At 39.7% G+C, this 72,089-nt stretch overlaps 1 pseudogene; it reads left to right on the forward strand.

The window, feature by feature from the left end:
* The first annotated feature begins 3,434 nt into the window (after positions 1-3,434).
* On the forward strand, positions 3,435-33,733 carry LOC125148184 (zinc transporter 6-like; annotated as a pseudogene).
* Positions 33,734-72,089: the final 38,356 nt, after the last annotated feature.

Below are 72,089 nucleotides of genomic sequence, written 5' to 3' on the forward strand. Positions count from 1 at the left end.
CCACACTCCTGTCACTACAGTGGTGTCAGACCTTTGGACCTTTGTTAATCTGAGCTGGGTCTTTTTAACACCTTTAAAAAATGTTTCTTGATGAAGTGCCTGGGGGGCTCAGTCAGTTAAGTGCCCAACTTCAGCTCAGGTCATGGTCTCACAGTTCATAGGTTTGAGCCCCACATCAGGCTCTGTGCTGAAAGCTCGGAGCCTGGAACCTGCTTTAGATTCTGTGTCTCCCTCTCTCTCTCTGCCCCTCCTCTGTGTGCTTGCTCTTTCTCTTTCTCTCTCTTAAAAATAAACACTAAAGAAATTACAGACAAGTTTTTAATGATAAAGCATGCTTAAATACACACATTCATTTTAGGAAGGCAAGAAAATCCTGTTAACCTTTTATTGTTTTAAAATTTAATATATAGCTATTATCTCAATATTTGAATTGAACTCTTCTAAAGTATTCTCACAGAGTAAAATATATGAAAACACATCTATTATAAGTAAAGAAATTTTAAAAATTGGCTGTACCCACAGTACTTGGCACTTTTTTTTTTTGTCCTAATTATCCCTTTCAAGAGATCAAAAGGGCAATTTTCTTCCATTAGGTCACACTGCCACTTTCTGAGGAATGTTCAATGCTATGAGTTCCGCAGTATCTGCGTGTCTTTGGAGAACTGCTGTATGTTTCTCTGAAATTTGTGCCGTATTTTACGATTGTGTATCATGAACAAATGACTGCGTAAACGTGGTTTTCCATCGACTGCCATTTTATAGTATGAGTTAGGTTGACCGCCATTCACTGCCAAAATACTTGATTTGGATTTCTTTCAACCTAATACAAATCTAATGAAAATACGTTTTTCAGGTCTTTCACTCAAACGGAGTTCTGAGACTGAGGTTGGTAAAGTTGAATTCCAGCACATACTTGTAAAGAGAGGTTGAGTTCAAACAATGCTTTAAGTGTCGTTTAGTATCAAAATTGGACTAGGCCATTGTGGGGAATAGAATTAAGTACTCTGAAAATGTTCTGTCTCTGTGAGGAAGAGATTCTGTTTAAATCTGAAAATAGGTAAAAGTTCCTACATGTACTTCTATCTGTAAGTATTTTAATGTCACAAATAGTGAAGATTGTTGTCAAGCCACTTTCAACAAGTATGAAGCTAGGAGGTCAAGCAGTTGTTCAGGAAACATCTTAAAAATCAGTTGTGTTCATACTGATAGGAGACCACAGAGGCCACTCTGAGTTGGTTCCCTGCTCTTTGACTTTATTTCTCTAACTGGTTGGTGGCACCAGGCGGTCTCACCTCTGTTAAATATACCAAGGAGTCTGTAATTGCAGAAGGCCTTCTCTGCGGCATCATCAGAATGACCTGCAGGTGATCTGATGAAGGTGAAGTCCAGTCGTTCTATTTCATTATCTACTCTTTCATTCTTAAAGTCAGAAATCTGTGCAGTAGTGAGTTTCAGGAGCCTATTAAAGACTGCACCTGTGTTCAGAGTCAGCCCCTGAAGCTGTGAGCTTTCTCGTAGAATATCCAAATCCATGCCTGGAGTATGAAAACCTACGGAAAGGTGGTCCGAGCTCCTAGCTTGATTTATGGATGGTGTGGCGATGAAGGAACATGAGGCCTTAGGTTGCATCTTAGAAGTTCAGTAGTTCTGTAAATGTCCAAAAATCTGCCCCCTCCCAATTTCAAGCAGACATCCTCAATTCCCTTGAAATGAAAAGTGTGCATATTCTAGTTCTGTTAAAAATTCTAAACCGGTAACATATAGGCATCTTCCTAAAATAGACTTAAGGGCGCCTGGGTGGCTCAGTCGGTTGAGGGTCCAACTTTGGCTCAGGTCATGATCTCGTGGTTCATGAGTTCGAGCCCTGCGTCAGGCTCTGTGTTGACAGCTCAGAGCCTGGAATCTGCTTCAGATTCTAGGTCTCCTTTTCTCTCTGCCCCTACCCTGCTCATGTGCGCTCTCTCTCTCTCTTCCAAAAATAAATGAACATTTAAAAAAAGTTTTAAGTAGACTTTTTCACTTTTAAACATACCAAACAATTCCCTTCCAGAACATAAAGGCCAAGAAGATAGGGACATGAATCTGTTCCGTTCACTGCTGTATTTCTAGGACCAAGAATGATGTAAGACAGTATCCAACAAATATATGTTGAAAGGATACAAATTAATTTTAGCTGTTCTCCGTCTGATTGGTAATAGTAGACCGCGAAGGCATTTGTGTGATGTTCATCACCTCTGGCTGCCATAACTAAATGCAACATCCTGGGAGGCTTATTAACAGGGATTTATTTCTTGTCCTTTGTGACCTGGAGGTGTGAGATCAGGGTGCACGGTCAAGTTGGGGGTCTTCCAGGCCCCGTGGCCCTCCTCGTGGCCACACGTGGCAGCAGGGATGGGATAGTGGGGGGGGGGGGTCTGGAGGCCTTATTCTAAAGAGCAGTGAGGGGCTCCTGGGTGGCTCAGTCAGTTAAGCATCTGACTTTGGCTCAGGTCATGATCTCACAGTCTGTGAGTTTGAGCCTGCGTTGGGCTCTGTGCTGACAGCTCGGAGGCTGGAGCCTGCTTTGGATTCTGCGTCTCCCTCTCTCTGACCACCCTCCCTGCCACCCTTCATGCTCTGTCTCCCTCTGTCTCAAAAATAAATGTTAAAGTGTTTCTAAAGAGCAGTGATGTCATTCATGAGGGTCCCACCTTATGACAACCTGACTTGCAAAGGCCATCGTCCATGACTATCACCTAGGCTTCAGAATTTACCATAGGAATCTGAGGGGGCACACACATTCAGGCCACAGCATTATTGTTTAATAAATATTTTCAAAACTGTGATGATTAGTTATAAATAGTATTAAAAATCTGCACTAGATGCATCTAACAATCTAAACCTTTTTTTTTTTTTTTTTTTCATCATGATTCAGCTTACCCATTGATACACAGGCTACCTACTGGTCATCATTTATAATGTATGGACCCTTCTCCTCCAGCTCCTGGATAACTAGTTCTTTTGCATTTTAATTATGTAAGCCACCAGCCCTGTTAAATTTGCTCTGTATGAGCTTTATTGTTACTGATTAAACCTTTTGGCAGGAGTCAGGTTTTACCTGAGGAAAGAATTTTTAAGGATAGATAGATATAGATACATAGATTAGATATAGACAGACAGACCTATATATGGCTCCAGCCACAGAACTTTCTAGGTCCCTCTCTATTTCGTGCTCTCACGTTGTCCTGATGGGTTCATGTTTTCCCCTCTGACCACTCTTCTCTTCATTCTCTTCTCTGTAGAAGCTTCCATTGCCCACAGTCTCCGACATCACAGGCCATGAACGGTCTGTTTCAACACAGCCTGCCATGTGCTTCAGGATCGCGTGGCTCCTCCTATGTGTTTATCACATCCTCCTGTGACTGTCACCTTGCTCTGTTCGGGGCCCACGAGGGATGAGGGGGTGTTGGGGGGCGGCTACAAGGTGAGCCTCCTCAGCTCCACGTAGAACAAATCCTGGCTGTCAGCTATCCTCTGGCTGGACCACAGCAGGTGTGACTTTGGGGAAAACCCGGGGAACCATTTCTTCTTCGTCGGTTTATATTGTCGTGTGCGATGCATGATCTTGAAAGCTGAAGGCAGAAGCCCAAAGGGAGGCCATGGTGTGGGGGATAAATCCAATATTAGTGGCATCTTTGTGAGGTTTGATAGCCGCTGAAAGGTACTCCAGCACTAATATTGTGCCAAACAGCTGGAAGATATTTTGGGGGCAGAACTGTTAACTATGCTTTGGACCAAGTACGATTTAACAAATGGTGATGGGGTTAGTAGTTGTTGCTTTATTATGGTTGCTTTATTATTATTTGTTGATCCTGTCTCACCCTGGGTGTTAATCAGTCCACGTAGGTAACATCGTTTGCTTTCAATATTCCAGAGGCGCTGGACCCAATTTTCCAGCTGAGCAAACTAATGGAGAGATGCCACTGAATTCTGTAGGGTCGACTCCGAGGAAGTAAAGTCCAGACTCCGACTGCATCTCTAAGTTCAAATCCCATGCCTTTAACGGCCTGGAATTGCCACACCATGGGTTAAATCTTGGTGTTCTTATCCCTCATTTCTTTAATATTCTCTGTCTTCACCTGCAGTTTCTTCACTAGTGAAGTAACTAAAACTGCTTATAAAGCCTCAATAGTGGCCCCGTTTAGGGTTTGGCGTCCTGTTCGGTGGAGGTGTTAGGTGTGTCCACAGGAATTCCCAAGCCCTGGGCTGTCAGCCTGTCGGTGGGGGGTGGGCACAGGGGCAGGCACTGCAGAGTTGGTGACGGCCCTGGACAAAGCCTGCCGGCTTGAAGGAGGGCGTGAGGCTGGGAGGTCATAGGCAGTCAGGGCTGCTGCCTCCCAGGCTGTGGTCAGGGCGGGCTTCGTGCCCAAGCAGCACAAGCTGGCCGCACTCCTCTACCCCGGGGCTGTCGGTCCAGGCCATTCCCGCTGCCCGGCGTCCCTTCTAGCCTGGACCCCGTCACGTCAGTTCTGACTGGTCGTGGTGACACCGCAGGTTTTGCTTCTCTGAAAACCAACCTTCAGCAAGTCTGCTCTGCTTCTGGGTTGGATTTACAGAACTTCCTGCTGCTCGTTTGGTTCCCTGGCTGCCTAGACTCCGGACTGAAGGCCAGCAGGACTCGCACCTGGCCTGGTTTCCAGCTCCGGGCGTGGCGGAAGAGGCCTTGCTCTTGTCCGCTTTTCACACAAGTGAGAACTCAGTCTTGTCGTTTCTTTCTAAAAGCGGGCCTGGGCCTGGGCCAATTCCCCCCGCAGCTCTAGGAAGCCGGTAGAATATGGAGATAAGCTAAACTGTATTGTGTTTCTGCGGGAGTGACGGCTTTATGGTCATCACTTTTTGTGACACGTCGTTTTCCCCACAAGTCCCTCTAAAACGAACAGCATTGGTGGAAATCTCCATTAAGGAGTGAAAAAACACAGCTCTAGTAGCCATGATAATTGTAACAACATATCGGTTATCATGTATTCCGTATTCTCCATGTACTAAACTGGGCTAAGCCCTTTGAACATATTTTCTAACTTAATCTGCACAATAATCCTAACAGGAAATGTTTGTAGCTTAATTTTAACCACCGATCTAGAGATTTGAGTTATGATCCTGTTCAGTTCCTGGCCCACTATCATGATTGGCTGGGCACACAGATCTTCCCTTGCTGATAGGCATGAATTTCTAAAATTTTCTTCCTTTATTGCTAATCTCCACACCCATCGTCTTCCTCACAGGCAAATCAACACTTAACTCTGCCAATAAGTCCGTGGAGAAGCATGCATTTTCCTACCTTTGCTAAACGCACAGCTGTGTGTTTTTACTTTATGTAACTGCTGTTCTAAATGTTTCTCTCACATATTAACTTTTCACTGCATTTTCATTTTTTTAAAAAATTTATTGTCTAGTTTGTTTCCATACAACACCCAGTGCTCATCCCAAAAGGTGCCCTCCTCAATACCAATCACCCCCCCCCCATCCCCCATCAACCCTCCGTTCTCAGTTTTTAAGAGTCTCTTATGTTTTGGCTCTCTCCCACTGTAACCTTTTTTTTTTTTTTTTCCTTCCCTTCCCCCATGGGTTTCTGTTAAGTTGCTCAGGATCCACATAAGAGTGAAACCATATGGTATCTGTCTTTCTCTGTATGGTTTATTCACTTAGCATCACACTCTCCAGTTCCATCCACGTTGCTACAAAAGGCCATATTTGACACTGCGTTTGAAAGTTCAGACTGTGGTGCTGAATGTGTTCCTATTCTGTTGGGTGTGGTCCCTAAACAAGACAGGAAAACCTCAGATTGCAAGCAACTTGCTCTCAAGTATCCTGCAAGATGAACACAGTTTTCTAGTAAACTATAAATTGATGAGTAAGGTCTTGTGATACGAAGAGTACATGATGCTGAATGTCACATGATCACAACTGAGCCAATAGTGGGGTGTATGTATGTGTTCTCTCTGTCTCTTAGATTGGGGGTGATCATCTTCCATGCTTGGATGCTTGGCCTCAGGCTGCAGTGTTGGGAAGAAATGAGTGATTTTTCAGAACGTTGGAAAGTGCCCACAACTGGCACTGGTGTATTTTCTGTCCCTTCAAAGCACCTGTGGACAGTCCTTTCCCTTTCCAGACAAGAGTGAGCTTAGGAAGGCTTTGCTTCATTTTAGGTCAGGCTACCTGCAGATCTAGACCCTTTGCTGCCTTCTTTCCAGTTCCATTAAATACAGTCTATGACCAAAGTTAATTAATAATGCACTGTAGTCAACATCCATGTGAGTGTATACAGTGGCCCCCATGCAGAAAGATTCCATTGAACCAATAGGTAGCAGCGATTCTGTTACTGATCGTGAAAGTTGTCCTACACGATATCCCTCCTGTCTCCCTCACACCAGCCATGAAGGTTTTCAAAAGTGCAGGGTAATTTGTTTATTTTTCTTTATATTTTGTATTTATTTTGTATTAAAGTACCGTAATAATTTTTATGTGAATATTTTTCGGGTTGTGGAATGAATCATCTGAGTGTCCATTATTTTTTCTGGGGAAACTCACTTTGATATACACATGCTTTGGATTACAAACATGTTCCAGAACAAATTATGCTCGCAAACCAAGGTTTTGTATCATCGACTACATTTTACCAAACTGTTCCCCTCATGACTGGCATCTGGGTTATTTCCCTTGCCGTCAAAACTGCACAGTGGTGAACATACTGGGAATCGCCATTTGTAGGCCAAACATAGTTTAATATTTACAAATTCATGCTATTAAGATACAAAACTCGATACCTGAGCAAGAGGTACTCTGGATCGTACATACAGACTTTTAAAAATGACACTCAGAGCAGTTTTGGGTATACAACAGAACTGAGAGGTATGGAGAGTTCCTACTGCCCCCCACAGTCCCCCTCCCTCCACTGCCCACATCCCCCACCAGTGTGCCACATTTTTTACAGCTGGTGAACCTACGTTGACCCACCATTATCACCGGAGTCCATAGTTTACGTTAGGACTTCCCTCTGTTGCATGTTCTATGGGCTTAGACATGTTCGTAAGGATGCGTATCCATCGTTATGGTATCTTACAGGATAGTCTCCCTGCCATGAGAGCCCTCTGTGCTCTGCCTGTCTATCCCTCCCTCCCCCACCCCCTGATCTTTTTACTGGGTCACTACTTTTGCTTTTTCCAGAGTGTCCTATAGATTCCAACTATAGATAGGAACAGTTACAGTAGGTTAATGGTTCAAGATTGGCAGCTTTTACTTAGTGGTGACTCTTCATGGCTTCACAGCTCATTACTTTGTAGCACTCATATTCCATTGTCTGGTTGTGCCACAGTTTATTTACCTGCTCCCCTAATGAGGGAATCCTAGTTGCTGTCAAGTTTTAGTAATTAAGAAGGAGATGGCTGTTGGGGCGCCTGGGTGGCTCAGTCGGTTGAGTGTCTGACTCTTGATTTTGGTTCAGGTCATGATCGCATGGAACATGAGTTTGCTCTGTGCTGACGGTGCAAAGCCTGCTTGGGATTTTCTTTCTCTGACCCACTTTGGCTCGCACACACTCATCTGTTTGTCAACTCCCGCTCTTGTCTCTTGTATACGATTAACCCATTGTAAAATTTCTCAGAATATATCCAGACTCAGACCAATTTTTACCATTTTCACTGCCACCAAATGCTGTACCTCTCTTGACTAGATTATGGCGGTGGGCTTGTGAATCATCTCCCTGATTCTCTACACAGCACAATAACCAGAGTCCTTCTTGATGCAAGTCGGTGCTCGTGTTACCCGTCTTTAAACACCCAGCCACAGTCCTCCTGCCTGTGGGATCTTGTACAGGTGAGGGCCCCTTCTTGTGCTGACCTCTTCTCGGCCGTGCTTCTGCAGGGCCCCTTCAACCACTGAGCACAGCTGGACTCTCCTACTTGGGAACCCCACACTGGAAGTCCCACCAACGCCTTCCAGTCTTCAGATTTTTGCTCAGGTATCACTTTCTCATCAAGGGTGACCCCACTCTTCCCAGTTAAAACCACATCCTCCTCCTCCCACTACCATTCCCTGGTCCACTTCCTGGCTTTTCTTCCATAACACTTCTCGGCTTCTGATGCACTAAATATTTTACATGATTCATGTTACCTACATTCCACTGCTGGAATCATAAGCTACAAAAAGGCAGGTATTTTTTTTTTTTTTTTTGTCTTTTGCCCACTGATATATCCCAATATATGGAGCAGTGCTTGGCTTATACTAGGTGTATGGTAAATATGTGAAAGAAAAGGACTTTGTATTTAAAGTTTCTATGTTCTGGGGCACCTGGGTGATTCAGTCGGTTAAGCATCTGACTTGGGCTCGGGTCATCATCTCACAGTTCACGAGTTTGAGCCCTGCGTCGGGCTCTGTGCTGACAGCTCAGAGGCTGGAGCCTACTTTCAATTCTGTGTCTCCCTCTCTCTGACCCTCCCCCATGCCTGCTTGCTCTCCCTCTCTTTCAAAAATACTAAAAAGTTGAAAGTTTCTACATTCTGAAGGGATACTCTTGATGAGTGTATTAGCATAGAAATACAAATATCATTAAAAACTATAATGTGTTGCATGTTAATCCTCAAAGTCACTATATTTTAGTAATCTTTGAGTTATTGTGGAAAACAATATAGAGGAATATATAAAAAATATAGAGGAAGCTGCCATTTAAACTAGAGGGAAATAGATAAGTGTTAGAAGTTAGAAAAAGCAAGGGCTCAAAATGATACATAAACAGTGATGACCTAAGAGATTCTCATATGGTGGAAGAATCATTATTCAGACAAGATTCTGCTTTGGCTTGGATCCAATACTATACATTACATTTAATCCTATGCTATTTATAATTTATAACTTGTGTGAAATCCTACACACAGATAAGTATGTATTGAAATCTGTTTCTGGACATATACATAATTGAGATATTAATAGGATGCAATCGATTCATCCACAAAATTTGCTCAATACTCCCAAATGTCATTTTTTTATCCTTAGGATTTGTATCTTATGTGCTGGGGACCAAAATAATGCCACAATATAAAGTTTCTTATTTGGGTGTTTTTTCACGTATGCTAAGCGGTGTTCAAGTCCTGAAAGTAACACTTTTCTGGTTGATTAAGTACAACTTTCTAAAGGCCAGCAGCAAGCTGATTAGCTGGCACTACAGTGTAGCTTGTAATGTATTCCATAGAACTCTGGAGAAATGTGTTATTTGCTTATATCTGTCCTATTACTGACGTGATACATGGTTCACTTAAAGACCTAGGTATATTAACATGCTCCCTGAATAAGAACATGGAATCTATGTCTGTGTTTTTAAATCTATGCAAGTCTGGGTTTTCTAGATGACATTGATCTAAAATCCTCTTCCAGAGCTAAAATACAAAAAAAAAAAGAACAAAAAACAAAAAACAAAAAAAAAAAACAAGCATTGTCTTTTGAATCTTAGTCTTCTAATGGATTAATCTTGACACATTCCTAATAAGGACCTAATTATAACATTTGGTGGGTGTTTATCAGAAGTCTGATACAAAAGATGCCCAGTTACCTCCTTTTGAGATGTATTAAATTGGCTCATACTCTCCATATATCTAAAAAATTCATACTGTTTGAGACCCATTCCTCCCTACTTATATTCTGATCACTGCCTTTTAGGTAGAAGTTTAATTAGGAAAAAAATACCAATGATACCATGTTCTCAGTCATCAGATCACAAGAAGTAAATTCCCATATTGTTAGGCAGACTCTCAAAATACCAGAAGACACCACTGCTTTTTACTCGTCCTGGGGAGACCATCATGGAATTGACAGAATCTGTGGTGGTCGCTCCGTTGATGTAGAATGTTCTTGATCTTCATCAACATGGGCTACTACACTGATGGGTTCGTAAGTTTGTCTTCTGCTCTGGCCTTCAAGGCATGTTCTCCAGGCCCTGCCCTCCTGGACACTCCAGTACACCAATAAAGAAATTTGGGAATGTTTTCCCTGATCTAATTTTAAAAACTACACGTTGGCTGCATCTATACCTGAGCAATTGCTGTTGATAGCATGTGTTACTTGCATTGCGACCTTTAACTCTTGAGGGTAGGTGTTGGTCCCTCCAAGCCGGTGTTACTGGAGATGGCTCCTAGAAAGTATGAGTATTCCACACGAAGGTGAGCTGCCTGTTGCATCTGGTGTTTAATCTGGGATGGTTCCCAAGCAGTTATCCTTGGCTCTGAAACTTGTTCAGCGAAGTTATCCATAACCTAGAAATCTTAAAAATTCCCTTGAAATAAATTAGAGTTTCCTTCCCCGAGGGCTCATGCCAAGGCACTCCATGAGGCATCAATAAAAAGGCAGTGGGCTTATTTTGCAAACGAAGAATCTTTTCCTAAGAAAGAGGATCTGTATGAAACACCATGTATCACCCAAGTGTGAAGTGATAAATAGAATATGTACCCAGCCAGAGACCTTTGCAATTAGAGAAAACATTCGTTGCTTCATCTTTTTGCAAGGTCGGATTCAATTAGCATGTTCAGTGGACAGTGGAGTCCTGGCTTTTCTTTACAACCTGTAATAGACTCAATTATTTTTCAGGGTTGCTTCTGTTCTGTAAATATGCCGGTATCACTTGGTTTAAAACTACACATTTTAATGAGAACTGTAGCTCCTAATTCATCTCATTTCTGGAACTCTCTTCCAGTGTCAGAAATTTCATACCAGGGATGGTGAACAGCCAAGCAGTAAATGCCTACCCTGTACAGTGTGTATCAAATGTATGCTTGGTATACTAACAGAAACTCCAACCTCTGCCCGGTCTTCCTGTTCTCTATATTGGGGTTTTCGTTTTAACACAGTAGTGTGATCAGACGGGTCTGTGTAAAGTGACGGATATTCGCCACAGCAGAGGTCTATCCAATGTCAGCGTGACAAAGAGTGTACTAAAAAGGCAGTGAGCACTGTATATCAGCAATTCCCCATCTGCTCTCGGCCAGTAACCGTCGACTAGAGAGAATTGTCTGGGCACGGGCCTCTGGATTACAAACACGGTGATGTACTGTGGACAAGATCAGGAGACCATATATTCCGCCACTTTTCCTTTATCATTTCTGGGGCCAAATTCCTCCCATATGTGAATTGTGTAGCAGAAATTGACAGAAAAAAAACCTCTCCTAAGTGACTAAGTAAATAATTTATAGGCCGCTCTGATGGTCTTACCGTTATTAAGCTACTGTCCTTGTACCCAGAAGATAGCAAACGTGGGTATTATCTCTTTGTTTCTGTGCCTTCCTCCTCTTGCCATACAGGAGTCCACATTTTAAAAGCTGGTAGTGTTCCAGGAGTTAATTTGTGAATCAATTGTTTGGAACTTGGAATACATTTTCTCATGGAAACAATATTAAAAATGGTTAGGTTCCCAGGACAACCTATAACATGCCTACTTAATCTGTAATAAACATTCATCTAGAACCTAACCAAGCTGTATACAATAGGCTTGATTTATTACTTGCAACGGGAATATATTTTTACCAGAGGGGGAGGCAGAACTCAGTCTGACTTCCACCCCATCTGAAATGCACACACATAAGCTTATCCCACCTTGTCAGCACCTGAATCTTGAGTGTGCAGAAATCAGCCCTCCCAGTACATCTGGGTTGGGGCCCTGGACTGGTCAAGACTTCATCTGAGAGAGGGGAAGGGGGATTTAGGAAACACTCAGTATGGGAGCTTAGTGACAGGGTCATTTATGCAAAATCACCAAACACAAAAATACAACATAAATCATCTATATGGCGCTGAATAAATGGACTGTGCAGAAACTGTTAAACTGTGAGACCCTTTGACCTCAGCTGGACATGCTCTTGAGCTGAATCATGATCACGAGAGCACCTGGGCATTGATTCTGGAGAGCTTCATACTTAGGGAAGTCTGAGTTACCTTGTAGAACAACCACACAGACTTGAATGGCTTAAAATAATGAAGTTTTGGTTCTCCCTCCCGTTTCCTAGTCATCCCATTTTGGTGGCAGGATTTGGGGGCGAGGTTCTGGAAGAATGTCATCACTCAGAATCCCAGGGTAACAGCACGGCCAACGTGGTGGTGGTTCACATGCCTCGTGCCAGGTAGTCACCTCGGGAGGACTCCTCTCCGGCAGTTAAGGTCTCAGGCTGGAGGTGGCCTGTGTCCTAGCTCATCAGCCAGAGCTAATCGCTTATCTTTTCCAAACACAAGATGACCAGACATGCAATCTTCCTGTGTGTCCAGAAGCATAGTGAGAGGTACATCTAGGAAGGGAGCCAGAAATATTTGTGCAAGTTTTAAGGTTGCCACACGTAGATTAACAAACTGTAGGGGTGCCTGGGTGACTCAGTCAAGCGTCTGACTTTGGCTCAGGTCACGATCTCACAGCTTGGGAGTTTGAGCCCCGTGTTGGGCTCTGTGCTGACAGCTCGGAGACTGGAGCCTGCTTCGGATTCTGTGTCCTCTTCTCTCTCTGCCCTTCCCCCACTCATGCTTTGTATGTCTCTCAAAAACATTAAAATTAAAAAAAAAAAAAAAAAAACCATTAAGCCTAAGCAGTCTTGAGTACTTTGGAAGTGTCTACCACTAATTTCGAAGATCTCAGATAAGTGCTAGGAGAATATTACCGAGGATTGAAGTCTGAAATGCTTGAATAATTATTGAGGTTTGATTCTGAACGTGCTCTTATAGGTCATTTCTACCTATATTATAGAACTATATTTATATACTGAACTAACCAGTGGATTTTTCTGGTAAGAAAATCCACTTGAACTAAAGGAACTTACTTGATGTCTTCTATTGCTGCCAATATGATGGAGAATCAATTTTGTGATTTTTGCTTTTGTCCTTGAAAAGCACAAGGAACTCCTTCTCTCACACAAGACCTTCCTTGATCCATTTCCTCCCACAAAATCAAGCCTGCACTGTGACACGAGTAACCTGAGATTTTCAGTCGGTGGGTTCAGGAGCTACTGTCTCTCTGATTCTCACACCTTCTAGTGCTTGAAGGAAAATTTATCATGCAGAGAGGGCTTATGGCTTATTATTCACCTACTTTAATTTCTGATCTTTAAAAAAAAACTGTTCGTTGTAAAAGAAAATATTTAAATTTGCTGGGTGGAAAATGCTCACAATTTTTAAGTTTTCAAACATTTTGGTACACATAATTTTTATTCCCCTTAGTGCAAATTGATAATCAAGTAGGACTATTTTTTTAGTATTGTAATAAAAATACTTGAAATCTGATAGAAGATCACTTAAAATCTTCCTTGCATTTGCTGACAAAGTCTTGGGGATTTTAACAGTAGATAAATACAAAAATCCTTTAATGTAACAATGTTGGTTTTACCTTTTTTCACATTTTGGAACAAAATATTTCTGAAAAATACTTTGCCATATACCTTAAAACTCAAAATTTTTTGACAGCACCCTAATTTTTTTGACAAGATGAGTAATAATCATGACATGAGAAAAACTGGCTCCTTAAATCATTTGGATGTGATAGTTAGGTTTTTTCCGTGTGTGCGCGTGCACGTGAATGTCATACTTATCTGATAGTGTTGTTTCTTTTATGAATCTGTTCTTTTAGTAACTGAGCAAATATTTATGGAGGATCTACTGTGTAACCACCATACAACAGATATGCAAAGACTCCTGAGTTGAGCAAGGATAATTTTAGTGTGATGAGACAGACAGTAAACAATTAAATGACCTGAGCATGTAACATGCCACATGGTGGGGAGTGTAATGAAGGGAAATAAAATTGGAAAAGAGAATGGTCCTGTTATGGTCAAGTCTGTATCTTTGAATTGGCAAATTATACTTACAAAATTATGAATTTGTTTTAAACAATATAAGGATTCTAAGTAAACAGGTGAAGAGGGAAGGAGGAGAAAAGAGATGATTTTCAAGAAAGGCACCTTACACTTAACGATAAAACCGGTGTCTCACTGACCTAAAACCTAACTTTTTTTTTTTTTTTTTTGGATTGACTTTGTCACTTGTAACCCATCAGAAAGCACCAGACTGCTGCTTTGTTGACCTAACTCAGCATTTGTGGGTCCGTCCTCTAGAGAAATGATAAACCTGTACATGTTAAATCTTTCCCCCTTCTATTTATTTTCTTGCCTCTTGGGTTCATCCAGTAGGCTAAAGGGTTTCCATGCTGAGCTCCAGTCATTCATTTTTCAAGTGTTACAAGACAAAAGTGAAATCGTTTAAAACATAATAAACGATTTAGGTTTAAATCATGAAATAGGTTTAAAACATGAAATTTGTGACCTCCAAGATAATGAAAAGGAGATCATTTGGGTTAGAGTGTGAGTCAGAGGACTTTACACCCATAGTCTATTAAATGAGCAACAGCATCTCTAAAAAACATACATAGTTTAATATACATAGTTTAAAAAAAAAACATAGCTTATTGCTGAAAAGTGGTAACTATCTGAGCTTTCAATGAGTCATGATCTTTCTGCTGGTGGAGGGTCCTCCCTCGATATCGATGGCTACTGACAGGGTGGTGGGCGCTGAAGGCTGGGGTGGGTTGGAAAGTTCTTAGACAACAGTGAAGTTTGCAGCACCCGTTGACTCTTCTTTCATGAACGATTTCTCTGTAGCAGGTGATGGTTTGATAGCATCCAACTCCCAGTAGAACTTCTTTCGGAACTGGAGTCCGCCCTCTCCAACCTGCCACTTGTTTCTCAACTGAGTTCATGTGATGTTCTGTGTTGTCATCTCAACAGTCTTCACAGCGTCTTCACTGGGACTAGATTCCATCTCAAGAAGCCACTTCTTGGTTCGTCCGTAGGAAGTAACTTGTCCATTGGAGTTGTGTCAGGTGATGCAGATGTTTGGTCCCACCTTCAGGCTCCACTTCTGAGTCCAGTTCTCTTGCTGTTTCCCCACATTTGCAATTATTTACACTGAAGTCTTGAGCCTTCAGTTTGTTAAATCAAAAAAAAAGAAAAAAAGTAATAGCTGAAGTACAAGCAAAGCCCAGCAAAGTGAGGTATGCCCACGTTTTTATTCTGTTTGTTCTTGCATGTAGACTTCTGGTGTCATATGCTGACAAACAAAAATAATGCTCCTTTTATCACTGGGAATGCTAGAAAGGAAATAGGTCTTTTCATCAGTCCTTGTGGAAAATTGGTTACTTCATTAGCAGCTCTTCTCTGCTCAATCACTGGGTCCTGCTCAAGTTTGAAAGGCAGTGTAAGGGAGAGCCAATCAAAAAGTAAAACAAAAAACCACAAATGAATGAAACAGAAAGAATAGTCTATTTCCTTAAAGAAGTTGTTAGGAAAAAGGATCTAGATCTCAAAAGTGGCAAAAGAACCAAAAGCACAGCCACCCAAGGTACGATGAATGATGACCAAGAAGGCCTTGCACTCACTTTTCTTTGAAACACCTAAGTGTAATATCCATCGGCTGCGTAGTTATATTTGAAAAGATTCAATGTTAAGAGGTGAATTATTTAACATGTCCAGCTAAACCCAAATGTAATAAATTCAGATTTCTTAACGAAAATGATGGGAATGATAACCATTCTCAACGTGGAACGACTTTGGAAAGGTAGGGATGAGTTTTTTGTTCACCGAACTTTAATAAACTGTCCTCAAGCTTAAGTATTAATATTCTGAATGATAGCTAGGTAGATGTGTCAGATGGATCTTGGATCATTTATATAAAATTATTTTAACTGTTGAGCCTAGTTCTCCCACGGTCATTGTTGAGTAGTGTGTGTTGTTGGGGTGGGGGGCGGGAGCAGTTCAAAGTAGAAGATACTCTCAGCCTGAACTTCATCCCCCAATACCGGTGCATTTGGTTGCAATGATACCCACACCTTGTGCTGTACTGCCAGAGCCAGGATGCCTCTGTGTGCAGTCAGTTACTTATACAAAATCTTTTTTTTCTCAAGGGGGTACTGACCCACCTGCAGTCTGATACTCCACGAGGCAGGCGTCAGGGGCTTGTGGCCAGAAGTGGTCCTACAGAGGTTTTTCATAGCCTGTGGGGAGGCTAGTGCCTGCTTCAACTTCCCAGCCTTACACAAATGAATCCCTGATGAGCCTCATCCTGGGTGTGGAGTTGCCCATCTTTACCAGAAACTGCAAATCAAAGCATATGCCCTTGTGATTGTGAGTGTCGGCTAACTTGTGAAACCAAAGTGTCTCCTCTGCCTGTGTCCTTGTAATCTTTCTGGCTTGGCTCTTCTCCCCTGCCCTTCCGTCCCTGATTAGATCTCAGCTTTAGCATCTCTAAAGGATGACAGCCTATCTGGTGCTACCTTCATGGAAATCTTGAAGACCCCACACTGTCTTAGATCAAACCATTAAAACTTCACCCTTGATGGTAATCCATCCGTCTGTATTTTGGCTGGTGTATTGACAAACCGCCATGAAACTTTGTTTATGTAGGTAATGTTTCGAACAGCCAAAGGCCGTCTATCTCCTTACAGTAACCGGGGCCAACCTCTTCTCGTTCCTCCACACGGTTAATCGGGCATTGGGGGAGTTTTCTCTAAGGGGAGTGGTAGGGGGGACCTCTGTGCTGCATTTAACTCCAACACTGCATCTCATGGTTCACCTGGGAAAGAAAGCTTTCCAGAAAGCAATAAATCAATTGTATGAGTACCAGCGACATTGATACATTAAGTCCTTAGTTTTTTTTCTTAAATTCCTGAGTCCTGAGGACACTAAAATTTATTTTATATAGAATTGCATCGCCAAGCTTGCCTATGTAGCATTCACAAGATTAGTTTTAACAGGCAGGCATACGCATGTCCAATAGAATTCAAGTCAAATTCAGGCGTTTCTTGAACTTTGCAATTACATTCTGTATGCTGCAGTGCTTAGAGTTTTTGTGATACAACAGGATAATGAACCTAAGCTTGAAATGGAAAACTCAAGAGCAGATCGTTTCCTTCGCATCATGGGCTGGTACAGATTCACCCCTGCTTGCACTTGGCAGGGTTAACTAAAACAAGGAAGCTGGATTTCACTGGCTAATGGTGAACGGAAGATTTCCAAGCTTGCTTACCTATTTGTTTCCCCTATACTGAATTCTACAAGCTAGAGAAAGCTCCGACTTTGTTTAAAATGTAAGAATATTCAACTCTGGCAAGTTTAAGAAAATTGTTTGGCCATGGTAATTTACTGTATTCATCACTGAGGCACCATTAATGTGAGCTCTTTAAAATTTTGATGTGAAACTTTCTTGTTTACTGAAAGGTACTTAGAAAAGAGAATGGTCTGATTTTCATACATAATGTAATGATCTATAAATGAGAAAAAATACTAGAAAACCTAACAGTCAGCAGTTCAGATTCCACTATTAGTAAACAGTGCATTTAATGGAATTAGGCCAGATATAACAAGTCCTTAAACAGATGTAGAATATTTTAAGTCAGAACCTGTAATAATCTGCACATTAAAAACATACACATACAGTTTAAATGGAAAGTCATTTTTAGTCTTCTTAAATTTTAAGTTTGTTTACTAATTTTGAGAGAGAGAGAGGCATGAGCAGGGGGAGGGGAAGAAATAGAGAATCCCATGCAGGCTCCATGCTGTTAGCACAGGGCTTGAACTCACGAACTGTGAGATCATGACCTGAGCCAAAACCAAGAGTTGGATGATAAACCAACTGAGCTGCCCAGGCGCCCCATCATTTGTAGTCTCGAAAACAAAGGCATGACCAAATAGGTATTTTTTTAACTTGTCCATCTATTAGTATTGATAAAGATCTTTACATGCGATTTCTTAGTTGCTTCTTGTTACAGTGTACAGTTGAAGAAACTGCAACTTGAGTAATTTGTTCTGGGACTTGGGACTGACCATGTATGGCTAAGCTAAAACCTGAAGTCACGTGTTCTGTCTCCCAGCTTTCCAGAGCATTAAACATTCTGGTATTGATAAACGAGTACATCTATGGAGACGCTCACTTTTTGACTTTTTAAAGATACACTGTAACACAATCTGAACATGACACCATTACCACTGTCCTTACCGTGACTTCAATTCTTCCACACAATTTGTTTTCCTTCTCATAAAGTGATGTTTTTATTTTCTACCAAAAAACGTAGTTGAAGAGATGGAGGGTTAGAGGGTGAGACGTCTAATTCTGGCCCATCAGTTTTTACTAAATTATGTAAAATTGGGGAGTGGAGCTGGCATTAGAAGTTTCTGGTCCTGGTTGTTTATGGACACCTGGGTAGAGTGTGCTTTAGAGGCATCTGTGTGATAAGGTGTGGGGGTTACTCAAGAGAAAGTCTGTCACTTAGAAATGCAGGAGAATTGTGTATGAAGGAAGTCACATCTGGGATGTGACAAAAGGAACAAGGACCAAGGAACAGGAAGACAAAAGGAACAAAAATAAAGGAAGGAAAACAGAAAAAGTGAAGGAATTAGAAGGATCAATGGGACCCCCCCCTAAGTTCCTCCCACTAAAAAAAAAATGAAACTTTGTTTAATAATGGTCTATAATTGTTGGTATTGGCTAACTGATGCAGGGTGTTCATTCTCCATACATTCTTACGTGGTTGCAGAGTTCAGTTAAAAACAAATTTTGCTCAGGCTTCAATGCTACCAGTTGTAGAGATTCTAATTCAAAACTTGGTTTTGAGTGCAGTGCCCTGGCCACCAACAAAACCTGGGCCCTTCTTTGAGGTAGAAAGTATTGGGATCCTCTCCAGAACTATTAAATTAGAAACCCTGAGGTTGAGGGTTTAATGCTTAAAAAAAAAAAAATCCTTGAGGAGCCCCTGGGTGGCTCAGTCCGTTAAGCCTCCAACTCTTGATTTCGGCTCAGGTCATGATCTTGTGGTTCGTGAATTTGAGCCCCACATCAGTCTCTTAGCTGAGCGTGAGGCCCCTGCTTGGGATTCTCTCTCTCCCTCTGTCTCTGCCCCTTCTTGTTTGTGTGCGTGTGCCCTCAAAATAAGTAAACTTAAATAAATTTAAAAAAAATTCTGTGGTTCTGATTTATGCATAAATTTGAGAACCACATCCAAGGTCCTATAGTATTCACTTCAGTACTGTGGACTACTCTAATACACAGGTAGCAGGACTGTGATTACTCTAACATGCAGGTAGCTTACTATAGGTTATTCTTTGTTTTTAATTTTTTAATGTTTTTTTCTGAGAGACAGAGCATGGGTGGGGGGAAGGGCAGAAAGAGAGGGAGACAGAATCTGAAGCAGACTCCAGGCTCTGAGCTGTCAGCACAGAGCCCGACGGGGGGCTCTAACCCACAGACTGCAATATCATGACCTGAGCCAAAGTCAGATGCTCAACAGACTTGAGCTACCCAGGCGCCCCACTGTAGGTTATTCTAAGATGCAGGTAGCACTAAGAACCTCTGGACAAAGGGATCTTTGAACTCCAGGCCCCTAAAATTTCATTTAAATAAAGGCTGAAATTCAGTAAAAGTTAGAGTACACCCTACTTCTTGGATTTGTTGTTCCGTTCTACAGATTTCTCAAATAGGAATACTATTTTATCAAAGACTAAATTAGCTACTACATATAAAACATAGAATAGTGTCTGACATATAAGAAGTAAATATTCGTTTTTAGTTTACTTCATTTACTGCTGTTTACTTACATTTTTGGCAAATATACTGAAAATTTTACTATGAAAAGCTCTAAAAATCACTTGTTAGAAAAATTTTATTTATACTTTCTAATGGGATTTATTTTATACTAATCAAAAATTCTGTTTATCTGTAATAGATTCTTGCCACAAATATTAACTCCTGTGTAAGTCAAGTAACATTATGTCCTGAGCCCATTATTTTGCAGACATACGTCAGCAGTCATTTCCTTTGTAACTGAAGAGGGTCCAGACCATTGGAATGAGACTGTTCCCTGCTAAATAGAAATGAGTAGAGTATCAGCAAACTTTTGTGTCTCTGTGAGCACTTCTATAATTACGTCAATGGATTCACTTTCCATCAGTACTGAGTCACAGACTATAGCTAAAATATTTTGAAATAGATAATAATCTTCAAATTTATTTAAAGTATTTGACTCTAATATAGGGTGACGTGAACTCCTAGCTGAGCCAAAAACTAAATTTTGATCCTTGAAATTTAGATTGTTTTTGCAGATAAATATGATTTTGTCATAATGTCCTATTTTCAATGGTCTTCTAGTCTTTAACCAGATAAATTCTGTGGATGTAAGTTTTTTTTCACCTGTAATAGCATTTGGCTGAACCATTTTGAAATCTCACATGCTCAATTTTGAGAGAAGACACCTGGCTTTTTGTTATAAATACATCAATAACTAATTTTATGACCTTGGATAAGTCATAAGCTTCAATTCTCACACAGATAAAAGGGAGAGTGAATCAGATCTCTGAAATCTTAATAGCTCTTTGTCTGTGTATCCATCCAGACTCCACCTAGGAAATAGACTTTGAGAGAAAGTTACAGAACCTTACAAGTAATTTTGAAAGGGGGATGGTCTGTGGGAGGCAGGTTTCTCACTGCTGGAGTAGCGGTTGCCGATAAGCAAAGAGAAGACTAGAATGATCTCTGCGTGAACCCACGTTTTACTTAATGGAGATACTGTTGGACGCATGTAGAAAGGTGCACAGAGGTAGGCACACACATCCGTTAGCTCACACGCAGTTCTGTGCTCTGTCAGTGGGGAGGGCTTAGAAGCCACCGGATGTGGTACCCAGACCTTAGTTAATACTATTCTGCGTTCAAAGCAATTAAGATTTCTTTGGAAAATGGCTGGGTCCTAGGACTGGAGCGATAGCTATATAACAGCCTGGGACATCTGAGTGTGCCAGAAAGTAAGGAAGCTCTCAAATCCCACCATCGTGGGGTTATGTCCAAGGCACTCAGGAGCTTTTTGAAAGAGCTTCTGATGGCCAAATATGTAATAATTTGAGCAACGCGATTAGACTAATATTGTACCCAAAATGTACAGTAAATATTCTTAAGCCTATGCTGATACAAAGAAATGACTGAATAAATAGAGAAAAGACAAACCTCTCCTGTAAAAGAATTATAGTTAATATAAACACTCCAGTCTCCGGGGGTAGGGGGGGAGAGAACTCTCTGCTCCTTAGGTGTGGGCTGCTAGGGATTTCCTGCCAAAAAGTACTGTGTGGAAAGGGCAGGAAAAGTACAGTGATTAAACCGACAAACACGGTCTCAGCCAAGTGATCACGATTGACATGAATAAGTCACTTCTGTAGCATGTACCCTTGATAAATGACAAACACGGCATGTTACCTCTCTGGTCTTCTCCCACCCTCCCCCCACCCCCCCCCCAGAAAAAAAGTAACCCCAACTAAGCCATGAGAAAACAGTTCCCCAACTGGGATTTTTAAAATATCTACAAAACACCTGACTGATAGACTCCAAAACTGTCACGGTCATCAAAAACAAAGTTTGGGGCACTTGGCTGGCTCTGTCAGTTGAGCATCCTACTGCAGCTCAGGTCATGATCTCGCAGTCAGTTGGTTCAAGCCCCGCGTCGAGTTCTGTGCTGACAGATCAGAGCCTGGAGCCTGCTTCAGATTCTGTGTCACCCTCTCTCTCTGCTCCTCCCTTGCTCATTCTCTGACTTTAACTCTCAAAAATAAACACTAAAAAAAATAAAAACCAAGTTTAAGAAACTGTCACATCAAAAAGCCTATGGACACGTGACCAGTAAATATGTGCTATCCTGGATGGCAGGCTGAAGTAGTAAAAATGCAGAAGGACCCTGGGTATCAGCTAGAAAATCTGAATATGAATTTCAAATCAAAATAGTATTCAATATTGATTGATTAGTTGTGACAAATGAACCATAATATATTTTCAAAATAGAAACTGGGGTAGGTGGAAACTAATGTATCCCCAGTTTTTCTAAAAATCTAAAAACATTCCAAAATTTTATTAAAATTTAGTATTTAATTTTTTTCTTAATTTTTTTTAACGTTTATTTTTGAGACAGACACAGCATGAATGGGGGAGGGGCAGAGAGAGAGGGAAACACAGAATCAGAAGCAGGCTCCAGGCTCTGAGCCATCAGCCCAGAGCCTGACACGGGGCTCGAACTCGCGGACCGTGAGATCGTGACCTGAGCCGAAGTCGGACGCTTAACCGACTGAGCCACCCAGGCACCCCTAAAATCTAGTATTTTAAATTTGACTAAGGATTTATGATGTAGTCAGTATTTTGCAAGAAGATACCAAAATTTTCTCTGGATGTTTATTTTTTAAAAATGTCTGTTTATCTTTGAGAGAATGCAAGGCACAGGGGGAGCAGAGAGAGAGGGAGACACAGAATCTGAAGCAGGCTTCAGGCTCTGGGATGTTGGCACAGAGCCGGACATGGGGCTCGAACTTCTGAAGACTGAGATTGTGGCCTGAGCCAAAATCAGATGCTTAACCACCTGAGCCACTGGAAAAAAACTGTTTTTTTTTTTTTTTAATTTATTTTTTATTTATTTATTTTTTTTTTTGCAAAGACCTTATTATTTTTGGGTTTCTATGCTTTTCAGACTTCAAAGATAAGACATCGGCAGTGTCTCAGATACTGGCTTCGTAATATACATGGGGGTGGCTGAGAATTCTAGTTGAGTGTTTCAGAGGTTTCCGTAGGTAGCCTGATATTGTTCCTCTAAAGAACGTGATTCCAGAGTGCCAAAACTGTCACTCTAGGATTGCAGAGACATTGGGGGATGTGGAGTAAGAGGAGTCCGGTGTGGATGTGGAACACTTTCTGCAAGGACGGCCCATGTTCTATTTTGAACTGCTCTCACGACTGTCTTCTTAATAATTTGGCTTTTGTTAACCATTTTTTTTTTTTTTTGCTTCAGAGGAGTGATGTCTTTGCAACTGCGAAGATTAGCTGCTAAACTGTAAAGTGATAATGGAGAATTAAGCAAAAATACTGAATTCTTGGGATGAGCTATCTTTTGATATTAGAAAAAAACCCCAACTAATTTTGCTGGCTCGTTTAAAGTAACAGGGCACGGTTGGTTTGCCGGAATGTTTTCTACATGCCTGTGTCTTTCCTTCCCAGCTGACAGCTCTAGACTTCACCTTTCTCTCCAGACAGCCTGCCGACTATCTTAGTCTCTCTCCACACCCCTCACTTTCTCTACACTCTCCCTCAGGGAAGCTGAAATGTCAGCTTTGACTCTGGAAAAGATGCATTCACCATCGGCTCATTTCTCCTTTATGCCATTTTTCACTATGTTGTTTGCCTGTGCATATGCAATTAATCCAACTGTAAGAAAGGACTGTGGTCGTTATTTTTAGTTGCCTTCTCCCCTAATCCAGTTGAGACCTTTCCCAGAATCATCCAGAGAGGAAAACTTATCTCTGATTCCCCTGCCTGCCCCCTACTCATTAAAACCACAACAAAACAAGACTGCTTGCAAACTTCCAGTGGCTCTGTTCCAAATGACGGGGGAGACGTTAAAGTTTAACCCATTCCTCCAAACTAGGTGCTGCTCTACCTAACAGATGAGAAGTTGAGGGAATAGTTGCATATTACTGTAAAAATAAGTGTATCCTAGTTTATGATGGAGGAAACGTCCATTTCCTTTTTAGTAGGAAGGATGGTTTCTGGGAGTGTGGGCTTTTGATAATCAATGTTAAGTTCCCCCTAACACCCAGTCAGTTTCTAATGGAGTCTCTGTGATTGTACATATAGAATAGCATTCAGTATTTTAAATCCTTATTGTTACCCTCACAGAATCGCAGAGCCTCCTAATTTTGTTTGAAAATCCAATGAGACCCCTTCCTCCAGGGGGGTTAGAGGGTCCGGTCTTATCTGGGATCGCAATGGAGCCTAGAACAGACAAAGCTGTCGCTTAGCCTAGAGATAGGAATGTCCAGGGGGAAAGTCACAGAGGGGTGGCCAATAGATATGGGTCAAGGGGAGAGTAATATTGATGAAAATTAAGTTCAGAAATGAAGATCAGTTATTAGAAAAGGATCCCTTCATAGGAGTTATTAGATATCTGAATAGAATCCAGTGAAGAATCCAGTAGACAAATGTGGCTGACCAGGGACATTAAACTTAAGGGGTGGGGGGGTCACAATTCATAGGATTAGGCAAAAGAAGCTACTATTTGACATGTTGTGTCTATGAGCATCAAGAGAAAGTCCTCCTGCCCAAATTACACAAGATAGAAACCAGTGTTAATAACAGCTTCCTAGTGCACAGGGCACTCTTCTGGGGGAAACAGACATGGTCTCTGACACACGAGCAGATCCTTCATTCTGCAATAAGATATTGGAGCCACCACCTTGTAAATGATAGCCAGAAATGATGTGAGAAAGAGAACATACTTAGTTGCAGTTAGAAAAGAAATTTAATGATGCAAGCATAGACGATAGTAACTAAGCCAAAACTTGAAATCTGAAACCTCTTTTTATTAAGGAAAACATTAATTGGTATTCTGTGAAGTTCTAGATGCCAACAATTGCTTCCTCAGTAGGTGTGACAAGGTTATTAAGGCTGATGTGAAATTACTCCCAAGTGTAAAAAAAAAAAAATTTATAGATTTAACATAAAACATTTGAAGGTTTTGTGGGGTTTTTTTCCATTTGGAAATTTGGCAAATAAATTTCCAATTCTTTCTATAGATATTGTCCCATAATGAAAACACATTCAAACAAGAGCTGTGTAGGAGATCTAGAAGTATTTACAATGCCATGTACCATAAAGAATCCTTCAACTCTCCCGGAATGATGTAGGTTAAAATCAAACTAGCCAGCTGTCTCCAGTATCACAGTTGACAGCTAGGGGATAGGTTGTTGCTGTATTCCTTATGTCAAGAAATCTCCCTCTTCTAACAGTGGAAGTTTTCCATTCAAACAAAGCATTTTGTGTAGCTCAGTGAATAAAATGCATACAAGCTGATTACTTTGAAGCTGGTAAGGGTGAGGGGTATCTTTTTTTTTTTTTTTTTTTTTTTTTTTTTTACCACTTTGCCTCCTCATCAGCCTCTGTGGTGGCCCAAAGTAACTCTGGGGAATTCTAGGGTTTTCTGGAATATAATTTAAAAAACGCTGGTGTAACTACATCTACATAACCTTCAGCTTCCAAATTGCTGCACTCTTGTATTAACAATTAGTTAATTGTTAATTGGAAGCCATAGGGAAATCACTGAACTTCTCCCCACCCCACTAATTTTACTGAGGAAAAGTGGCACATGGTAAAAATGCAAATAGCAAAAAAAAAAAAAAAAAAAAAGTAACAATGAGGCTGCTTCCCATATTTCCCTGTTGTATTTCCCCCGATATATTATGTTTCTTACAAATATTTCCAAAATAGTTGATGCATATACCTGCGCACGTGCGTATCCACATGCCCCTTTTTTATACAATTGAAAGTAAAATGCATACAGACGTGCACTTTGCTTTCTGCACCTAAGAATAACCATTAGAGTTCTCTCTATATTTGAGTATATACTTTCATTAAACATTGCATGAAACTTCAATATTTGAATGTCAGTATTTTATCAATCAGTAATAGACTCTTTATTACATTAAGATATTCATAAATTAGTTATTTAATGGCCATCTTTACAGAGAGATTTGCAAATGTGTGCAAACACTTATGTATGATGGAGTCCCGGGGTGAAAATGCTGGGGAGTTACTGCAGAATTGCCCTTCTGTGAGCCATGGAGACCAACATTGACCATGGTCTGAAAGGGACCAGACTTCCCCTTCCTCCATCACATGCTATGTCATCACATCTATTTATCTTTGTCAGAGATTTGAAAACACTGCATTTTTTATTTTAATTCGAATTTCTTAATAGCTTGTAGATCATATTTTTATATATTTCAAAACCATTTCATTAACTACTTTCTATAAATTGCCTGTTCATAGTGGTAACCAATTTTATAATTAATTTCTAAGAACCTTTCTAATATTTAGGAAGCTGCTCCTTTTTTATATGGTTTGGAGAAAAGTCTAAAGTTTTCTATTTTTTAAGTTGTATTTATGAATTTACATTCTTTGGCTTCTGACTTTGATGTAAATGCTAATTGTGAGTTCTTTTTAAAGTCAGACATATATACACACACGCTGTCTGGTGGCCTAGATAAAATGCATCATTAAAACAGAATTTTTCTTTGTTTCTAGGAGAACAATACATATCTTTAGTCGTGTGTTTCTTCTGTTTCAGTAATGAGGGACATGTAGGCTTATTTTTTCCTTTATTCATGGTTGTCGGGAATTTCACAGTCAAATTGAATAGTCAAATTTGTATTTGCCACCATTTTAAGTAAATTTTATCCTCCACTTTACAGTAGACTTTTCATTGTAGCTTCATATTTTATTGGACAACTTAAAAATATTGCCATTTTGTGGGTTTGTGTATAGATTCCAATTCATATGGGGTGTGTTGTGTGTATGTATCAGTCAGCCAGGGTTGGGGGGAGACAGGATCCGTTCTAAGAAGCCATGAAGTTATTAAACTAGACAGAAATATTAAGAATTTTCCTTGTAATTAGAAGCACGTGTGTTCTGGATGTCTATCTCTAGTAAACTGCCACAAAAGAACAATATGTCCTCATTTATGATGGGAGTTGATGGGCTGAACTAGGTGGTTGTCACATGTGTCCCCTCATGCAGTCGCAGCTGAAGGTGGTGCCATCAGAAAAACTCTGGTGACCTTCTGTCACTTGTATTGGGATGGCTGACTGAGCAGGGATGGTCCTCTGTGACCCCCTCAGGGGACGAGCTTGACCTCCTCTACAGCCTGACCATCTCCACAAAGGTGGGTTTCTTACATGGTGGCATAGAATCCCAAGAAATTCAAGGGCAGAAAACCTAGATCTTGATTCTCCAAGGGATGGCCATGAAAGGATTTGGGACCATCTTTAATCTCAGATACCATGCAGTAAGGGTGCATTACTTTTGGATAAGTTTCTTAGGAATATATACTGTGTGGGTATATATATACATAAATATAGATCCATGGACGTTCTGTGCTCCGCCATATGTAAGTCTGTGCATGTGGTACCACTGCACTAATGGCATGTCCTACCCTTCATCCCCTCCTCACCACTGAACCAGCTGGCTATCATAATCCCCTGTATATCTATCTAGATCTAGATCTATTTGGAAATAGACACAGAACAATGTTTTAGGTGAGATTGCTTAAATATTACTGATATAATGGTAACTTCAATGCAGTGGTGTAAGAACTTTTTATCCGGGAAATTGCTGGGATGGTATAATTCTTTGAGGAGGGGGCTCAGCAGGGAATGTATCTAAATGCTCACATGATCACGGAAATTTTGAGTATGGTAAAAATTTATGGATGATCTTAGCGTTTTCTCAGGATAAATGGATTTTGGGGAAAGTCAGAACTGCAGTGCTACAGACGCCAGTGGTTGCACTCGGACGGATGTGACGTGCAGTCCTGGCTCTGGTGTCATTTGCCGGGAGCCTCTGAACGCCGTCAGCTTCCGTTTCTCCTCCTGTGCCAGGGTTGCCTGTCTATTGCAGCATAAAAAAAATACCCCAAAGCTTGGAAGCTGCAAACAACAAAGGTTTATTATGTCTGTGGACTGTGTGGGTTACCTGGGAGCTTTTTCTACCAATCTCCCTTAAATTTGCTTGGACGCTGCTGGCTGGCCTGAGCCCTGGTTCAGCTAGGATGGCTGAATTGTCTGCAGTCTGCACGTGGTCTTGCATTGCAAACTTCCTCACCGCATGGTGATCTCTGGGTCCCAAGCAGTGCAAAGGCGGAGATAGCAGTCCTGTTGAAATCTGGGCCCTGCGACGCACATGATGTTGCTTCTCCCGCCATCCGCTGATTAATAGACCAGGTTCACGGTGGGGCGAAAGAGGCCGCACTTCCTGGTGGCAGGAATTGCAAATGATACATAGCCATATTTCCTTTTCTGGAGGCCCTAAAACCTCAAAATGTCAAGAAAAAATAATATACGTGTTTAACGCAATGCCTAGATTTTCAATACGTTTTCCAACATAAAACTTTGGCTGTTCTTAGCATTTGTGATTGCTATTTCCTGAGGACTTCTCAGTGACCAGTCCCTGACACGTTCAGAGTTTGTAATGAGGCTGCAGGAGGCACAGCTGTATTCTCCTGACAGTGGCTCTGGTTCGTATGAGTTTCAAATGCACCTTTAAAGTTAAAGGTGATTGCGTTCGGGACTACCACCTTCCCTGTTCCTATGGCTGGTTTCCTCCTTTACTGCTTCTCATTTTTCTTTATAAGCGCATATTCCCACCTAACATAAGTACGTCTTCATTTGTTTATTTCCTCTCTTCTTCACGAGATAAGGAAGTCTGTATGCTTGCTTTCCTTTTGGAACCTCAGGGACGAGAAACTGATGTCTGTCGGGTTGAAGGGGTGAATGAATGATTCCACCAGTTGCAAAACCCATACCCTGTTAACAAAGAGTGGGACAAGCAATTGAGTATGACTGACATTGGTTTTATAATAAGGCTGAGTGACCAAAACTTGTTTAACCTCAGTAGCTTTTTTTTTTTTTCTTGGCTGAAATTTATACTTCTGAGAGTCTGCCCCACCTCCCAGTGCGGGGGGAAGGGGGGGTGGGGTGGAAAACAACACCTACTGACCAGCTTACCATTCCTTTATCAGCATTTTAAACATTCCTGAAGTACAGCAAAATGCATTATAACCTCATAACTTTTTTTTTAATATTGTGTTTTTAGCTCTTGGCTCAATGTCCCAGAACTTATATTCAAGAAATCCTACCAATCCTAACATGCCTTCTGAGGCTCCTCTGAAATACTCTAGAATAATAACTGATTTCTCTTTACAAACTTGTTTAAGGAGTCAGATTTAGAATAATCGTTTCTGAGTATATGAATGATGGTACTTTGTTATGAAGGACTTGGTTGTGTATCGTAGTTTGTTTGAAAATCAGCGTGGATTGCTTTACTTAAAATCCAAAGTGTAACCCTAAGAGGCTTCACGAGGACATAAGATTATTTAAAAAAAAACATTCTCAGTGGCAAACACTGTTTTCCTAAAATCCGTCTCTTGAGATGGGAGAAAATGACCTAACGCAGAATGAGATTTCAAGACCAATATTGTATGAGTACCGTTTAAATCTGTTGTATTTAGTGGACACAAGTGAAGATAATTAAACTTTTGAATGTCAATTAGACCTTTTAATTAATGAGCATTGAACCTTTTTGTAAAGAACATAATGTAAATATATACTTTTTTTTCCATGCATTTTTATTCCTAAGGAGGCTGGTGGGTTCTTTGAAAGTAAAAATGGTCTTTAGAGCCTGCCATTCTGGCATAATTAATATTATGCTGAAACAGTTCTTTCCGTTTATAAATGTATTTATCTTACTTGATTTGAAAATAAAGCAATGAGGAAGGTAGAGCCTAAACAATTATCTGCATTTTTCAGGCAGAACTGCTGAGGTTCAGAGAATCTGTCACATATGCAAGGTGCACAGCTGGTGAGTAGTGGAACTAAGACTAGAGTCTGGGTGGTCTACGTTCTACTCCATGAACTCCCCGACCATAACCACCACCTCTACAGGCACAACACTCGTACTCAGATTCCGTAAACTCCCCTCAAGACCCCTATGAAGAAGGTGCTATTAGCCTCATTTTTCAGATGGAAAGATTGGGGTTACCAGGGGGCACATAGCATGCCCTAAGGTCGTAGAGCTAACAAGTGGCCAAGTGGGTAAGTGAACCACAGAAGTTTGTGCCTGTGATAAATGATCTTTCCTTTATGCTGCTTACTCTTTACCAAAACCATGGTTCCGCTAAGATTGAGGGCTTGAGTGTGTATGGACTTGTGTATGTACTGTCTCTATGTAACCTCATTCCTTCTGGTTATCCCTCTCTCTCCTGGTTTTTTTGTTTTTAAGCTCTGTACCAACTGGTACCAAATGGAAATCGATGTGCTACGGTGACATTTGCTCCTTTCCAAGTTCAAGGTGCTCACATTTTTATTCTGAATGAAATTATCGCATTGATTTTTCAAATCCTATAAAGTATGAAGCCTAGGACAGTGTGAGAATCCACCCTAGGAGCAAGGACTTTAGAATGATTTGTGACTGCTCTTCAAATGGAACAGAGGGGGGTTAGGAAGTATTTCCTGTAAGGATGATGCTGATTTTCATCGTTGTAAAAAATCTTGCCAGAATTGAAGCTATATTCATTCTTCACAAGCCAAAATACCTTCGTCATATATATGGGTGCTAAGAATTTTTTTTAACTCATCTTTCTGAGAGCTTATTTGGCCAAGAATTAGAAATAGACTGCATTTGTGAATAAGTGGATATCTGCTCCAATTGCTCAGTTCAAATTCCGTTGAAGACAGAATGAAATAGAGCACCCATAGTTCTGTTCTGGGGGTTGTGGATTGAATTAGAATGGAGATTGAAATAATTGTTGTCCTTAAAGGCAGAGACTCTAGTTCTTAGGCAAGAAGATAGGGATGTTTTCTTTTCCATCTACACTCCCTGTTCTATTAAGTGGTTACATATATCATTTCAATTACACTGGGATTGATAATCTAATTCCAATGTCAACATGTTAATTCTCTGACATTGAATTAGAAATAAGATGAGATTTCTTAAGAGCTTTTAGTAAAAGAATGCATCTGAAGCTTATGGACCTAAAAGGGAATGACTAGGACATTTCATGACTCAAATCATTTTTTTTTTTTTTTTTTTTTTTGGGACAGAGAGAGACAGAGCATGAACGGGGGAGGGGCAGAGAGAGAGGGAGACACAGAATCGGAAACAGGCTCCAGCCTCTGAGCCATCAGCCCAGAGCCTGACGCGGGGCTCGAACTCACGGACTGCGAGATCGTGACCTGGCTGAAGTCGGACGCTTAACCGACTGCGCCACCCAGGCGCCCCTCAAATCATTTTTAATATAAATTATTGCTTATCAAGTATGATGTTTAAATAGTTTATTTGGAAATTCTTAAGGGGTGCCTGTGTGGCTCAGTCAGTTAATCGTGATCCTCAGGGTCGTGGGTTCAAGCCCCACGTCAGCTCTGTGCTGACAGCTCAGAGCCTGGAGCCCACTTAAGATTCTGAGCCTCCCTCCCTGTCCCTCCACTGCTTGCGGGCTCACGTGTGCACTCTCTGAAAAAAAAAAATTTAAAAAAAATGGAAAATACCTTAAAAAATCATTTGGGTTTAAGAAAATGAAACACTGTAGGAAACAAATGCTCATAAGGTGTCAGTATTCTAGCAGATAAGTATCCTTGAGTCTATGTATTTTACACATGACATGATTTGCCTAACACATGCATTTGCTTTTCATAAGTGTACATAATTTGTTTCTATCGTGTAATTCTTTGGCTCACTTGAGCTTTATCATAATAGCATGTCTTAAAAACTTCCTACATTAAGGGCATAGTTTTTCAGTCCATGAACAGGTCTTTCACAAGTGTCTTTGATCCCCAGTGGGGGGGCCCCAGTGCTACATTTCCACGTTGAAGAGGAGATTCCCAAGTCTGATCTGTTCCAAATCTTAATTCCATTTATCTCCCAACAAAATATCACAAAAATATTTCTACTCGCAAATGTTGGGATGCTGGCCGTAAGGAATGCACAGCTCCCAGAGCTTCTCCAACAGAAACTGTTGTTCCTCCTCACGGGGATGCTTCTTCTCTTTAGAAACCACGAGGTGTTTTTTCTGGTGAGTTATTCCAGGAGTGTAGACTTGTCACAGCTGACCGAAGGTCCTGGAGGAGATTGCTCTTCGGTGCAGTAAACTGAACGTACACCGTCCTCCTGCTTATGGGGCGCGGGCCCACTAACAGAGCTTTCCCTGCCCGCGTTTACTTCACCATCCAATCCTCTTAGTTGAGCGGCATGTTTGGTACGGTACTTACTGGGTCACAATGAGGAAACCCTGCCTCTCTGTTCACTTGGATTTGGAAGATGGGAAGTCTTGGCCTGTATTTCCCTCTTCAGTCTTGGCACAAGTGGGAGCTCTCTTTATATTAAAAGAAAGAACACTTTTTGGAGAGGCTGCAGATATGCCTGGGGAGATCATTAGTAGTACTTTGTGGGTGGTCGGGCCCTGGTGCCAGGCTGAGACCAGGTCGAGCAATGTTCCCTGTTGACTCAAGCCAACCCAGTGGTTCCCTCTCCCATTCATGTGGGGGGCCGGGCCCCGGCACCAGGCTGAGACCGGGTCAAGCAACGTGCCCTGTTGACTCAAGCCAACCCGGTGGTTCCCCCTCCCATTCCCCCACTTTCATGGGCATACGAAAGCCTTGTCAAGGCTGAGAAAGTTAATTCCTGAAGCCTGTGGTCTGCAGGTGTTGGCAGTAATGCTACCTCCCTTTTTCTACCCTGAGTCAGATAGACCCAAACATGGGAACTGTGTTTTGCTAGCAATCTATCAACAAGGTCTTGTGACCCGTTCAGAAAGTTCACAAGGTACACAGAACTAAATGTTTTGGCTGGCAGTGATCATGTGAAACCTGTTTATTCTTAGAATGACCTGATCCATAAGAGTCTTATATTATAAAAGATTGTGTACAGCAACAATAAAGCCGTCACTTGGGCCATCAGCCCAGGGGACCCTCCTGTTCCCAGACTTTCTCTTCTCTCTTTTTTTCTTGCATTCCCCTACCCTCAGGACCCTGACCTCGGTGATTGTCGCGCCGGTCACGACAGTACTTCAGTGGCTCTTGCTTCAAGTTGTTCACGGTGCTTTGTAATCGGAGTAAACCGTGTTAGGTCTTGAGGGCTGCTGGTACAACTTGGATTCAGGAGCATGTCACAGAGCATAGTGGAGGCTTGTGTGGAATTATTCCGGGACATAGCAGTGTCTACCCTCCCTGAGTGAGTCCTTGTGTCCTTGATCTTGCCGGAGCATTTGGTCTTTGTGTCACACATATGCTCGTTGAAATTTGTAATTATCTTGCCGTGGACTCCGTCTCTGCCATGTTTGTTGCTCTCAGACATTTGGCACCATGTAGTCCATGAGCCCGTAGAGGCGAAGTATTACTGCAAATGACACTACCCTGTAGTAGTGGTCCGCTGGACAAAGTTACCATGTGCAGAGGCAGAGTATGACTCCAGACAACACCACCCTGTAGTACTGGCCCATTGGACCCACTTACCATGTGCAGAGGCAAAGTATTACTCCAGACAACACTACCCTGTGTTACTGGTCCATCGGACAAACTTAGAGAGGTATCTACCTTGGGTGGAGTTTTAGAAGTTCGAAAGGAGCATCTTGGGACCCTAGGTTTTTGGCCCGCTGGATCAGTGCGTGTAAGAATTTGACAAGATGCAAATCAACAAATGGTTCTTGCTCAAGTGACCCACAGGCTTTACACTCTAGTGTCTACTTGCACTGTTCAGATTTTCAAGGGTGATTGGATTAGACCTGCCTTACTCTCTGAGCCTGTTGAAGCCAATGTCCTAAACTTTTCAGTTCCCATAATTTTATACCTCCTTTAAAAGGTGCTAGTGATTCAAACCCTGTCACATTGACTCCTGCTAAACCTAGTAGTCCACTTCCAGAATTTTCACTCAGCACCGCTGCAAAAAACATGAGTCCAGTTATTCCACCAAACATCCCAAGACCTTAGGGTTTGGGACTTAATCATGGATACACACCTTATAGTAGCATCCTTCATCAAGGACTTGAAGTTCGAGGATTCTGGACTGGTTTTACAGGTGTGCCAAGTCGACTGGAGCTAACAATACAATCGGACGAGTGAGGCCATGATGTACTTATGTACTTAGGAATATTGATCCCTTGACTTCCAATTTATTTAGTAATCAACTGCGTATTGACTGTTCAATCATTTACTCTAAGTGTTAGAGAATAGTATTTTCAGGTTACATGAAATCAAGGAAAATAAATTTTTGTAAAATTTATTTGGGGCTGCGAGAACCTTCTAAATATTAGGGTTTTAACAGGCGTCCTTTAGAAAACATGTTTCTCTAAATTTGAATTTTGATTTTTTTTGGTTTTGCTGTTGATTGCAGTGTGATAGACATTATCTTGATAAGAGGAATACTTGAGGAAGCAGATCTGTCACATTATTAAATATTCTCTTCAGTGAAATTTATAAACATGCTTCTTGAATGATGACATACATTCTAGGAAAGGGGAAAAAAAGTGTCCATTCCTAAAAGTCTCTTTTATAGCTTTTCCAAACTTAATTCATACGTTTTTCTTTGAGGTCCTCCTGATTTATATCTTGCAAAGGAAAAGGAAAAGTTTTTATCAGAAATTCTAGAACATGTTCTGTCTAGCATAGCTGAAAAGACTTATTGATTTATTTAATAGTGTTTCTCATTAAAATATTTTGTTACATTTGTAAGTAGTTCTTAAAGTGTTTTATTTTGCTTAAATGAATAACAAATCCTTTGTTAATGAACAATGAAGGAATTCCAGTTTTCTGTATTACATTTAATCAAAGACCAACATTTAAAAAATGACATAATAAAAAACTGACAAAATGATGGAACTTAAATTTTTTGTCACCCTTTTGATTGGCATTTTAATCTTTTTTAACAAAAAATCAAATATATTGCCAAAATACATGGAATTCTATGTATAATATTGGATTTGATATCTTTTCAAAGTTGCATAAACAGTTTGACTTTATATTATGATTTTGCTGAAATAGACCTTAGTTTATAGAATACAGTATTGGGAGATCTGTAATGGTCAATTTCTAACTTACTTTGCTTTGTCAAAGTCATAAATTGTCTGATGAAGTGTGAGAATCACGTGGATTATTTTATTTTTTTGTTTTGATTATTTTCCAAACGTAAATGTTAAGGACTTGCTAACATGGCCAGTATTACTTATAAAAAGTATCACAAGCAACGTTCACCAATTAAGACAAAAAAAGGGGAAAAAAAAAGGTTGGGGTCATATGTAAGGTAGTTTGTTCAATTGGATGAACCTAGAGAAAACCAGATGAAGGGAAGAAAGAGGGGAAGAGTTATTTAGTTCTTGCCAAAAACACAGATGATTCAGGTCAAATTGATTGGTTAATAATGATTCATTTCTCCATCGGATATGGGTGTTTAAGATTTCATTTATTAACCACAAATCAATGAGTGTTTTCATTTGAGATAGTATAGGTTGCCTTTATGGTTAAATTAAAAAAAAACCTGTAGCTGTTAAATTCAAACAAAATGAACTATAAAGAATTTATCAAATCATACACTGATAATAGGGAATGTGAGGAGTCCAAGTTTAAACTTTTGGGACATGGTTTTCTTTAAAATCAGAAGAGTTTCAGGTCTTCTCAAAATCTTACCAAAACTCCCAAAGGGTGTATTCAGGTAGAATTCTTTCTTTCTTTCTCTCTCTCTCCTCCTCTCTCTCTCCTCCTCTCTCTCTCCTCCTCTCTCTCTCCTCCTCTCTCTCTCCTCCTCTCTCTCTCCTCCTCTCTCTCTCCTCCTCTCTCTCTCCTCTTCTCTCTCTCCTCCTCTCTCTCTCCTCCTCTCTCTCCTCCTCTGTTTCTATTTCTTCCACATTTTTATTTTTTTATATGAAATTTATTGTCAAAATGGTTTCCATACAACACCCAGTGCTCATCCCAAAAGGTGCCCTCCTCACTACCCATCACCCACTGTCCCCTCCCTCCCACCTCCAGAATTCTATTTCATAGTTGGTAAGCAGAATGGTACAGTCCAAAACTGGCCTTGAATTCCCCTCCAGAGGAAATTACTTGCAGGAAATGCAAACAAGTCAATGGGTTATTATTTGCTACTTTATCACCTATGAAGAGAGCCATGTAATATATACAGCATATTATGAACATGAAAGACACTGCACTCCTGATGATTTTTTGCACAATAACAGGTACTGAAATTGTTACATTTGCTACGATCTCATATGGTAAAAACAATTGCATATGTTCTTGTATGTTGTGTGCTATTTCAAGCATGCTGACTCCACAGTTCCCTCTGAACATAAACGTCTGGTTTCTCTAAATATAAGCAGGAGTTTCATGGGCTCTAATTGCCCTGAACCCAATCAGGTATATTTTTAAGGGTAAGAAATCATTTAGGGCAGTGGGAGATGGGGACCAAGACCTAGAATGTAGGTGTCTGTAAGCATCACAGAAAAGATTTAGGAACCGCTTCAGAGCCCAGGGACCACACATGAACAGCCGTGAAGGATCTCCTTCTCTGAAGCAGACTCTAGGTCATGGGGCCCTGGGAACCCATGCCATATCCAGTAAACTCAGTAGCACCCAGACCAAGCTCCTGCAGATGGAGTCGTGGCCACAGGCCTGCGTTGTGTCCAGAAACCAGCGGCGTCACACAGATTCGCTACCTTCGACTGGTAGAGGAAACCATCTGATATGGGTGTCATCGGGCTGATACAGCGAGACGTCAGCCAGGCTGTTTGCTGTTCTGCAGATTCCAGCATCACACCCATTCCTGGCCTCTGCTGATTGCGCCCCCTTCCTCGGGCTTCAAGGACAGCAGTGGTGGGCCCGGTCCTCCTCACTTGGCGCTACTCGGGCCCCTTCTCTGTCTTCCTCTTCCACTTGTCACTGCCCCACGATGGCATGGGGCCCATCAGGACAATCCCGGATGATCCCTTTGTGTTACATTCCACTGATGAGCAGTCCTGGACTCATTTCATATAGCGTAACCTACTCCCAGGTTCCGACGGAGGTTACTCTCAAGTGCTGTATTAGTAATCATCTTGTTTAGGGTATCACCTACTGTATGAGTGGTCATCTGGTTTATAGTATCACCTAGCTCTTAAACGCCTTAAACTGTGGCCTAAAACCGAGTGGTTCACGTTTTTCTTAATTTCTGTATGTGTTTTCAGTGTTTTATTATTGGCCGCTGATTATCTGGACAGCTGCAACACCACACGTTCTCTCTAACGCTTTCTGCCTCTGTGCCTTTCTTCTGCCTCTCATGCCTGCCGTTTCAGGAGAAGTTTATAAATTGAGGGTAATAGACCTGCGTTAATTTTTTTCGTATGAACGCAAGTTGTGATTATACCCCTTTCTCTGACAGTTTGCACCAGCCTGACTCTGACTCCATTTTTAAAATTCTTCTCTTTTGGCAAGAAATTCCTGGCTTTCCTGGGTTCCTTAGCTGACACTTGTTCTTGGATGACTGTTGGGTTGTTTTTCTTGGTTGTCCAACAACCTTTGCTCTTCTAGAATGACCGTGGGAAATCTGATAGTCACCACCCAAAGGAGACCTAACTGGGGCTATGTTCTCTACTCCTGTCCCTTTTCTCCACCTTTTTTTAAATACTTTCATTTGTGTATTTTTAACTTTTAAAATCTGGGTACAGTTGAGAGTTTCGGGCAAACAGCATAGTGATTCCAGTTCTCTACATCTGCTGTTCTCATAAGTGCATGGATCACCACACAGCACTGTCACTACCACTGCTCCCGGTGTGGTGCCTTTGTCCAAGGGACCTCTCCTCACTTGGTGACAGTGACCGGGAGCCTGTGCTTCTCACTCCCCCTCACCCACACTCCCTGTCCCTCCACACACTCCCCCCAGAAGCCAGCAGTTTCTTCTCTGTATTTATGGGTCTGTTTCTGTTGTCTTGTTTCAGATTCCACATGAGTGAAATCATATGGTAATTGTCTTTCTCTGGCTGACTTAGTTCCCTTGGCATGATATTCTCTGGGCTCATTCATATTGTTGCAAATGGCAAGATCTCATTTTTATGACACTTTTTTTTTTTACGGCTGAATAATATTCCATTGTATGTTATCCATTCGTTGATGGCTAGACACTTATGTTGCTTCCATATTTGGGTTATTGCAAATAACGCTGGAATAGACTTAGGGTGCATATATCTTTTAGAATTAGTTTTTCGGGGGGCTTAGGTGGCTCAGTCAGTTAAGCATCTGACTTCAGCTCAGGTCATGATCTCATGGTTCATGAGTTTGAGCTGCACATCGGAGTCTCTGCTGTCAGCCCAGAGCCTGCTTGGGGTCCTCCATCCCCCCTCTCTCCTTACCCACCCATTCTCTCTCTCCCTCTCAAAAAATGAACATTAAAAAAATTAATTTTCTTTTTTCATTTTCTTTGGGTAAATACCAAGTAGTGGAATTATATGATCATAAGGTGATTCTACTTTCAATTTTTGGAGGAAGCTCCATAGTGTTATCCACAGTGGCTGCACCAGTTTGCATTCCCACCAACAGTACAAGAGGGTTCCTTTATCTTCTCATCCTTGCTGGCAACATGTAGTTGCTTGTGTATTTACCACAAGCCATTCTTACAGGTGTGAGGCTATATCCTATCACAATTTCGATTTGTATTTCCCTGCTGATGAGTGACGTTGAGTATCTTTTCATGTGTCTGTTGACCATCTCGATGTCTTCTTTGCAAAAATGTCTATTCAGGTTCTGTTTTTTTGTTTTTGTTTTGCCCATTTTAATCAGATGAATATTTACTATTACTATTTGATCAGTTGTAGAAGTTCTTTATATGTTTTAGGTATTAACTCCTTATAGTTATATATTTGTAAATATCTTCTCCCATTCAGTAGGTTGTCTTTTAGTTGTTGTGGCTAACATAAGAGCAATTATTGCCTGTGCTCTCTTCTAAGAGTTTTATGGTTTCAGGTCTCACAATTAGGTCTTTAATCTACTTTGAGTTTATTTTTGTGTATGCTGGAAGAAAGTGGTCCAGTTTCATTCTTTTGAATTGCTGTCCAGTGTTCCCAATACTACTTATTGAAGAGACTGTCTTTTCCCAAGTGCATATTCTTGCCTCCTTTGTCATGGATTGATTGACGATATAATTGTGAGTTTATTGCCAGGATCTCTGTTTTGCTCCATTGGTGTCTTTTTGAGCCAGTATCCTACTGTTTTGTTTACGACAGCTTTGTAGTAGTATCTCTCCATATCTGGGATTGTTATGCGTCCAGCTTTGCTTTTCCTTCTCAAGATTGTTTTTGCCATTTGGGGTCTTTTGTGGGTCCATAAAAATTTTGGTGGTATTCCAGTTCTGTGAAAATGCTGTTGATAAGGATTGCACTGAATCTGTGGATTGCATGGGGTGGTACATGGTTTCCCCCTTTTATTTCTTTTTTTTAACGTTTATTTATTTTTGGGACAGAGAGAGACAGAGCATGAACGGGGGAGGGGCAGAGAGAGAGGGAGACACAGAATCAGAAACAGGCTCCAGGCTCTGAGCCATCAGCCCAGAGCCTGACGCGGGGCTCAAACTCACGGACCGCGAGATCGTGACCTGGCTGAAGTCGGATGCCCAACCGACTGCGCCACCCAGGCGCCCCCCCCCCTTTTATTTCTAAGTGAACTTGTCAGTGCTGCTGCATACGTGGGAACTAGGCTTGCATGAAACCCAGCTACATTCCTCGTTACCACACTGCAAGAAACCATGCATGTGCAGATCAGTATCATGTTGAGGGGTGTAGACGTTGAAGCCCTACTACGTGGCTTTGACCAATAGTTTTAGTCCTTATTTAGCTGTGCAGCCTTGGGCGAGTTAATTTCTCCTGGTGTTAATGTGCCCATACATGAAGTAGTAGTTTTAAGATGGGTGAAGTGCAATATGCTATGTATGAAATAAGTTATTATTTATGAAAAATTTATAAAACACAAATGCTGACATTTTACCAAACAGCCTGTTTCACACATACATTCAACTTTTTCTTTACCTTTTCTTTTTACCTTTTCAACAATTACTTTATGACCCTTGGTTCCAGACCTTTAGACTGTTAGCACGTTTAGAAGAGAACTTGAGAACTTGAGGAGAACAATCATATTGAAGAAAGCATCTATAATTACCAAAGGGTGATTATAGTTAGGGTACTGAGCAATGTGATTCTTTACCATCTATAGGGAAAGGGTAGGTTCTTGATGTGGAGAGACCACAGATATGGCCTATCAATAAGTGAAGATTTGTTTTCTTTTTTTTTTTTTTTTTTTAATTTTTTTTCAACGTTTATTTATTTTTGGGACAGAGAGAGACCGAGCATGAACGGGGGAGGGGCAGAGAGAGAGGGAGACACAGAATCGGAAACAGGCTCCAGGCTCTGAGCCATCAGCCCAGAGCCCGACGCGGGGCTCGAACTCATGGACCGCGAGATCGTGACCTGGCTGAAGTCGGACGCTTAACCGACTGCGCCACCCAGGCGCCCCTATTTTCTTGACTAAAGAAATTAATAGATGCCATCCCTATCTTCACATATATATTAACTAACATGCCTGATGCTCTGATGTTCATTAAGGTTTTGTTTAAAGTAAAAAAAAAAAAAAAATAGGCCCAAGTGACTTTTCCTAGAATGTAAAAACAACTGAATAGGACAATGAATAAATAAGTTAACATTTTATGGTGTCAGAGGGGACAAATTAGCAATTAATTTCCTTTTTTAAGAACACTTAGAGCAGATTCAGGAGAGAGGTGGTGTGAGGTCGTGATAAAAGAGAAAAAATAGAAATAAAAGACAGGAGGGATTTGGGGAGAGAGACTCCTAATTTCTATTGTACTTAGATGTTCACCTGCTCTGAGCAAGAATAATCCACCAGGGAGATAGATATACACCCATAGTTCAGTGTTCATGCTACCAAGCAAAGACCAAAAACGATATTGAAGTTTTATGAACAAGATGATGCCCATATTATTGGAGTAAATATCCTGAAAGTCTTAAGAAAGCTAGAAAAATATAGGTGAGAGCGTACAACTTTATTATATTTAATGTATACTTTAGGTAGCAATTAAAAAAATAGGAAGAGGAAACTGAATACTAAGAAAAAAAATTTTTTTAGAAAACCCTAAGGGTTAAGAGTAAGAGTTCCATGTAAGAGACCAAAATCAAACCATCTAACAAAGAAGTTGTTAGCAAGAAAGGTCATCCATAACACAACTTATGGAAGTCTCAAAACACACAATATGCATTTCACTAGAAAATAATCTAATGGTGGCATCTTAAATACCATGGCCGGAGCCTGGAAGGGTAGGCCCATGGGACATGCTACGTTAAGTTTTTGAATTCTCTTCATGAGAAATTAGGATTCAAACCTGAAGACAGATAGGTGGGTAATACATGGAGAGACGATAGATCATATTTGTTGAAAAGGCAGCTGCTGGTCAGTATGTCATGGATAGTAATTCTAACACCGATGCATTCACTCGTTACTAAAATGCTATCTAAAACTGCGAAATTGGTGAATGCATACGTGTTTTGTTCTGAAACAGATGGTTACAGACTTCCTTTGTACCTTTCCTAAAATGTTTCTAATTTTGTGTTGACTTTTAGGGTATTCTTACTGAGTTTTTAATTATCATGATCATTAATATTACTGGTTTTCCCTGACTAAAACCTTACACTTTAATACAAGAAGTACAATGTGTATTTTATGAGCCAGTAGTTCTGCCACAATGTCAATATCTGTTAACAAAATCTTAAATCATGGCTAAATTATATGTGAGCATTTTCACCAACAGTTAGGTTTGGAGGAGTAACTTTAAAATTACTGGCTACATAAAGAATAGATAGAAGTTCTGTACTAGGCTTCGTTGCTCTAATTCAGTTCCTTTTCTGATATTTGTACTTCAGCTTCTGAGCCTTTATCTAAAAAGCGGGAAACCGACAAATTCCTAAAAGGTTAAACATGTCCCTTTAACTCCTTTGCTAAGTAAAGTAGCAAATGGTAGCTTCTTTTAAATAGATATTTATTCCTACTTCACAACATCCACAGAATAGGCTGAGAATAACATTGAATTACTATACTGATCTTTCTTTGGAATCCCCAGGGCACTGTATCTCTTTCTGCCTTCTGATAGTTATGTATTTTTCTCATATCCACGTATATCCTATAAGCTGTTTGAAGACCTATTAGACACCTACTTCATCTTGGAAACCTCCGCCAGTAGCTAGATGCTCAGAAAATATGCTAACATAAAAGCATGTAAGAATGTTGGTTAGTTGTACTAATCCCGGTAAACCAAGTTGGACTAAGATAGCAGTAGTATGCTATTTTGCATAGAAAGTTTTATGCAAACCAGAATTATCCTGTTTTAAAGATAAACATCAAGGAGGCCTGTTTTCCAGACTGCTAATTACTTAACTTATTTTAACACGCTACAATTTGAGATAAAGTCCTCCTGAACTCTCAAATGGAGGCCGTACAATGTAAGACATAAGATCCTTATGACCTATAGCACATTAAATGATGGTAAAATAATTAATGTTTCCCTTTCTTTGCTCTAACAAATAAAACTGCCTAGAGAACATAACACCCCGAGCCTGGGGTACCTGGTATACTCTCTTGGTGGCAGTATTTCCTTCCAATCCATCTTTTGAAATGAAGGAAAACTTACTCTAAGGGTAATAGCCAAGAAGTGCTTTACAGCTCATGAGCTACATGTCCTTACTGGTCGTGCTTCATCTTCCTTCAGTGAGTTAAGCCTCCAACTCTTGATTTTGGCCCAGGTCATGATCTCATGGTTTGTGAGATCAAGCCCCATGTCAGCATGGAGCCTGCTTGGGATGCTCTCCCTCCTTCTCTGTCCCCTACCCCCTGTGCCCGGATCATGTTCTTTATTCCTCAAAATAAGTAATTAAACTTCAAAAAAACTGACTAAATGCTTTTAATAGAATAATCTTAGGCCAAGAAGCAAATACTTTGTTGTATTCTAATACTTTGTTGATTCTATTTACATCCCATCAAATAGAGCACTGACCTTATTAGTAAACCCGAAACCACTAGTTTTGATGAATAACATAACTGAAGTATTTATTTAGCCCATTTTAGACAGGTCCAATAGTTTTCAATATTCTTCAAATTTTATTTGAAGAACCCATTAATGAATGCGTGGTCTCCTCGAGAATGAGTAAAATCTAATTTGGAATCTTGAGCCTGTCGGAAAGCTTAGTTGGAAAAAAATCCAATAAAATTAAAATATTAATCACTGACAAGTCATGTAGGAATATTTTACACCTTCTTCCCTGAGTCATCAAAGCTAAAATTGGGAGTCTCCGGCAAACAAACTGAGCATGATTCAGATACTCTACGTGAAAACCCAGACTAAACACTCCTGCCCCTTTGCCGGAAAAAGCATTGCTTTAAAAACCAAGTACAAAGAGGTAAGCTTAAATAGCGGCCAAAAAGAATCCTTTCCCGCAAATAGTGGCTCTTGTGAGGAGACCCGACAAGCCTGCGGCAGGAGTTCTCTTGAGGTCCAGTTTCCTCCTCATATCCTGGCTCACAGTCACACGAGTTCTGTGGGGTAACATCCTGATCATGTGTCTAACTTAAACACTGGAATCACCTATAAAAAAGAGAACTAAAGACTGATTTTTCTACATGGTATTTGGTTGTCTGCAGAATTCCACATACTATCAAATGGAATTTCGAGCAAATCAAGATGAGCAGAAAAGATAAATTCCAAATAGTAGGAAATAATTGTCTATAAACTGTTATAGACATTTTTTTAAGTTTATTTATTTTGAGAGAGTGAGGGAGGCAGAGAAGAGAATGACAATCTCAAGCAGGCTGTGCGCTATCAGCACACAGCCTGATGCCGGGCTTGAACTCATGACCTTGAGATGATACCCTGAGCCAAAGTCAGACGCTTAACTGACTGAAACACCCAGGCGCCCCATAAACTGTTCCCATTTCTAATAACAACTTAATATAAGTGTTGTAAGATCCATGATTGCAATTTGATAGATGTGGACCTGAAATGTTCCATTGCTTCTTAACATTTGTAGCCTTTTGCAGAGAAGAGTTTCTCCTTTAAGTTCCTTTCTCGAAAACCATTCTATATAGTTTTACAAACAGAACTGTAGTTTAAGAAGAATCAAAGTTTGTTATCCTCTCATGCGGATGTTTGGATGTCCTTTAAATTTTTTACCCATTAATTGTTGTTTTCGTGAGCAAATGTTAAAGATCAATATGTTAATTAGGTGGGAAGGAAAAACCTCACCATGCTGATTAAGCAAATGAACGTAATAAGGGGTCACAAGTGGCTAAAGAGGGAGTTTGTCTCTCTTTTTTTTTTCCTGGCTTTGGAGGAGAAACCAGGGCAAATGCTCTCACCGGTGAGATGTAGGCAAAACTGAACTGACGTGTATTTGCAGAGACACAGAAGGACACTCTCCCGTCTGCACTTAAAGATGTAAAAGAACAAGGTGTTAGACCCTTTGACAAGTTTCCAATGCAGAAGGGGTGATGGTGCAGACAGGAAAATTTAACTTGGGAATTCAAATTTCAGACAAACTGGGCGTGAGCTAGGTTTATGGGAAACGTGATAGAAAGTAAAGACCAACAATAGTGATGATGCAACTATTGCCAGGAAGTCACCACAACTTATTACAACAGCATCCTGTATCCTCCACATCTCTAGTTCTGAGCAATTCAGTCCTAGAACTCCTCACTGAGAAATCTACTTGAACATCACTTCCGTACCATCTACGTTTTCTTCTTCCTTAATGAGATCTGACGACTTTCAAGCACACTCACTGGAAAAGCAGCCACATCGTTCGTGCTTTTTGGCAGAAGATCAAAACTGTTAGTTCTTAGCGCTTTCTGTGGCAAGCTCAAAACTGGCATTGACGCCAAAGTCAATACCCAAAGGAGTCATTTGCCTGCTTTAAATAATGTCTGCATAACCAGCACTCTCTCTGTGTGCTGATGAGCAAGAAGCTCTAACGAGCTGTGGACGGGACACAGAAGATTGTTACCTGATACTTGGAATCTGGATTCGTTCATATTTTAACATGGTTCATGGTTATAAAAATGATTCAGTAGAGCTACATTTTCGAGAGTTCCCCTTCTAGGATGTTTTTATTTTATGGGTCCGATCAGCTCTCACTTCCCTTATTCCTTTGCTTTTGTTAATGAAGCTTCTACGAAGTTCTGGGATGCCAGTGACCTGCCATCTACTGGCCATCCTGCCTCTCCATTTCCTCAGTGACCCTGGTACTCGGGCGTTTGAAAGATAAGTTGCTGATTGAAATGAAAATACTACAGCAGCCTGTCCCTTTTTGTATTTATGGTAGTGACTGAATAGAATCTTGTTTTTTCTTGTATGCACAAGTAAGTATTTTATATAAATTTCAGCAAAAATCCATTTGCAGCTGGGGTTCTTTATTTTTGGGTTTGCCCCTCTTGAGTCTATCATGGGAGGCTATCCTACTTGTTACTCACTTGCAATATTCCACGTGATGACCTTGAAGTCCTCTCTGATCTCTCACCAACGAGGTTACCGTGGGTGATCCTGTCCTTACGTTCTTATTGGGCGCTAGATATTTGGTTTTGGCATGATATTACCTGCGCTGTCTTTTTTGTATTTTAATATGTTCTGGATGGGATACCACTCCTCTTTCTCTTACATAACTGCAGTTAATTAAATGGTGCATATGATACCGTTTTGAGTCGACATCCTTATCCCATCTCTTTTTACAGAAGGAACCCTGTCCTCATGCTAGCACAGAACCATGTAATTGATTCTTCCCCTATATAAAGACCCTGTTGCAACTGACTAGTCGAACTTCTTGTGGCCGAAGAACTCACGGGCATTCCTACTTCTGTGACAAACATTACTCCTGTCTGGAATGATCTATCTTTGTAAATCATTAAACGTCCAGCCCATCATCCCTGAGGTATGGAGCTGTCCCTTCCGATGGCACAAAGTTACTTCTAACTCTCCTGAATTCCCAAGACCCTCATTCAACTCTTGACGTGGCTGCCTGGTAGGGTGGCTGCTATCGAGAAGTTACCGGAACATTGATAAGCTCCTTGAGACCCTCCCGTTTTGCAAATTCACAAAAACACCTTGTGCAGTTATAATCCTCTCTCGAAGTGTTCCAACTTATATTAACCTTGATAAGTGCGGTTAGTAAATACTGCACATCAAAACTAATGCTGTGTAGGTAATAAACTCTCTCAAACACCTTTCCTTGCACATGCATAACATTTCAAAGCTCTTGCAAGGTGCACTGTGTGCTTTAGTGTTAACTGCTAGGAGTGAATCTGTAGTGGAGGAAAGTTACCTGAGCCGTTGAACATTTTAAAGATGGGCTACTAGGACAACAACAGTAGTGTGCTATAGCACTGTAGCAGGACGGGGTCTTGATGCTTGCTCACAGAGTACAGAATGTGTACACGCTGCTTCCTTCGCGGGAGATGCTGCGTTCACATCTCTTTGCACATTTGCTGTTGTTTGTTACCTAGGTGCAATTTATCCCCTCTAAGAAACATTCAAAAGCGGGAGGGGAAGATCGATGCTTGTTGTTTTATTTTGAATCATTGGCGTAACCGAGGGCAGTTTTGCACTTCGGTAGTCAGGGTCTGGGGTGTAGAACAAGATCACCCCAGCCTGCCTTCCTGTAACGGCCATTGAGAACCTGATTTTGGGACCATCTCCCACGTCTTCACTTAGCTGATTTCTTCCTGGGTCCTGAGGTAGATGTGATTTTTATTGCCAAGCCCCTGCAAAACAGAATCCTGGGCAAAAAGATTACCATTCCATAAATGCCATAAAACTGTGGATAGTACTTATCACGTCTTAATGTGGCACATTGTTTATCAATATTATTGGAGCATGAAAAAAAAAAGACACGATGGTCTTATTCACCCTTATTCACACTGTGTGTAACACAGTGCCCTGCCGTATTTCCTTCGCTAAAACTTGTGGAAGGAAGGGAGCACTTAGTGAACAAAGTCTTGCGTGTATTTGACTTTACTAAATAAGTATTTTTTGAAAGTGTGAATAGATCATTCTGGTGAGCTGGGCTCCACCCTGTTACTGTGAATAGGAAAACAAGTCAAGAAACATTAAGGCCACAAAATCACAGTATTTTATATCAAATGAAAATTGTATAACTAATGGCATTTCTTCTGGCTGTACCAGATTGTCTTTAAAATAAGTAAATGATCTTTTGTGATATTGCAATTAATACAGCCCTTTATTATAGAAAAATCATATTTTTATTAACATGTTTTTGATATTCGGCTGTGTGTTTTATATGGTGTCTTTTTAAGGTCCCTGCCTCAATAGAATTTTTATCTCTATTCTGGCAATGCCTGACACAATGCTTTGCATATGGAATGTACTTATACACTGCTTGCTTGCTAAATTTAATTTAAATTAAATGTTCAGAAACTTAATTTTATAGTCACCATGCATGAGAGAACTTTAGACTTGTCAACAAAGGAAGGTCAGTATGAATCCTGACTTTGATCTGACTATAGTCTTTGTTGAGTGCCAAAAGTAATGGAGAGCCCCACGTAAGGGATTGTACTCGTTCTTTACAAGATTATTACTCAATCTCCTAGTTTCAGTGCTGTATCAGTTATCTGTCCTCTATCTCCCTGTTCATCTGCATTGCAAGTGGGAAAGTAGTAAGTCTGACTATATTTACCATACATGTTTGCTCTAGTAGAAGTTTACTTTTGTAATTGAAAAGTTGGTTCATTTGCAGCTAGAAACAGTTCTTAATACACATATGAACAAAATTGGACTCTTAAAAGGGAATTTGAGAAACACTCATCTCTCTCCATATCCCCATGAGGCCTTCAAAGTCAGAAAAACCAATAGAATCCAAGAAGTCTCATTTGTCCACACAAAATACTGCTCTATTGCATCAGTAGAATTTTTTTCCTGAATGGCATTGCTTTCAAAATATCTTTCTAGAAAAGACCTAGCCTTTTCCTGGCTTAGAGGACAGACAGGCTATCCCCACGAAACTGAGGATTGCTCGAGGTCAGTCAGACTTGGCTATTTTTTGAATCTAAATGTCCAGCTCAGTACGGGGTTCAGAAAAGCTGCTAAAATATTATACTCATCATGGTGTACCTCATTTCCGTGAATTGACGTAACAAATTTTCTTCCCCCTGGTGTCCTTTAGACAAGGAGAAATGGAGCATTCCTGATGTGGGGAGACCAAAGAGCAGTATTTTTAAGGTGTGTTCCAGGGAGCACTAATCTAGCAAGATGCTTACGTAAGAAAATACCCCTTGGTTTCTCTTGGAGAATGTACAAGCAACATCAGCATCACTTCCCAACTTTGCCTAAAGCTACTTTCTGTATGGTACTCACACTTTCTTGGGAGAAGACAGCCCCGGAGTGATGTGTCAAGTGGGGCATCTTGGTGAGGCCCTGGTGACAAGAGAGGAGTGACTGGAGAAGTTGGGGGGTTTGCTACGTGAGTGCACATGTCACCATGTTGTCACTGTGGCTGAAGTTTGACTTTGCTGTTGAAATTGAAATGAAACATTTGAAACCCTCTCTTTGCTCTGAAATCACATAGTGATTATTCCCAGTAATACATACATGTTTATATTCGAGAAGCGATAATATATTTAAGGTCAAGCCCCATGTTTATTTGGCTTAATGAGAAGTAAGAGGCTACTTCAAACTTAGCGGGTTGATGGATTACATGTCAGGGACAGTGTGAACGGGAGTGGATGGGTGTGAGGGAGATGAAATTATCCTGGTCAGTGGTTCTGCCTTAAAGTTACCCTTGATGTGCTTTAAAGGGAAGATCCCAGCTTTATTTCAACATACAAAAAGGTATGTAAAGATCGCTAAATATAATACTGATCATGAGTATGAATGTTAGAAGTGATTCTGAACAGACATTTTATAATTTAGGAAAGAACACATTAATCCAAAAGAACAGTTGGTCAAGAAACAAAACAAAGAACAATAATGACCTAACACAAGGGAGTCAGTAGCTGTCTTTGTTCCTATAGTTTCTGAAAAGACAGATTTCTACGTGGCTGTCAAAAAGGGGGATGTATAACACAAGAAAATGGTATAATTAGCAGTTAATTTAAAGTAACTAAAGTGTATTAGCCTTAGTCAAGTGAACGGTTTTATTTTTGTTGCCGTCTTTAGTAATCACACATGTATGAGTCATTAAAAAGCCAATCTGGTTGGTTTCAGTGCATGCTGTTTTATCTTGTTTTCTCTCTGCCAGCGCGCCCATTTACCCGTAAATGGTTCACATCTGTTCTTTGTAATTTAGTGATTATGTGAAGGCCTCTGCCCCCACCCCCACCCTTTATTTTAAAAGGACAATGGGAAGCTTCATTTACCTAAGATTTAAGAAAAAACTTTGATTTCTGAGGTTCTTTGGTTATTTGCAAACTTTCCTCGCAATTGGGTCACCAAACCTCTGTGAAATATTAACCATTTAAAAATGTTTGTTATTTTCTATGATCATACCCAATTTAGCTTAATATCGTTTGATGGATGGTCCCTGGTATTTTTCAAGCTATTGGCAGCACTTGGCTGTTTTGATTCCGATCCAAAGAAAAAGCTGGTTCATTGGGATCACCATATGTCTCCATGCCAGGACAGCCCTTGTTTACGCCTGTTGTCCTGATGTAATTATCGGTATTCCTTCTCTCAAAATTGTGCACTATTGGATGACCATGTGTGTGTTCACCCTCCGTATGAGGCATGACTTTGGAATCAGTAAGAGAGAAAATGATTTCACGCTGTGGTGGAAGAGGTCCTGGAGAGTGGCTGTTAACTTTTAAGTTGGTATTAATCAAAATGAAACGTTTTGGAATTAATGTACTCGAAAAAAAGGTATAAATTATAGCATATTTTGGTATATAGTAGGTTATATTTCTAGTTTATGTAGAGTCTGTTTTAGGCTATTGGATAACAGTGCAAAGTGAAACATTGTTTAATAGGGTTTCCCCGTCATGTCAGAGAAATGTTTTTCCCAGCATCACTCGTGTATTTTTTTCTATTGTACTTCCTAATACATCTAGCCTTGCCTACTGTAGGCAGTTGATATACACCTTATTGATTTCCATGTGTTACGTGGCTCTTTTACTTAGAGGCCTATTACATCTTCTAGCGTTCATGGAATCCGTTGGTTTAGAGAACCAGCTGCTTGACACAGGTGAAATTGCCCCTTCAGGTGAGGGGAGAGCTATGTGCTTGGCCTTGCAGATCATTTTATATGTTAGTTGAAAGCTGAGTTTCTTCCTAGGGGTTATCCCGAGCCCTGAGAAATTTCTGTGTCGATATCTTCTACTTGAGCCCGTTGATAGGGTCACATTGATAATTACTGTCTAACCACACTGGATACACGATATGGGGTGCTGTGACCTATTTGACTAGAAAATGACACTGGGGCTCAGAAGAGGGGTTGGCCTTCTGACCACAGGCCTGTTTGTGATGCACCTGCTGTGTTCTTTGCCTCCCCAAAATGAGATGAAGGTCTATCCAAGCTGTATCACAAGTCATAAATGGTAGTTCTGTAAACTACCGAGGATGAAAACCTCTGTCTGCTTTCCCAGTTAATGATTCCAGCACATATCCTCCTTAAGTAACCTGTAGTTCCCTGCATCTAAATAAACGACACTCATGGCTTCCGTAAAGCGAGAGCCACACCTGATCCAAATGTGAAACGGTGACATTTCCTTGGGAGTTATTCATAGCAATGGAAAGAGCACGTTGCACTTACTTACAAGGCTTTCAGCCAATACTGAGTCTTACTGTGTAGACTACAGTATTATTCTTAGAACTACCAAGATTACAGATATTATTAGGTATCCATTCTCCAAATTATAAATAATGGCAAATACCTTTTAGAATTCAGACTGTATGCTCCAGCAGACATAGGCCTTTCTGAGTGATTCTGAGAGCTATCTGTTCTGCAGATGGAACAATCAATACTAAATGCAGACATATTTGAAGATCACACCGAGTTTGAGTTTCTTAGGCTTTCAGAGTGACTTAAAGATAACTTCTAAGGAAATCCAGTGCAGAACTTCTTCATGGCTCTCATTCTTAATTTGTAAATCTGCCTAATTGAGGGGATTGTGTGTGTGTGTGTGGCTCGTGTGCATACACACATGCATGTATTAGGACAATACTATTGAAATTACTTAAAAACATAAAATGATGTGCTTTGAACTTTTAAAGCTGATCCCTTGCTGTTGTTGATTACATAGAACTGTTGACAAATTCATTTTCTTTTGGCGAATAGACATATAAGTTTTGTATTTTTGTTTGTTGCTCCTATGATTTCTAAGGTATTTTGCTCTATGTCAAACTCTTTATCTAGAAGATCCTCTTGTAAGTCCTGACATACACAGAAAACAAAGATGTTAAGTAGATTTAATCTTCACTTATCAAGAGAAAAATGTGTAACAGGATGGCAAGGATTTTTATACTTGAATTACTGTTTAGGAAACTTGGATATTTAGAATAAGTAAATAGGTGAGCACTATTAAAATGTTTTTGGAAGGTTAATGTTCAAGTTCCAAATGACACATCCTTTGAAGGGGGAAGGAGAGGAGGGGAGGAAGTAAAAATCCCAATGGTCTGTGACCGAGAAGACACAGACAACCTACTTTCCCGAGGTTGTCCTCACTCCAGACCGTGGAGAGACCAGTAGAAATGTGTGGAAGGACCAAGGTGAGCTCCCCGGCTCTAACTCCCCTATGACATCGTTAGAGTCAAACAAAACACATACCAACACATACCAAAAACAACCATAGCAAGGTGCTTTAAAGAGGATGGGCATATTTTGGATATTTTTTTATTAAGTGACCAATTCTGCACTTAGGTCTCTCTTACTGCACCAACTGATGTGATGCCAGCAGCTGGAGACTGGCGATGATATCTGAGCTGCATGAGTAAAGTGATGACAATATGGGATTTACGAGATCGCTGTTGTTATTGAGGACCATTACATCAGAATCTAATAAACATCCTGACTAAGCAAAGCTCATGCATCATGAAGGAAGATCTATTAGCTCCTGTTTTGAAATACTTTCGGCTTATTCTGGTTAGCTTACAAGGGTGTGGGACAGCTTATTAAAGTTTGCTGAGAAAAATCCCCTGGGTCTGGGTGAGATCTCCGATCCCTGTAAACGTATCATGCTGTACCTCCTATCTGGAAAGGAAAGCTGAAGCGCTTTATTATCAGAGATGCACAGGGATGTGAATGGTTTCATTAACAGTTTACAATAGTTTTAGAGCAGCTGTCCATAAGGTTTATAAGATCCCCATCCCTGCTCACACACAAAGCAGCATGCAGAGTGTGGGTCCTCGCCACGTGGCCTCTCCATTCAGCTACTCAGGACATGGCAGGTGCGTTCCTTCCGAGGGAATGATGCAAGCCCGGGGAAGCGGGAGAGTGTCCAGCAGTCTTCCTGTAACTTCTCTTTGAGAAGATCCTATCCCTGCTGCCGCACTGTGTTGGTGAAACGTGTGGCACGCTCCCTGAAGCACAGGAAGGGATTAAGGGGGGGAGGGGGTTGAAGACCCAGGCGGGTGCAGTACATCTTGTAGCCTGGCTGCACAGAGAAGAAAGACCCAGAAGTCTGATGTGTTCTCAGGAGAGACCGTCAGCTGACATCAAACCTGGTAAGGATTTTATGCTAAACTCATCAGACCATAACTAAATTATCATAACTGTGCTCCATGAAGAAATGGCAAAACCTGCTGAAACAAATAGAAACTCTCAGCAAGACTGGTAGAATAAATTTCTTTAAAAATATATGGAGAACTTAGAACTGAAAAAAGCTTTAAAAATTCATTGAAAATGCTCCAGAATGAAATGGAGATAAGAAAGAATAAGAAAACTTGATCATAAACAGTATTTTCCCATCTGTAGCAGTAAGCAGTGGGGGAAATATTTAAAGTAAAATAACAGCTTCAGGAATTTTTGGCGAAAACATCAAAAACTCTAACATTTATGCCACAAGAATCTTGGAAAGGAGAAGAAAGACCACGGCTCAGGAGAAAGAAAAAAATTGCAGGGAAGGGGCACACAGACAGAATCTGAAGCAGGCTGCAGGCTCTGAGCTGTCAGCACAGAGCCAGACACAGGGCACGAACTCCCAAACTGAGATCATGACCTGAGTTGAAGTCCGATGCTTAACCGACTGAGCCACCCAGGCGCCCCTGAGGCTGAATACTTCCTAAATTAGAAGATAGAAACTTACATAACCAGTGCCTCAGTGAAACTCAAGATAGTTTGAAAGAAACCTGTGTCCAGTGCATCAGAATAAACCTGCTGAAAGCCAAAGGTATGGGAATAAAAATCTTGTAAGCATCCAGAGGGAATTGATAGACTGTACATAGAACAAGGATTCAAATGACTTCAGGTTGTTCGTCAGACACCATAGAAACCACACGTCATGTTTCAGGTGCTGATGAAAAAGAATTTTATATCTGGTGAAAATATTCTGATGAAGATAAAAACCTCATCAGATGAAAATGAGCTAGAGGAATTTGTTGTCAGCAGACATGCTCTAAATAAATACTAAAAGACATTCCTGATACAGAAAATGATACCACAGGTAAAAATGAACCTTCAAAAGTGGAAACAAAAAAAGGAGTAACACAAATTGGAGATTTGTGAGTAAATGTGCTGAGTTATTTTTTTCTACTAAGTTTTTAAAAATGTATGTAGTGGTTGAATGCAAAAGATCTAAGAGTATGATGATATTTTCACATATGAAATACATGAAAACTACACCAAAAATAGGGGTAGCCACAAGACCTTTATATTGGTAACACTTCCACATTTCTAAATTTTACTTGAAGTGGTAAAATGTTAACTCTAAGTAGACTGAAATCTTTAGTATGTGTATGGCCCTTGAAAACTTAAACTATACAAAGAAATAGTCAATACATAAACATTGAAATTGAATAGTAAAATTCAAATTTCAAAAGAGAAAATTAAGAGCCAGAGAGAAAAGGCATGAAAATGTACCAAAATCCAAATATATCAACAATAGCATGAAATATAATTGGTTTAAACACACCCATTGAAAGAGATCAGGGTGGTGTTATGGGATGTACATTAAAACCACAGTGAATGAGACACCTTTTGTCTGGCTACATTTCTATGAAAATTATTAAAAATGAAAACTTATATATATAAGCAGTGAAAATGGGTAGAAATTAGAACACTTGTACACGGCTGATAGGAATGTAAAATGGTACAGCTTCTTTTAAAAAATTGTCAATATAATGAATCCATGCCTGTACCATGTTTTCTAGGAGCTGCATTCTTGGGTATTTATACCAGAGCCGTGAAAATTTAAACCCACACACAAACCTATACATAAATGTTCATAGCAACTTTGTAACAATTAAGAACAAAACAAAAGTGGGAAAACAAACCCAGATATTTTTCAGTGGGTGAACAGGTAAGGAAATTGTGGTGCCTTCAAACTCTGGAACACTAGTGAGCAACAAAAAGGAAGGAGCTTTCGATACATTGATTTATGCGGGGGGTGGGGGGTGTATCTCAGAAATGGTGCTGGGTGAAAAGAAAACTTCTCTCAAATTCTTACATGGTGTGTAATCATTTCCACTTGTATAACATATTTCAAATGATAAAAGGATGGAGATAGAGAACAGAACCCGTGGTTTCCAGGTATCGTAAAACCTTAGATTGCAAGTAACTTGTTCTGCGAGTGTTCCACAAGACAAACGTTTCTAATCTTGTTAAGCCATCGATGTCTTGCACTATGAGTAGTACCTGACACCGAATGTCCGTGATCCCAACTGAGCCCATGTTTATTGAAATTGACTTTGATACTCAAGTGCTTTGAATTACTAGCATGTTTCCAGAATGAATTATGCTCACAAACCACGGTTTTACCATATTAGGATGAAGAGGATTGGGGGCAAGGAGATAGCTTTGGCTATTAGGTATCAGGAGGGATCTTTGTGATGAGATTTATCACATGCATTTACTCACGTGAGAAGATTGAGTAGAGCTAAACACATGCACGCACTTGCATGTACATACACCCAGGGAAATGCAAACACTGGTGAATTCTGAATAAGGTCAGTGGATTCCATCTACACCAGTTTCCCGATTGTGGTGTCGTATTGTATGTATTCAAGATCTCACCATTGGGAGAACGTGGGTAGAAACACATTTGAACCAGACCAAGTCCTGTTTTCTCTATTTGAGCTTAAACAGATCAGGCATAGAGGAGATCATGTTAATTCTAACAGCTGGCACCATTTTCCATTCTTACTGAATATTGCTGCATTGTTTATAAGTGTGTTTCCCTAAAGTGTGAGTTTATCGAGGAAAGGCATAGTGTCCTATCCATCTTTGTATTTGCAGACCCTCCTATTGTGCCCAGCCCATTATAGGTGCTTAATAAATACTTTTTCAATGAATGAATGTGTGAAAGCTTGCTAATTAAAAAAGTACTCTGAGGAGTTTCTTGGGCTGATGGAGACTTAGATTTATTGAAAACAAATCCCAAATTTTATGTGTTAGAATCTTAAAGTAGTTTCTTCTATTGAGTCTATTTCTGTAAAATGGAATTATGCCTAATGAAAATATGGTCTGTTATATCTTAAATAGCCACAGGCAACATGGCCCCCTAATCTCTATTAAGGTGTGCAAAGAGAGTCGGGTACATGGCGATCCCAACGTAATTTTTCATCTGAGAGAAGATAATTATTTCCAGAGCCAGCCTAGAGAAGGTCTATGGTGAGTGTAGTATGTGAATTATGAATATTACTTTTCAGAAACTGTATTTCATGGTCTTGTATATTCTTTTGACGAAGAATAAAAACAAGCACATATTCAGTATGACACTGTTGGAGGGTCTCTTCCGGATAGGTAGCCTGTAGAAGCATGTCCCTGAATGTCCCTGCTAATCACCATCTTGAGAATATAGAGTTCCTGTCCGTCCTTTACATTCCCATCAAGCACAGTGTGCAGGAGATCACGTTCAGTGTTTCATCAGGGGTCAGGAGTGCCAACCCAGGGCATGTTCCTTATATCAGTGTCTGGATGGCAGGCCTTGATCTCCTGGGAACGCCAGCAGCGCGGGGAAGGAAAGGGCCGCTGGTAGGTGTTACTGGGCTAAGTTGCTATGCTATGAAAACTTGCACGTGGATCCCAGCAGCGTTGCTCCGTCCAGTCAACTGTCCCTGGGCTCCCTGTGCATTGTTTCCCCCAGCAAACCTGTGCCACCATCACTGTCTCTGGGTCTTGCCTTTTGCCTCACTTGACCATCACGACCGCTAGGCTTGCAGTCTGCCGGGTGTGGCTGCACAACCTTCCACCTGTGGTGAAGCATCATTTCCTCCTCCTCCCATTGACCCTTACTAGGGCTTGATACTTAAAGGAAAGTAAAGAACTATCTCCTTCACGTTCGTTAGTTTAGATAATGTTTCTTAGACGAGGTACACGTATTCCCTATAGTGTTTGATCTTTTGTGTTATTTCATTTAGACATTATCACTCACATATTTGACACCATTTTCTGTGGTTGGCAGCTATCAAATATCCCTTTATCATAGGTTATTTTGAAACTCTTTAAATCAAATCATAGCACGGTAAACAATAAGATTGCATGTAATGAAAAATAGTGTTAGAAAAGGCTTATCAAATTTCTGAACTTCGTACTCAGAATATGAACGTTACATAGTACAGATTTATATGAAACCAGAGTGGATTCATGGCTAACTGATTTTTTTATAATGTTTGGCTATACTTTTTGTTTAATAAAAGAAAAAAAAACCATACAGATTCACGACAAAGAAAATTTATAAAGTAAGCATCCGTAGCCAGCAGCATCAGATAAAAGAAACAATGTCCCCTGGGAGCCAGCTTTAAGCCATACCTAGTCTCATTTTAGCTTTCCACACCAAGGGTGACCACTATTCAGACTTCCAACCCTTACAGTAGCTGTATCTGTTTGTAACCTTATATTAATGAAATCACACAATGTTCTATCTTGTGAATGACTTATCTTAACACTATTTTGGATATCCTTCATGTTTTTGGCTGTAATTGTAATACATCTTAGCACCATGCAGTATTCTATGACCTCCACAGTTAATTCATCTGTTTACTGTTGATACCTGCTTGGGTTGTTTCTGGCTTGAGGTATTTTAAAGATTTTTTCCACAAACATCCTCATGTGCGTTTTCATGAACTTATTTATGCATTTGTGTGTGGTTATATACATGGGAAGGGAATGCTGGGTCCTAGGGAATGTGTGTGTCCAGTTTAGGTATACCATCAGAATGTTACCCGGAGTGACTTTGCCTATCTATATGTTCTCTGTAAGAGTTCCTCTTATTGGATGCTCCTCGTTCTTCGAGGAGCCTTTGTGGTGAGCACTTAGAGGTATCTCGTTATGGTTTTGATCTGCGTTGTTGAGATGATTAGTCAAACTGAGCACCATTACGTGATTTCCAGCCATCTGGATAGCCTCTCTTAGAGAGTGCTTGTTCAGATTCCTCTGTTTTTCTGCTGTTTCATATATTTCCTAAATGATTCAATTATCTCGTCCCATTCTGTGTCTTTTCCCTAACTTACTGGGGTCTTGATGACAGTGAAATGCAATTAGTTTTCCTCTTCATGAATGCTTTTTTTTTTTTTTTTTTTTTTTTTTTTTAAAGAGAGAGAGCCTTCAAGGGAGAGGGGCAGAGACAGACAGAATCAGAAGCAGGCTCCAGGCTGGGAGCTGTCAACATGGAGCCTGACGTGGGCTCAAACTCACAAACTGTGAGATCATGACCTGAGCCAATGTCAGACACTTAACTGACTGAGCCACCAAGGTACCCTAGTGCTTTTTTATGTTCTAAAAAATATTTGCTTATCCTGAGATCATGGGTCATGAAGATATTCTTCTATTTTAAACAGGTTTATTATACATAACTCCTGGTATTGTGTATTCATATATTTTATATATTGCTAATATTTTACATATTACAGATTATGTATGCATCATATTTTACCACATGCTATATACTTTCCAAATTTATTTCTGTAATCTATCTGAAATACTTTTTGCATATGGTGTGATAAAGGAGTCGAGAATCTTTTTGCTTTTAAATTTCCATAGGGATAACACAATGATTCAACAAAACTGGGGGAAAAAAATTCTTCCAATGGCAATATGACTTCTCTCCTTAATCAAGAGATCGTATACCTGTGAGTCTCTGCATTTCAGTTTTGTTCCATTACTTTTTTAGTCCACCTTTTGCCCGTACCGCATGGGCTTACGTGCCAACATTTTTTAAAAGATGTTGGTGTGTAGTCACGTTTTGAGTACTTCCTTTTCAATATGGAAAGGGGTCGTGTTCCTGTCCAACAGTGCAGATGCAGGACGGATTTTGCTAGTAAACATCTTGACTAGTTTTGAAAATTGGAATATGATGTTAAGACTCCCCAGCCGTATGACATAACACGTTACCCACTGTGACGGACATGGAGACCTCGGGGTCCCCACCAGTAGAAACTTCTTTTCCTCGGGCAGTGGGTCCCTGGGTGCGCACTTTGTGGGGTCGCCTCTGCCAGAGAGGTATTTGCCAGCTGGAGGACCGTTCTCTGGCATTTCTCCACGCGAAGGAAGAGCCATACAAGCTAGCCATCTGTGCCATATGGGCCGAGGGTGAGGATTTTGCCTCAGGCTGTGGTACGGAACCTCATACTTGACTTCACAAACTTGCTCTGCAAGATATCATTTAGAAGCAAATTGGAAAGAACTTACTAATGAGCTGTTCAGAAAATCTTGAGCAGTGTTTAAAGTCACAAATCATCTTGTTGAAAGAATTTTAATTAGTTGAAGAAAGTTTTCAAATGTTCAAACTGATAGAACAGAAGCATTTCCCCCTGTATCCCATTTAGCTAATTGTGAGTCAAAATTACTAATACTACAATGTAGAGACAATAGGTTACAGCCTCTGGATTTGATTCTCCTTTTAAAAATAGAATCTAATTTTCTATATTTCTTTATAGGGTTGTGCCAATAATATCTTAAAGTGAATAGTGAAAGGATCTTGGCATTAGCTCAAGTCCCACTTCTGTAAGTCATCAACAGTGCACCTCAGTCTCTCTGGTGGTGCTCATAATTTTCTTTGCAAGATGGAGACTTTCACACGATGTCATAAGGTGTTTCTGAAGGTCAAGTATGCAAAACCCACACTGTATGATATGTAAGTGATGGTATTATTACTTTGTTATCATTAGATGGTATTTTTAACCTTGACAGAGTGCGTTCAGGTGCTCCATGGAATTGTCACAACAGCACTAGACAGAGAGGGTGATGGACTTGCCCATCATAACACAGTGTACTGCTGACGGACACCTTATCAGAACCCTAATTCTCTGCTTCCCGGTCCGTGGACAGTTCATGGAGACTCACAAATTACCCACGGTGCTCTGGGCGGGCGATCTAGTTCCAAATGTCATGATAGTATCGCAGAAAACTGTTGCTGAAATATGGCCGGGAGATGAATGAAATCACTTCATTTCCAGGTGAGGAAACATAGAGGGTTTAAGTGAAGACCTGTGTTACAAAAGTCTAAGCCCAGTTCAGTGGGCAACTACACTAAATTACAGCCACCCCTTCCCCAAACTTTCTCTCACTCATCACATACCCATGATGCAGTTTTGGCCACCATAATGGAGTAAGGATATTATTAAAAGAACGAATATGATTTCTGAGAAAAAGAAACATTCTTGTAAAAGTACCATCATCTAATTGATTCGTTTTATTCAGTGATTCTTAATCTCAGGTCCCTTAACTCTTAGGGAGATACAGGACTCCCTGGATGTTTACATGCAAACGTTTGCATGCATGCTCTTAATTCTATTTTTGTGAAAAAAGCTGCATTTCTTTTATCTGGTTTTTCAGTCTGATCTGCATACTGCACGAGAGCGAGAAAAGTAATTCTCAGTGGAATGGAGTAAGGTGAAAGGGAAAAGTCCATAGTATAGGATTGTGTGAAGCTGGGCAGAATCTGGAGGGAGGCCATCCAAAGAGGCATTCATGAAGTGAGGGGGGGAAGAGAGAAGGAAGTGTGATATTTGTGTCCTTATTATATTACCTGCTTGAATCAACTCTTTGTAAAATGGGGTGGGGGCCTGTTGGAGTTTTTTCTGGAATTTACATAAAAATTATTGTTCATTGAGTTCTGTTAGTGTGTATGTAGGAAGAATAGGAGTTAGACTCTAATAAAATTCTATTATGAATATAATTATTTAGTTCTCTCTATGCCGGTTTCTCCTCATTTTGTATTTAAGGTAACTGAGCACCCAAAAGGTTAACTAATGTGCCTAACATCTCTTAGTAAGTACACATTGGTAATGAGATTCAGACTGAGATTAGGTGATTGTAGTGACCGCACTCTTCACCCCCGTACTGAACCAGCTTTCACAAGGGTTTATGTAGCTTGCGAGCCACAGGGTTAATACGGAGATTCGTAGCAAATTAGAATCTGATTCACCACATTCAGCCACAATTATTATTGAAGAGTCACTATGCATTAAGTGAAAAATAACCCAACGTTTTCCAATATAAAAAAGAAGTTCATGTAATATTTAGATCAAGGATAAAAGCCAACATCTGTTATTTTCAAAATTATATTGCTATAAGAATTGAGATTTTGTTTCTAATTTTTTTTAATGTGATAATTTACACAAGTGTGAAATGTACCACCTTAACTGTTTTTTAGTATGTAGTATCGTGGAATTAAGTGTATTCCTAATGTCCCAACATCTGTCTCCAGAATTCTTTATCTTGTAAAACTGTGACTCGATCCTATTAAACGCCAGCTCAACATTCTCTCTCCCCCACCTTCCAGCCCCTGGCAACCACCATTTTGCTTTCTGTTGCTATGATTTTGACTAAGTGCCTTAGAAGTGGAATCATACAGCGTTTTATCTTTTTGTGACTGGCTCACTTCGCTTAGTGTAACGTCCTCAAGGTTCATCCATGCTGTAGCCTATATCAGAATGGCCTTCTTTTTTTCAGACTGGAATGATTGATATTCCATTGTATGTATATACCACATGTGCCTACACATTCTTTTGTTGACAGACCCTTGGTTTGCATTTATGTTTTAGCTGATGTGGGTGACATTGCTATGGGTAGGGTTGTACAAATCCCTCTTCAAGACCTTGCATTCAGTTCTTTTGGGTATATACCCAGAAGTAGAGTTGCTGGAGCTTATGATTATTTGAGCTTTAATTTTTTGAGAAACCATCAGACTGTGTTCATCAGCAACTCTACCAATGTAAATTCTTACCGATACCTCACAGTGATTCCAATTTCTCCACGTCTTCACCAACATTAATTTCTGGGCTTTTTGTTTGTTTTTGGTGGTAGCCATTCTACAAGGTGTGAGATGATATCTCATTATAATTTTGATTTGCCTTTCCCTACAGATCAGGAAGTGGTGTTGAGCATCTTTTCACATGCTTATTGACCATTTGTGTATCTTGGACAAATGTCTATTTAAATCCTTTGCTCAATTTATTTTGGATTGTTGTTGAGTTTTGGAAGTTGTCTGTAAGTCCTGGACTTCCTTATCAGGTACACGATTTGCAGTGTCTTCTCCCATTCTGTGTATTGCCGTTTAACTCTTGTATAGTGTCTTTTGATGCCCAATTTTAAAATTTTCATGAAATCCATGTTTTTTTCTGCTTTTGTTGCCTATCCCTTTGGGGTCCTATTCAAGAAGTTACTGCAAAATCTAATATCATGAAGTTTTTATCTATATCTTCTAAGAGTTTTATAATTTTAAATCTTACATTTAGGTCTTTGATCCATGTTGTTAATTTTGCATATGGTGCTAGATAGAGTCGGTATTCACTTTTTCTTCCATGTGGATATCCAGTTTTTCCAGAATGACTTGTTGAAAAAACTTTTTTCCCCATTGAAAGTTCTTGTCATCCTTATCAAAAATCATTAGACTGCATACTTAAGGGTTTATTTCTGGGTTTTTTATTCTGTATTATTGGTCAAATGTCTGTCTTTATGCGAACTTCACACTGTTTTTTTTATTTTTAATGTTTATTCATTTTTGAGAAAGTGAGAGTGTTAGCAGGGGAGAGACAGAGAGGGAGACACAGAATCTGAAGCAGACTCTGGGTCTGAGCTGTCAGCATAGAGCCCAATGTGGGGCTTGAACCCAAGAACCATGAGATCATGACCCGAGCCTATGTCAGATGCCTAACCAACTGGGTCACCCAGGTACCTCAATTTCACACTATTTTGATCCTGTTTTATACTGTTTTGAATGAAGAAGTGTCCTGTAGTTTTACTATTTTGCAATATTGTTGGGCTATTTAGATTTTCTTGTGATTCCTTATAAATTTTAGGATAAGTTTTCTATTTCTGTAATATATATATATTATACATAAAAATATATATTTATATATAAATTTATATATATACATAAGTTTATAAATTTATATATGTATATAAGTAAATTTGTATATATATAAATTTATATATATAAAATACCAATGGGAATTTCATAGGGATTGCATTGAATCTATAGATCACTTTGGGTAGTAAGTATTGACTTGTCAACAGTATTAAGTCTTCTGATCCATGATGAGATATTTTTCCACTTATTTATGCTTTTTAAAAAATTGTTATAAAAATGTTCATTTATTTATTTTGAGATAGAGTATGAACAGGAGAGAGGCAGAGGGAGTGGGAGAGAGGGAATCCCAAGCAGGCTCTCTATTATCGATATAGAGACTGACGTGGGGCTTGAACCCATGACCATGAGATCATGACCTGAGCTGAAATCAAGAGTTGGGCGCTTAATAACTGAGCCACTAAGGTACCCCTAAGCCACGTTTAATTTCCTTTACTGGTTTTTTATAGTGTTCATTGTACAAGTTATTTTCAGATTTTTCATTGTTAATGTGTATAAATGCAACTTATTGAGTGTTGACATTGTATCCTACTTAGCTGATCTTATTGTTGAACAGATTTTTCTACATATAAATTATATTATCTGTGAACAGATATAATTTTATTTCTTCCTGTGCAATTCGATGCCTTTAATTATTGTTCTTGCCTAAATTACTCTAGAACTTCAAGTACTACAGTGGATAGAAGCGGTTGAAAGCAAGCCTTCTTGGCTTGTTCCTGATCTTAGAGGAAATGCTTTCAGTCTTTCATCATCGAGCATGATGTTTGCTGTGGGTTTTCATATGGCTTTTATTATGATGAGGTAGTTTCCTTCTGTAACTAGTTTGTTGAATACTTTTATCATAAAATATGGAACTTTGTCAAATGCTTTTTCTGCATTTGATATGATGTGATTTTTTCTTTCATTCTCTTGATGTGTTTTATGTTAATCAGTTTTTGCGTTTTGAACCATCCTTGCATTTCACAAATGAATTTCATTTGGTCATGTTGTATAATCCTTTGAATATGCTGGTTATTATGCTTTGCTAGTGTTTAGTTGAGGAATTTTAAATCAGTGTTTATAAGATATGCTTGCATTTTGCTTTTCTTGTGTCTTTTTTGGCTTTTATATTAGGATAATGTTGGCATTGAAAAATCGGCTAGGAAATATGCCCCCTTTTCTATTTTTTTTAATTTATTTGTATTTATATATTTATTTATGAAAAATCTGAGAATTGAAACTGGAATTCTTCTTTAAATGTTTGGTAGAATTCACCAGTAAAGCTTCCAAGTCTGGGGATTTTCTTTGCTAGGAATTTTGATTACTGATTCCATCTCCTTAATAACTCTACTTACTCAAATTTTCTATTTCTTGGTGGTTAAATTTTTGGTAAATGTTTTCTTTCTAGAAATAAGTTTTAATGTTCTAAAAATCCTTTCTGATTTCAGTGATTTGAATCTTTTCTCCTTGTTTTTAGTCCTCCTTGCTAAAGATTTATTAATCTTTTCAAAGAATCAATATTGGTTTTGGTCATTTTTCTGTATCTTTCTATTCTCCATTTTATTTATTTCTGCTCTGATTATCTCCTTCCTTCTGCTACCTTTGGTTTAATTTGTTGTTTATCTAGTTTAAGGTATAAAGTTAGGTTGGTCTGAGATCTTTCTTATTTTTTAATCTAAGCACATATAATTATAAACTTCTCCATTAGCATTCTTTTTGCTGTGTCCTATACTTTTGGTAGACTGTGATTCTGTTTTCATATAAGTAATTTCTAATCTACCTTTTGATTTATTCTTTGATCCACTCGTTCAATATCCCACTCTTAATAATGGATAGAACAACCATATAAAAAAGAGAAATAAGGAAATAAGGGACTTGAATAAAATAGTAATATGGAGTGTTCTTTACTTTCCGCAAATTTGTGAATTTTCCTAATATTTCATTTTCCTATTTACTAAGAGTTCCTTTTCATCCTGAAATATGACCTAACCTGGAAAACGTCCCATGTGCACTTTAGACTAATTTGTATTCTGCTGTTTTGGCATCAAGTGCTCTGTAATGTCTGTTAAATCTAGTTAGTTTGTTATATTATTCAGGTCCTTGATTTCCTTCTCTTTTATTTGGTCTTTCCATTATTGAGTGGGATACTGAAATCCCTAACTTTTATTGTGTAAGTGTCTACTTCTTTCCATTCTGTCAATTTGTGCTTTTAAAATATATTTTGATGATTTGTTATTAGATGAGTAAAAGCCTATAACTATTATATCTTCTTGCTGCATTAAAAGTTTGATTAATACATAATTTTTCTTTGTTTCTTACAACCTTTTTGACAATTTTGACTGGTATTTTTATGACTACCACTGCTCTTTTTATCACTATTGTGGAATATCTCTTTCCTTTTATTTTTGATCTATTTGCGATATTGGATCTAATTTGAGTGTCTTAGATCCAGCACATAGGTGGGTCATCAATTTTTGTTTTACTTTTTGTTTGTTTTTTTTTTTTTATCATTCAGCCAATCTCAGTCTTTTGATCGGAGAATTAATCTATTTACATTTAGCATAATCACTGATAAGGAACAATGGCTACCATTTTGCTGTCTGTTTCCTCTGTGTCTTATTGGCCCCTCCCCAACTTTGGTCATTTGTTTCCTGAGTTACTGTCATCTTTTGTTTATTTGTATTAATAATTTATTTTTTTTTAATTTACATCCAAGTTAGCATATAGTGCAACAATGATTCCAGAAGGAGATTCCTGAATGCCCCATAGATGTTAACCCCATCCCCCCCTCCAGCAACCCTCTGTTCTCTGTATTTAAGTCTCATGTTTTGTCCTTCTCCCTGTTTTATATTATTTTTGCTTCCCTTCCCTTATGTTCATCTGCTTTGTATCTTAAATTCCTCATATGAGTAAAGTCATATTTGTCTTTGTCTGACTAATTTCACTTAGTATAATACCCTCTAGTTCCATCCACCTAGTTGCAAATGGCAAGATTTCATTGTTTTTGATTGCTGAGTAATACTCCATTGCGTACATATACCACATCTTCTTTATCTATTTATGTGTTCTACATTTGGGCTCTTGGCATAATTTGGCCATTGTCGATAGCACTGCTATAAATATTGGGTGCATGTGCCCCTTTGAAATAGCACACCTGTATCCCTTGGATAAATACCTAGTAGTGCGATTGCTGAGTCGTAGGGTAATTCTATTTTTAGTTTTTTGAGGAACCTCCATACTGTTTTCCAGAATGGCTGCACCAGCTTGCTATTCCCACCAGCAGTGCAAAAGAGTTCTGCTTTCTCCGCATACTCACCAACATCTGTTGATGCCTTAGTTGTTAATGTTAGCCATTCTGACAGGTGGGAGGTGGTATCTCATTGTGGTTTTGATTTGTATTTCCCTGATGATGACTGATAGGGAACATTTTTTCATGTGTCCGTTAGCCATCTAGATGTCTTCTTTGAAGAAGTGTCTCTTCAAGCCTTTTGCCCATTTCTTCACTGGATTATTTGTTTTTTGGGTGTTGAGTTTGATAAGTTCTTTATAGATTTTGGATATTAACCCTTTATCTGATATGTCATTTGCAAATATCTTCTCCCATTCTGTCAGTTGCCTTTTAGTTTTGCTGACTCTTTCCTTCACTGTGCAGGAGCTTTTTACCTTGTTGATGTCCCAATAGTTCATTTTTGGTTTTGTTTCCCTTGCCTCCAGAGACATGTTGAGCAAGAAGTTGCTGGGGCCAAGATCAAAGAGGTTTTTGCCTGCTTTCTCCTCAAGGATTTTGATGGCTTCCTTTCTTATGTTTAGGTCTTTCATCCATTTTGAGTTTATTTTTGTGCATGGTGTAAGAAAGTGGTCTGTGTTCATTCTTCTGTATGTCGCTGTCCAGTTTTCCCAGCACCACTTGCTGAAGAGACTGTGTTCACTCGATTGGATATTCTTTCCTGCTTTGTCAAAGATTAGTTGGCAATACATTAGTAGGTCCATTTCTGCATTCTCTATTCTGTTCCGTTGTTCTGAGTGTCTGTTCTTGTGCCAGTACCATACTGTCTTGATGATGACAGCTTTGTAGTATAGCTTGAAGTCTGGGATTGTGATGCCTCCAGCTTTGGTTCTCTGTTTCAAGATTATGGTGGCTATTCAGGGTCTTTTCTGGGTCCATACACATTTCAGGACTGTTTGTTCTAGCTCTGAAGAATGCTGGTGTTACTTGGATATGGATTGTGTTTAGTTGATTTTTTGTAAATGTTTAAATTCCTTCCAAATTTCCTTTGTGTATTCTATAGCTATACTTTTGTGTGTTTTTAGGGGAATTACATTTAACATCCTAAAATGATAGCATTCAAATTTATACCTGGTAACTTTCACAATATACAAAACTCTTTTCCTTTATAGCTCTGTCACCACCTCTTTTATTATTGCTGTCACACAAAAATTTTTATGTGTTGTGTGTCTCAAAACAGTAACAAAGAATTATTTTGCTTGTGTCAGTCTCTGATAATATGTAGAAAACAGTATAGAGTTACTTAACCAAAGTTACAATGATATTTTTACTCTAATATGTTTTTTTAAATGTTAGTCTGTTAAGCAAACAAAAACCCCACAACACCAAAAACAAAAAGGAGTCAAAACTGGGTTACAATAACACTAGCCTTTATATTTACCAGTGTATTCACCTTGACTGAGAGCTTCATTTGTTTCTATGGCTTTGAGTTACTCCCTAATGTCCTTTCAACCTATAGGACTCACTTTAGCATTTCATATTCGGCAGATCTGGTGGTAATACTTCCCCTAAGCTTTTGTTTATCATGGCATGTCTTCATTTCTCCCTCATCTTTGAAGGACGGTTTTTCCAGAATAAAGATTCTTTGTTGTCAGTCATAACTACCTACCTACCTACCTATCTACCTATTGTCTACATCTATGTATCCATCTATCATTTATCTTCCTACCTACCTACCTATCTCCTCTATGTATATATCTACATATCTATCATCATTTAGCACTTTCAACATTATTAGCCTATTGTCTTCTGGTCTCCAAATTTTCTGATGAGAAATCTGATGACTGCATTGAGGATGTATGTTATGTGATTGCTTCTCTCTTGTTTCTTTCAAGGTTCTATCTTTGTCCTTGGTTTTTAAAAGTGAGTATAATGCATGTTAGTGTGGATCTCTTGGGGTTCATCTTAGAGTTTGTTGAGCTTCTTAGATATTTATATTCATGCTTTTCATAAAACGTGAGGATGTGTTGGTCATTGTTTATTCAAATACTCCCTCTGCCCTTCTCTGTTTCCCCTCTGACATCCCACGATGAGAATATTGGGCTGTTTGTGATGGTATCTCACAGGTCTCTTTAGGTTCTATTCACTTTTCCCCCCCAATCGTTTCTCTTTCTGTTCCTCAGCCTTGATGATTTTCCATTGTTTTAACTGTAGGTTAATGGATTCTTTCTTTTGCTCAAATATGCCTTTCAATGCTTCTAAGAAGGTTTTCATCTGCAGCATTTGTTTGGGTTCTTCTTAGGTTTTCTGTCTCTTTATATTTCCATTTTTGTTTCATGCACGATTTGCTTGCCTTTCTCCACATCTTTAGTTCTTTTGGCATCCTTCAGAGAGTCGTTTTAAAGTCTTTGTCTAGCTGATCTGCCACCACATCTTTTTCAGGGACAGATTTGTTGATTTTTCTCTTTGAATGGACCATACTTTCCCATTTTTTATGTGTACCGTTGGATTTTTTTGTTGCTGAAAAACTGGACATTTGAATCTAATCATGTGGTAAAAATGGAAACCAGATTTTCTTCCTTCATCAGGATTTGTTGTTTTCATCTACCCTATTTGGTTTTTTGATCACTGCAACCTCCGTGCCGATCAGTCTATGGTGTCACCTAAAGGATGTCCTGGGTCTTTCCTGACCCTGCACCTTTCCCTGGGTTTCCACAGGCGTTTCTAACTTGCCCCAGATGCACAGTTGCTTTGGAAGGGACTAGTCTTTAATGTTTGGCTCCAAAGAGGAAAAAGAAAATGTCCAGAAAGAAAGGGAGTTGGCCCTTTAAACCCTCTGGAAGTCCCTTTAGTCAGAGGGAGAGGGAATTGCAGTGGCAGTGGCCGCCTGTCTCTTTGTGGCCCTGAGATCAGAAGCTGCAGTCAGCAGAGATCTCTGATATTTAGAGGCCAGGGTCGTTGTTTGCTCACCTTGACTCTCACAAGGAGCGTCCCTGCACAGCTGTCTGCTGTGGGGTGGGGAGTTGAGTCAGTGTCTGCTACTTGCTGAGAGCAGAAACGGGATGAAATTAGCCTCAACTTACTGTCCATTTCCCCCAGGCACTCCAGGTCTTGCATAGACCCCAGAATTCCAGAATACTTACTTCACATTGATTCTGACTCTGCAACAGTTATTTAGGCTGGGAAACCCGATTTCTGGTGCTTCCTACCCCATCTTCCCAGAATCCTCTCGTATTGCCTATTTTTAAGACCTATTGGCATCATTCTGTGTTTTCCAGTAAGTTATAAATGATGTTGGGATGTCACTTTGGATATTTAGAGCATCTGACTCCATATATATTTAAGCTGATTGATATTTGTTATGTCCTATTGCCAGAGCTATTGGTATTTTTCATTAAAGATGATCTTCTAAATTAATACAATTGGCTGCAAGTATATTTATTAGAAGTGGTTAAAGAGGGGCAAGGAAAAAGTTCAGAAGAGGAAACATTTCTGATGTTGTCACATTTTTTTTAATTCTTTTTTTTCAACGTTTTTTATTTATTTTTGGGACAGAGAGAGACAGAGCATGAATGGGGGAGGGGCAGAGAGAGCGGGAGACACAGAATCGGAAACAGGCTCCAGGCTCCGAGCCATCAGCCCAGAGCCCGACGCGGGGCTCGAACTCACGGACCGCGAGATCGTGACCTGGCTGAAGTCGGACGCTTAACCGACTGCGCCACCCAGGCGCCCCAAGTATGTTGTCACAGTTTTAACTACTGGATGTGATTTTTGTTTTTTGAACTGTAGTTTATTTAAATTATTCTGTAATATTTATAATGATGTGATCAAACTGAAAGTCAAAGCATCACTCAGTTGGGGAGAATTTCAGACACAAATTCAGGCATTAATTGAATAACACTTTTAGAAATTTCTTCTACAAAACTGCCTATATTTGCACAAAGATTGGCCCATTCAGAATTGCAGCCCACCCCCCACCAAAGCAAAGACCTAAAAATGAACTGTATGTCATTTATATCTAGTGTGAATACATTCATTCATATCCGTTTATGGAAATTTGGCCATTGAAAAATGACTTAGGAACTTCATAAAGATACATTAGATTCAGTTTATGTGAAAAAGAAGATCTCATGTAAACATACGTTCATGTAAATAATGAGCAAACAAAAACGTTTCTAAAGATACAGAGTAAACTACTGGGGCTCCTGGGTGACTCAGTCGTCCGGCTTTGGCCCAGGTCACGATCTCACAGTTCCTGAGTTCGAGCCCTGCATCGGGCTCTGTGCTGACAGCTCAGAGACTGGAGCCTGCTTTGGATTCTGTAGCTCCCTCTCTTTCTGCTCCTCCCCTACTCATGCTCTGTCTGTCTGTCTCTCTCAAATATAAACGTTAAAAAATATGCAGAGTAAACTATTAGAGACTTTCAATCACCATTACATATGTCTTTGAATTGTTTGAAATTGTTGAAGGAGAAACCCAAGAAGTCAGAGACTTTAATATTGAAAGTATTGAGGAGAAGCCAGGTCAAGTGACAGTGGTGTGGTATGAAAAACATGAGCCTGATCGTCATTTTACTGCATAGAGGAAATTCTGTGGGCTACAGAACTGTGGTGATGGGGATTCAAGAAAGCTGTAAGAGAGGTAACAGTATCTCTAGTGTTATTTATGCAAGTACAAATAAAAGTCTTTAGATAAGATACATCTGTTTAAACCAGGGGTTACCAGGCCACACCTCTGCCCCTGTCTGAACACAGAAGAGCCTATTCATTTAGTGATTTTGTATCAACTACTCGAACTTTAAAGCTATTTCATTGTAGACTTTTCTATTTTAATGGAGTTCCTGGTATGACCACTGCAAACATAAACATCCTCAATTCAGTTCAAAAACAATTTTATTATTGGCATGAATTAAAGATAATCAGGTTAATATGAAAACAAAACAAAACTTCTGAAAGTTGAGAATCCAAAACAAAAATACTGTATACTTGTAGAAGATTGGATTTTATTTTACCAGTTTTTAGTTGCACAATTTTTGACCTGACGTCCATTTCTTTCAATGTCTATATACTTGAGAGTCAAAGTTTACTTTCTTGTGACCTTTGTATACAGTTGATCCTGACGTACCAGAATGCCCACTGCCTTTCATGAGAATTTCCCAAAGTTGTGGTGCATGGGAATATTTTGTTAGTTTGTTGCCAAACATATTATGTTGTTGAGTATGTTGAGCTCTTGTAAGTGCTGAGTACTATACATTGGAGAAGTAAGTTTCTAATACTGTTTATCTTTGGGTTAACAGATAAGAATATTGAAAAAGTAAGAAATAAAAAGCTGAATTACTAGCTTTAGGATTACACCTTATTCCCATCTTGATTTGCACAGTCCCATGTAATTGGCCAAATAACAGGAAACAAGAATATCCTGTTTATAGATTTATCCTGATGCACACATGGTATTGTCTTTGCATCAACTGTTCTAAAAAGAGGTAGATCTGAATCCCTATCTAGGCAGTTACTTGGTTTTCTATGTGTAGGTTGAAGTTGTAGTCTAGTTAGTTGAAAATAGATACTGGTCATATAAATACCTTCAAACAAATACAGCAAGAAGAAAATGGCATTCAGACCATTGAATCATTCGGTCAAAATGTGTACTCTGCATTTAAAGATTATTAATGCCCAAAATTTGAAATTCCTTATGCTTCAAACTATAGAATCCTTTGTAAAAGTCACTCAGTTGATTTCATTCTCTCACTGCCAAGTAGTGTTCCATTGTATATATAAACCACATCTTCTTTATCCATCATCAGTTGATGAACATTTGGGCTCTTACCATAATTTGGTTATTGTTGAATGTGCTGCTGTGAGCACTGAGGTAAATGTGTGTGAGGGAGGCGAGCCATAAGAGACTGCTAAATACGGAGAACAAACTGAGGGTTGATGGGGGCGGGGCAGGGCAAATGGTGGGTGATGGGCATTGAGGAGGGCACTTGTTGGGATGAGCACTGGGTGTTGTATGTCAGCAACGATTCACGGGAATCAACCCCCAAAACCAAGAGCACACTGTATACGCTGTATGTTAGCTAACTTGACAATTACATTTAAAAAAAAAAGTCACTTAGTTGAAATGTACAAAATGGAGTCTTAATGAAGAAAGCAGAAATTTGAATTTATTAAAGAGACATTTGTGTTAGAATTTTTCTGATCTTTTAGGACTTATTTAAATATTTTAAGAATTCAACTGAGACAGTTTGTCATAATATTGAAACATTAAACATTCTAACGCTTGCATGTTTTAATTTTAAAAATATTAGAAATGCAGTTGAATGTATTAGAATGCAGTTGTATTTATATCTCTTAACTACTCCTATATAAAGATGTAAAGTTTGGGAAATTGCCTATAGATTATGAAAAGCTTAAGTTCATCTTTATAACGTTCTATACTGGCAGAACTTCATTCAAATTTCTTCTTCAAACTACAGCTTCTGTCGGAAGGACCTTTAGAAAGTAGAATCAGATGCTTTCATCTAATTAGAACAGAGCTTTGGAAGAAATGTTCATTTGTAATGAAAAGATTTTCCTTTAGCACAGATGACCCACTCATGTTGCAAAAATGAATTGATAGCGGGATGATGTTTGGAATCTCAAACTGGGTTTCAAGTTGCATTATTTTCTGGTAAAGAAGCAAAGATAAATAGAAACCCACCAATGAGGAAACACTTACAAAAATATTCCATTAAAATGCAAAGATTA

This window comes from Prionailurus viverrinus, chromosome D2 (assembly GCF_022837055.1).
Source record: "Prionailurus viverrinus isolate Anna chromosome D2, UM_Priviv_1.0, whole genome shotgun sequence".
Classification (NCBI taxonomy): Eukaryota; Metazoa; Chordata; class Mammalia; order Carnivora; family Felidae; genus Prionailurus; species Prionailurus viverrinus.